The sequence below is a fragment of the Tinamus guttatus genome, unplaced genomic scaffold (assembly GCF_059628265.1).
Source record: "Tinamus guttatus ecotype Peru unplaced genomic scaffold, ASM5962826v1 Tinamus_guttatus_pri_ptg000188l, whole genome shotgun sequence".
NCBI classification, from domain to species: Eukaryota; Metazoa; Chordata; class Aves; order Tinamiformes; family Tinamidae; genus Tinamus; species Tinamus guttatus.
The window spans coordinates 2,320,897-2,391,592 of record NW_028288722.1 but is presented as its reverse complement, the minus strand read 5'-3'; the positions used below and the strand labels follow the sequence as shown (position 1 = coordinate 2,391,592).

At 49.9% G+C, this 70,696-nt stretch overlaps 1 protein-coding gene across 1 annotated transcript; it reads left to right on the top strand.

Annotated features, from left to right (window-relative positions):
• Window positions 1-27,557: 27,557 nt before the first annotated feature.
• LOC104567239 (heparan sulfate glucosamine 3-O-sulfotransferase 3A1) lies at window positions 27,558-65,240 on the top strand. Its single transcript, XM_010214045.2, has 2 exons — window positions 27,558-28,172; window positions 64,519-65,240. Exons 1-2 carry the CDS (start codon window positions 27,607-27,609, stop codon window positions 65,135-65,137), a joined length of 1,185 nt encoding a protein of 394 aa, XP_010212347.2. The 5' UTR covers window positions 27,558-27,606; the 3' UTR covers window positions 65,138-65,240.
• Window positions 65,241-70,696: the final 5,456 nt, after the last annotated feature.

Sequence of the window (70,696 nt, the reverse complement as noted above, 5' to 3'; positions counted from 1 at the left end):
TGCGTAGGAGACCAGGCTGAAAGTGATTTTTCTCTCTCTTATCTTAGCTATGGATGCAGTGTGTCGAGCATTTACCTTAGTATGGTTTTTGTCCCAGGACCTTCATCCCCCTTTGGGAGCAGCGAACACCTCATGGGAGCAATGGAGAGGAGCTCAGCCAGCCGTGCAGCCTCCCAACCTCCCTTTGGTAGAGTTGGTTTAAGACAGATGGAAACACAGCGTGAGATCCTCTTCAGCAACAAAGATGAAGGCATCAGCCAGTGACTCATGAAAATCACCCACAGATCTGCTTGATGGGAAAACAGTGCCGAAGTGTTCCCTCTCTCTGGAAATGCTGTTGAACAAATTGGACTGTGTTCTGAGCAGATCAAAGCGCCGCTCCGAGTGCAGGACCCCCAGTGTCCTCAGGCTGCTGCTGTGGCCTCAACAAGTGGAGCCCTTGTCTGCGCTGGGGACATGAGTGTCAGCTGGACCTACGCAACCCAAAGGCCAACGGTCTCTCACAGACCTTTGAGGGAAAATGTCCCTGAGTGCAAACCTGGACTCTGCATTGTGGCGCAGATGAAATTCCTTCTGAAAGGCAAATCAGATCAAACAGGTGGGAATTACCAGGAGGCTTGGATGCTGTCTGTAAGCGAATGCTTCAAAATCAAAACCTGTGAGGCTGCAGAGCCTGGGTCAAGGAGGACGGGCCTTTCAGACGTGGCCAGCAACATGCCTTGAAGCAGCAGGTGTTTGGAGGAATATCTGGTCAGGGCATGGCAGAAACTTCAACAGCTGACCCTGTCTGATGCCTTCCCAGCCCCTCTGCTTGCTTTCCAACATTTGCATGGAGAGGATTCCCAAAGAAAGCAGGATACTTCTCTAGTTCATTCCAAATATTTTTCCTTTAGATAGAAAAGATTAAAAGCCAAACAGTGCAGCAAAACACTTAATAATCTTTTATATAAAATGAAAAGGATGAAAGGGATATATTTAAGGCCTAAAAGTTGTAGGGTGAATTTTCAGAACATTTTTCTAGCTTTGGGGGGCCTGGATTATGCTGCGCAAGGTGTTAAAGCATCTCCTGCTGTTGCAGTTGGACACGCGCACGTGTGCGCCAGGTCTCGATATTGCAGCAGGGTCATTCCGGCTGTCGCTGGCGTAGCTGCCCCAAGCTCGCCCAGGCGCCGGAGGAGAGGAAGGGACTCTCGAGGCCCCAGCGTGTCGCGGGGCCCTGGCACTGTCCCTGCGTCCCCGTGCTGGAGGTTGGAGCTGGTGCTGCACTGAAGGTGTCTGCTGGAGTAGGTGGCCATGCATGAGCAGAGGAGTCCCATTTTATGAGCCTTCCTCTTATTCTAGCGTAGCATGAATGTGAATGATGGCAAACTCATAAACCCTGGCATTACCCTGGTATAGCACCACGTAAGATCAAATGGACCCAGGACTTCTTATTTTTTTTGTCTCTCCCATGATATGGGTGCTGGGTCCACCAAGCCCGACTGGTCTGTTAAACCTGGTACTTAGATAAACAATCTTCCCAAATCAAATCTCCTCAGATTCAGCTGCCTCCCCTTCTCTTAACTCAGTATTTTAAGTTAAAACCAGTAGACCTGCCTCAACCCTTGCATCAGATCAGTTTAGCTGTGGCTGAGCTAAAGCAGAGCCCAGGGCCACAGGCTATGAAGTGAAGTGACCGTCAGGAAAGTCGGCAGCAGCTTCTGGTGATCAGGGTCCACACTGCACCAGCCTGAAGTCGGGGTCTGCGGGACCTGCTCCTCTCTGCCCCAGGCCTCCTTCGCTTTAATTGTCTGGTGTAACGTAGCAGATATCTTTCACAGTTGGTCACCTTTAATGGTTCCGCAACAGCAGAGAATTCATTAAACTAACAGGTTCAAAAACAAACTTGGAAATGAAGAGGAAAGAGGCCTGGTGTGTTAAGCATAAAAAAAAAAATCATTGCTTAACAGTGACACTAACAAATGATGTTCATTACTTACTTTCCAAGTGACCAAGTCTGTTCTCTGATGGAGATGTGGGGAATTCCAGGAATTCTCTTTTAGTCATTTCACTTTGCATGATGGAAGATGGGAACTGCTCACAAATAGCATAGCACTGGGCTGGAGGGAAGATGCAACTGCTTGCTGAAAGCCTCCTGCGTGTCTTGTCTTAGCCCTGCATCAATATGGACAGAGACTGAGACCGAGACAGAACAAGATGCAGTGGCATTTTAATCAGAGAGCAAGTTTTAATGCACAGTCTCAAAATTGCCTTATGATCAGCTTTAGTTCCATGGGGCAACACCTGGAGAGGCAATAAAGAATCAAATAGGATAAATCTATACTATTTCATAGCAGTTAGCAGCAAGGAAAAAAAGAACCCCCTCCATGATGATGCGTCCCTTACTCTGACTGCGTGAATCTGATGAATTCCTAAAAACTTGGGTTTATGTGTATTTACGTGTTTCTCATTCCAGTGTGCCTGTGCTAGCTGCTGCCATCTGGTTTCACCTGTGTGGGTTGTGCTATGCATCCCAGATCGGACTCTGCTTTCATCTCCGGAATTCATAAATAAACTTTGCAGGAGAAGAAGATAGAAACTTTTGATGTTGATTACAATGTCAGACTCTATCAGTGTTTGGCTTGTAGGAACTCATATGTTTCTGTAGTTGATTTATTTTATTTTTTTGCTCAGCTTTTGAAGCTGCTGTGCCTGCACATTATGCCATATGCATAAATGTTTGTGGCTGATTCACTGACTTCTGAGGTGTTAGCATTTATACGCAGATGTGCTCTCCAGATAAGTGCGTGTACATTTGTGTAGGATGTGACAGGACACTGCCTACTACAGCCCCAGTGCAGCACAGGAGATGACAGCTGTTATTTTTGCCTTTATTTGTGCTACTGTTGATGAGGGAGTTGCGTGACACATGTCCGCAGGAGCAAGGAATGGACCTCAAGACCAGAGATGTTCCTGGATGTTCCGTGATGATTTTTAGAGGCTCCTATTGAGTATAAGCACAAGTTCATATCACCTTTAATGAAACTGCTCCTCCTAATTGTATGCATACTTACAAAAACAACAACCTCTGCACTCATAGTGCCCACCTGCAGCGATTGCAAACACATTAACCCTTCATGGGGCAATTAATGAGTCCATTGGACATCCTAGTCCAGTGACTCTAATCGGAGTGTTTTGTGAGGACAAACACACGTGCCGTATACCTCTGCAAAGGTAAATGAAAACATGCTGGGTGAATTCATGTGCTCCTTTTACATGGTGTTTTGTGTGGAGGTTGAAGCCAGTCTCACTCTGCGTATGTGTTTGTGTGCGCACAGGAGGCGGCTGCTTCATGGGCCTCTGCTCTGTGTGCTGGTGCAGCAGCAGAGCGTGGGCTCAGCACGTGGCCCTGCTGCAGGTACATCCCACTGAGAGAGCACTTGCACCATTTATCACCCGCTTCTCTGCAGAGCGTGCAGCTCTGTGTGTCCCCAGTGCTCCAGGCCCAACCTTATAGCCCAGGTGTCATCCTTATGACACCGGAGCACAGTTTCCCATCATTCTGGAGGATGGCAGGAGCTGGAAACATGTCAGGAGGGTAAAACTTTCTTTTAACATGTCAGAGGTAGGAAAATGTCTTTCCAGCTGAGCTAGCAGGAGAAAGCAATCCAAGAGTTTATGGAAATCTGGAGCAATTCCTGTCCTGCAGGAGGGTCTGCTCTAGATGACTGAGATGGCTCTGCCATTGCCGGAGCCTTTCCAGCTCTTTGCAAAGATCTCAGCAGCAGATGTGCATTAAAGCCCACGTGTCTGTCCCCTTCAGTGTTACTGGGAACCAAGACTCTGAGCTCAGTAGATGCTGTTTGTGTTGGGCTCAGCAGTGCTGGTGTGGGAGCACGAGCAGAGTGCTCCTCGTGCTGTGCTGGTAGAGCTCTGCTCCGTGCTTGTGCTTGGGGACTGCAGCCTGGCTGCTGTGACCGCCTGTGTGCCAGGGCTGTGGGCAGCACAGCCCTGTCTGAGGGTCACAGGGTGCACCCCGGCAGCACGAGCCGGGGGGTTCATGTGCTGTGGGGCAGCCTGAAAAATCGCGGTCGAATTCCTTGTTTTCCTTTTCTCGGTTTAGGGAAGAAGAATATGGACTTTGGGAGAGGAAGCTGCATTTGCTGCAACCTGGGAGAAGTTTAGGCATGTATACAGCATGTATGCACACAGCAGTTGTTTTGTGTGTACTTTAGAGCTCTGTGCAAGCTCATGTGGAAGGAGGGAGGTTTTGCATGTCCCAGGTCCTGGGGAATGGCTTGCCGGTGCATCAGCTCAGGCATGGCCCTGCTGCAGCACATGATTCAGCATTGCTGTGGCTTGACTAATGCAATGTTAGCATTCTTAGTGCAATGTTAATGCAATGTTAGCACTTCGTCACTCTTGGTGCTGTATCGCCCCTCAAGCACTTGAAATGTTATCAGTACAAAGTGCGACACAGCAGCGCCCTGATGTCCACGGGGGTGGAGGGACTGCAGAAGGGCCTGCTTGCTCTGAACACTGCTGTCTGTATATCCTTAGGGATTTTTGCTCTTGGTTTGGTTTTCCTTGATTCCAAAGTCTAAAGCTTTTGAATGTGATAAAATTCACCTTGTGTTCTCCAGGCAGAGTCACCATCCATCATGTCAAATGCTCCATCAAGATGGGTCAGTGCAGGCATCTCATGATTTAAAGGCAGGCAAACTGGACGCTGCAATGGAAAGACCAGACTGTCCAATACACCCATCCCATTATAGCCACGCCTGGAGGATCTCCAGGTAACAAACCCAAAGCTGGGAATTAACTGGTCATTCTTAAAGTGATTCCCCAGTTCTGGAGCTAAAGTTCTTAAAGTGATTCCCCAGCTATGGAAATAGAGGGGGGAAGTAGTTTGACAACTACCTTCAGAAGCCCCTGCAATGCAGATAGGCAGGAATTCCCAGTCAGCAAACCCCCAGGTGTAGCCACTTGACTCTCCTAAGAGGAAGCAGGTGTGAGCAAAGGATGGGCAAGGTTAAAAGGGTCCTGAAGAGCCTCTAGTTTTTTTTTTTTGGTTTTCAGGGGGTTCATGTGTGTTGTACTGCATCCCTTGAGCCACTCTGGATGAACTAGAGAAGTTAAGGGTAAGTTAAACACCTTTCCCATTGTAGCTGAAATAGTTAAGGGATGATGCTTATTTTAAATTAGTGCTCATATGATCTTGAATGAACCTACTTGATTCTCTACCAAGCTACCCAAAATTGATGACTCAGATAACTTTTGAGTAAGTGAATTAAAAATTAATCAACTATCTAAAGCTGCAACGCAGATAGTCTCTTACCTAGAATTTTCTTCAACAGGTCAAAAATTAACTCAGAGCTTATTTTAATGCACTGTAAACAAGAAGATCGTGTGCCTGCAGCAGGCCATGTGGAAGCCCACTATTTCCTCAAACTATGGAAAGGCTTTGCTAGTTTTCTACCTAGATAAGATGAAGCTCTAGCTGGAAGAATCATCGCATGATCCTATTTTAGGTTGGGGCAGCAGTGGGAGTACTGCTTTTCCTGTATGATTTCAGTTCATTACTAGCTCTTACAGAAAGAACATTAACAGGAAAAACAAACAAAAAATCCATAATCCTACAATATTTTGAAGGTGTAGCTGTATTAATTATGCAAAAGGAAAAGAGGCTATTGTGTACCTGGATGTGCTGGGGACAGACTTGTGGCACTTGGATTTATTTGGTAGGACCCAGGATCTTGCTAGTCAAACCCTGGACCTTGTGAAAGGTTCTGGATTCCCAGTGGATAAGACAATGGGATCTTCGCTGCCCTGGATTCACCAGGAAAATGTTGTCTTAAATGTTAAACAGAGCAAGTTGGAGCCTTGGCTTCTTTATCCAAGTGCTGTTACTGCTACCCAAGTGTAATGAAGCTCCAGAAGCCAGCTGGACCCATTTGTGATCCTCATTCCTAGAAACCCCATACAAGCTGCTCCTCAGGCCTCTCTGCCCCCTATTCCATGTCCAAGACCAGGGTCTGTCTTGCTGCATGTCCTGCTGCAAGGGTGACCCTAAGAGTGGCAGCACCTGGCGCTGGTGCCAGGGCTCAGCCTTGGCTGCGCTGCCTGCGAAGGTCCAGGATGCCGATCATGAGCAGGGCACTGTCTGCTGTAAACCTCCATTTGGATTTAGTTTAGGTTTCAGAGGCAATGTATAAACATTCCCAGTGAAGACACTTCTTCCGAGGGGCTAGGCCAAGTGGTGTTTCCTCCTTTGTGTTTATGGGAAAGCATTTTGTTTAGAGAAGCAAACGAGCAGATCCTTGCATTCTTCCCCAGCACGTATTAGCCAGCTCATAGGCCTCTGGTTTAGGAGATTGAGCACAAACTCAAGGGAAATTTTTGAAGAATGACTTATTAAAATACTGGCAGCACATCACTGGGACACAGGATACGGCAGGCTCTGCTAGGAGCTCAGAGAGGGTGGGAGGTACCGTTGATAATGCAACCTGCAAATCAAGTTTTGTCCTGAGATTCATTGCAGAAGATAAATGTTCTCCTAAGGACTATTCTAGCCCATGACTCAATACCACAGCCTATTTACAGCCCAGGAAGGTTAGAAAATGTGGCATCACTTGTACTGTGTTCTTGGGAACAATAAGAGAAGTGATATTTTGGATTCTGCCTTTCAAAGCTACAACTCACTTGAAAATTCACCTCTACATGAACATCAGCAGAGAGCTAATACACCCATGAAGTACCACTCAAAATAGACTTTAAGTGAGAATTAATTGGTATCTATGTCTCTGAGCAGGCAGAATTTCCCCTGGGCGATAAGAAGTTCTCTCTGACCCTTTCATGGAGTTACTATTTCTTTGATTAAAAGGAGGGGAAAAAAAGAGATTAAAATCTCCACCGAGAACAGCTGGCTAATTTTCACTCTTTCTTTATAACAAACTCAGGCCAAGATCTGGTTGCTGGCAAGCACAGAGCAACATCTGCAAATGGAGAGGCCTCTGGCCTCTCGACCTCACCGGAATTTTGCAGTTGATGTAAAATATTTCCCAAGCTAAGTACAATGTCACCAAGGCGGGGATGGGGTAGCCAGGTGGACCTTTTGTTGGCCCATCCTGATACCTACTGTAGTTCTCCTTGTGTGGTGAGGATTCTCAAGGCAAGTGTCTAATCCAAGAAATAACAATCTTGAGCAGAGCATGCCTTCCTGAACAAGACTCCAAGGGGTCAGGCTTTCTCTCTGAAGCTGCTCTGAGGCTCTTCTGAGGAAGAGGAGTCTCCTATTGCCCTTGTCCAGTTTGCTCCTTGGTTTGTGAGACCATTAAAAGGGAATGGCTTTGGGCTCAAAAGATCCTCTATCAGCCTTGCAGACTTTGACACGGTGATCTTCCCACCAGCAAACTTCCAAGTGCTTTACACTGAAGGTCATTGAAAATAGTGATTCCCCAAGTGGGTAGTGAGAAGATGAGGCACAATGCTGGGAAGTGACTTCCTAGGCGTCACCGCCCAGAAGTCAGGATCAATATCCTATGGCTCCAGGATCAATATCCTAAGGCCTTACTCAAGGCCACCTGCCCAGACTCCCTAGGGCTGGCCTCCTTTGGTTTTTGGTTTGATTCCAGCTGATCCCAAAAGTGCTTTCCAGGGCTGACTGATGATTTCACCATAAAATGAGACGATGGGGCTCAGTCAGGGTATTACATCCCAGTGATCCTGTTTGCATTGGTATTTGCAGAACTGGCCCTGAATGGAGAAGGCAGAGGGTAGAAGCAGCAGGACTGATCTCATTTCTAACTCTGCTTGAGCTGAAATCCCTGGAGAGGCACATGAAGGCCTTCATTAGCTACCAGGAGACACAGCGACTAACTGCCCTGGAATGGTGGTGCAGGAAATGTCACACCCGAGCCCTCAACCTCCTTTGCACCCTCCTCAAAATGCAGACACCAAATTAAGTGAGATGCTTCCTGACTGTCGTACGCTGGGCATCCACGGGAAGGAGGCAACGCAGGGGTTAAGGCTCTTGGCAGCAATACAGTTGGATGCTGCAATAAAATATTTTATGACATTTTTACAATATTGTGCAATGGGATTTTGAGACCTCAAAGGAAAACACTGTGGAAAGGTAAGATAGAGCTGGGTGGAGAAAACACAGCAGGTAAGAGTTTGTCTCTCTCCCCTGTCTTCTCCTGCTGTCCTCTGTGCAGCCAAGAGCACTTGTTCCCTGCTCTGCAGGTCGCTCTGGCTTCGTTCTCAACTCCTGGCACATCTGCGTGGTGTTTTATGTGAGTGCCACATACTTCCACAGTGAGCACATATTACATGTTGCTACAAACAGCCTCAATAAATGTGGGAGCCAAGTGTGTCTAAATATTACAAGATATTAAACACCTTTTAGCCTGATCCATAACCTTGTAATTGGTACAAAAATAACAACACCCATCTTCAAATGGGGTTCCATGGTTGCTGTTGTCCATTTGCTTTGTGACAACGAAGCTCAATATACCAGGTTTAGAGTCTGCAGAGGAAAACTTGAAGTGATTAGCTAGAATTCTTCAGGTCATTAACTCGGTGCTACAAAAGCCCAGAAACTAAGCTCAGGTGGTCCAGATTTGGGGAAAAACATGCTAATCTTGAAGGATAGTGCTTTGTTTAATGATGAGAGATGGAAAAAGAATGGGTGTCTGAAAGGAAATGCTGGAATAACTTCACCAGAAATAGAGTTTTTCCCAGTGGTTCTTCATAGCCATAACCACATGGAGGTCACCCTTGCTAAGCAGTGCAAGGTGAATTCTGGGCAGTCCTTATCCTTCTGCAATAGCAAAGAGCCTTCATTAGCTGGGGGACTGCCACCCAGCTGTGTTCAGCAAGGTTGTTCCTCAAGGACAACTGTCATTGCAGCACCAGTGCCTGGTGGGGCACAGTGAAAGGCAAAGGCTCTGGGTGTCACTGAGGCTGGCAGGGTACCTGGGGGAGCACAGTATGAGGGGCAGGATACTACCCCTAGCCTGGACTAACTGGACCAGCAGGGTCATTTTGATGCTCTTATGCTATTACTCCCAGAAATGAGAGTCCACTTTAAATGCACAGGGTAGGTAGAAAGGTTATGTGCAGCTTCAGGATAAGTTTGACCAGAACCATTCCAAATACTGAGAAATCAAAGATCATCGCATAAAGCACACAAGAGCTTTAAAAATAGTAATAAAGGACTGGTGGGGGAAGAGAAGTCTTTGTTCCTTACTTTCTGCACTTGCATGTGTTTCCTTTCTAGTTTCAACTCTACTGGTAAAAAATGTGGGCTAGGAATTTTATTTTCTAACAGAGGCAAAGATGAGGTTCTTCTGTAATCATTTTATTCCAGGAGCTGATGCTCTAAGAAAAACCCCAAATATCACAAGGCTTGGCATAAAAATTGTACAAATTGGCAACACTACATTCGGAAGGATGCAAGCTGAGAAAAGCCTAATCCAATCTCATGCTTTAGAGTACCAGCATAACAGCAGCAGATTGCCTGGGGTGGTCAGGAAGGAAAAGCTCATCCCTGAGCACCGGGCAGGATAGTCCAGGCTCCTGGGGGAAGCAGCGCTCTGAAGAAGCACCAGCATTTGAGTTTGTAAAGGCAGCGAGCGCCAGAGTCATGCCTTATTTGTGTGATCAAATGGAGCAAATCCCATGCTGTGATCCCATGGATGGCTTTCAAATGCTTCAACCATTGTTCAATGAACCACACAATTTTTTTTTCAATGTAAGCATTTTTTTTTTCTTTTTAACAGCACTTTGGCCTGACTTCAGTAGGTGTTGCAGCCATCTTGGAAGATACTGCTGAGAAAATCAGTGTCTGTGAAGACTCACCTAAGCTGGTTTTGTTCTTTTGCTTCCTCTTGTTTGCTATTAGGCTGTGCTTTGTATTCCAGCTGCACCACAAGGTGCAGCTGGGCCCAGAGCTTCCTTGCGGTAGGTGCTCCACACATGTGCTGCAAATGGCACCTCTGTTCAGATGGGTGTAATTACAGACTAATTAGGCAACAGGGAGATGACCAACCTGCACGAGGTCAGCAGTGAGATTGAGGGTGGTGTACAAACCTTCTGGCCTCCACGCTGCCGGGGTCTGGGTTACGCCAGGGCTTCCCTGTGGAGCCCCTGTGCGGGTGGGATCCAGGTTGCTCCAGAGCAAATGTGTGGGGAGGGTCTTTAACCCAGCCCGTGGGCACTGCTTGTACCAGCTCCTGCCTCTCCTTTGTACAGCAGCACCACTTCTCCACCCTGCCCCAGAAATGCTGTGGGCTGGAATGTGGCTAGAAAGGTTTTATGTGGGATTACGCTAAAAAAAACTGCACATTTCCTGCCGTATTGCTCAGGGAATTTTCCCGACTCCTCCTGCTTTGGGGGGTTTCCTGTCTCTGTCCCCCTGAGACCTCTTGTTTTTGCAGCACTCTTGCAGCTGGATCAAAATGGTAAAAGTAAAACTGACAGGGGACACTGTTGATCACCATGAGCTCTTGCTGCTGGAGACGGTATTATGTGAAAGCCCCAAATTTTCACACAGTGAGAATTTTCCAGTAAAGTGGATCCCAATTCAAATTTGTCATGAAATGTGTAAAAGGGGGGGGGGGTGGGGGGGGGAAGGAATCCTACCCTCCTACCCCCACAGCCCTTAAAAATTTTAACTACTCTGCTTTTTATGTCAAAATTATAGCCTTGGAATCACCGATACTTGCACTTATCTGGGAGGTGGTATGGAGAATACATTTGTACTGCAAACTTGTACCTTGAGGGATGCTCAACTGCAAAACACTGTCCTCACTACAAGAGGTGCTTTCCAGAGTGATTCCTCATAAGCAAAGAGTCACTTGGAGGAGCAGCTGTTTAACTGATGTTGTTTTGCTGGAGAACCTAGGTATTTTCCTACATGTATGTATATATCCTGGATATTTGTTGGTATCTTGAGTGGCCTAGTGTGTGAAGTATTTTAATCCTCCTCCATTTCTTTGTGCAATAGGGCATGATTCTTTTCCTCAGGCTGCCCTTGCTGTAATATTTTCTAGTGCAAACCTAGGGGTTTCTAGTCCCCCGGCCCAAGGGCATCCAAATTCCCTTGTTTCCAAGGCTTTCTTTTGAAATACTGCCCCAATTTACCTATCTTCCTTCTCATTTATCTTGTGAACTCCCACTTTCCCTTCCAGTCTTTTCCTTCTTCCCAGGACTTTTCCCTGCCAGGACTTTCCCTGATCTGTCTGTCTTTCACTCCTCTCAGGGTTTCTTTGCTAGATGTCTTCCAGAGGTGCCCCACAATTCATCCTGCAGCAGAAGAGGCTCTTGGATGGTAGGTGAGAGTCCTCGGAGAGGACACCACTGGACTGGGTAAGGGTTGCTGCTGAATGCGGAGAGAATGTGACACATTCTTATCACAAAAGGAGATCTTGGTCTGTTTCTCCTCTCCCTGCTACACCTTACAAAGTCACAAGTCTAAACCTCTTAAACGCCACAAAAGAAATGAAAAGTTCGTCTGGCGTCTTGCAAATGGTGGCAGGAGAAAAAATTGCTGCTTCTATGAGGCAGCTGTGACTTTACCACTGGACATGTCCAGCCTCATAGCGAGAGATGAACACAGTAAGTTTCCTCTTCATCCTAGGTGACCTCAAGGAGTGAAAGAACCTTCCCAGCATCAAGGTCTTCTATCCAGCACTCTGCAGAGCAGCACCTCTCAGTGCATTTTTTTCTCTCTGGGATTTCTTAAGATATGAGGCTTTCCCAAGCTGGGGCACCCAAGCACAAGCAAATTGTCCTTAACACCTGATCCTCCAAGGATCCCTGCGAAGCATCTGCTGGTCAGAGCAGCGCTCCTGGGGAGCCTGGGGACGATGCTTGCAAGTCCCCCGGCACCGCGTCTCCCAAACCAGCTGCTATCGGTGGCATCAGAACTTGCATTACATCAATTCTGGTGACATTGCCCAATTGAAACCCTGTTCCCCAAGGGAGGCCCAGCTTAATTGAGTGTGGTTATTAATATTGTATTATCAGCAGCCAGATGGTCCAGAGACAGGCAGTTTTCATACATTTTATTGATGTTGTTCATCGGAAAATTATTTCCACTTATCTTACATGCTCATATATTCCAGTAGTGCGAAGTGTTAACAGCAGCACCCTCCACCACGAGCAAAGCCACCACAAGGAAGTGCCTGGCTGGAAAGCCAGACATGAAAATGTGTCTGCACGGCCTCTAATTAAAATAGCTCCTTGGAATGGCTGAGGGGGCATAGAAAGAGGCTGTGGGTCCTTCCTGCCAAACCTGGAAAATGCCCAAAGCGACTTAGTGGCAAAAGCTCGTGGTCTCGCTCTGTTTTTCCTCCTCTTTTTCTCATTTGTTGACCGATACTCCAAGAGCTCTCAGCAGTGGAGGCTTGAACCCTGAGGCATGGCCAAGGCAAAAGCCTCCAAAACACGGGAAGAAACAATATAGGTCCCTGGGCCAGCTGAAGCCTAAACCTGGCATTGATGTGGATAAATAGAGAGAAGCACTGAGGGTGAGGCTATCTATAACAGCAGAGAGTAGAGAAGTGGCCGTGAGAAGGGGCTTCAAGATGGTCTTCAACCAAGGTATTTTCTGGCTCTTGATGGGGGAGTTGCATATGACTCAGTCCAGGCAATAGCGAGTTTTGGGAACTGGTGCCTTTTCCTGGGCCATTTCAGTTGGTATTATGGCCAGCATGGCCAGTTTGCTCCTCCCAAACTTAACAGAGATTGCAAGTGACGCTGCAACTAAATAGAAAGAAGATTTTGGAATTTATATCACTGGAAGAAATCACACCAGCATCACTCTGCACACACTGCAGTGTGGGGCTTGTCAGGAACTGTCCTGCAGAAAAATATCCCCACGTCCAAGCGTGGTGGTGATAGGGTTATCGGTGCCTGATTAACACCCCGCTCGAAGCATCAGCAATGTGTAGGCTGGAGGATTCAGACCTTTGTCATTAACTGCTGCCTGCTAACGAGGATTGCTGCTGAGAAATTCAGTAGGGAAGGGCTTGTGTGGGCCTGGAAACCTGGTGGGCTCAGAGGAGGTGCTTGGTGGTAGCAGGAGAAAGTGTGAGGTGGAAGCAGGAGCAGCGGGGAAGGAGCCGCGCCGCGGGATGCAGTATAAGAGCAACCACCCTGCTATTCCCGTGCAAATTACAGCTTCAGACAAGCCTCTGTTTTCTCCTCGCAGCAGCAAGGGTATAATTTGAGGGATTTGCTAGGCTTTTACTCAATCATGTGCACAGCCAGCCTCCCTGCTGGGAAGACATTTCCTCCCCCAAAGCCCGGCTTCCCCCTGCGGATGGCGGGCATCGATCCTGCCTCTCCATCCGCAGGAGCGACCGTCGCCGTCCTCCCGCTCGCGCCGCGGCGCTCGGCGGGCAGCGACGCTCCGGCCCGGCTCACGCGGGAATCTGCCCACGGGGGCTTTGCTGGAGTGAGGGACCCTCGGGTGGGTTTGGTGAGGCAGGGCCACAGGGGGTTTCTGCAGCGGAGCCACCACAGCAGCTGTCGGTTGTGATGCTGAGCATGATCGACAGGCTGCTAAGGAGCTTGAGGAGAGGGGGCCGAGCACACGTGTGAGATCTGCACCTTTTGCACCGCGACCTGAGCTGTGTGCTGAGCTAGGGATGCTGCTAAGGATCAGGGAGTTCCTTGCGCTCAAATTTAGGCACTGAGGAAGATGTGAGGAGCACAGCTCCTCAAACAGGAACGAGTGCTGCTGGAGTGTAACTCACATCTCAGGCGTGGGTGAAGGTGCAAATTGCTCTGTGCAGATGGTAGAAGAAGCCCCCAGCAATAAGTTTCTATTTAGGGGCCTGAAGAGCTTAAAATGAAGTGTGCTGAATCCTCCTGGAGTGATGTCGCTACAGTGATGTTTTTGGGGCATGAATTTAAGGGTTTTCATTATTTGGGATGGAGACTTTTACTCCATGGTCAGCCAAGCAACTTGGCTTGGCTCTATGGAGATGCAAAGCCTGGTGGCTGCTCCTTGGCCCAGGCAGGTGCCCTGCTATGGGTCCCGTTCCCCATGGGCACCAAGCACCCACTGCTGCTCAAAGACCGCACCACGGCATTTCTGACCCAAACGCCCTAGTGCTCGGCCACGACAGCTCAGCGAGTTGGCAAAACCGAAAAGAAGCTCCTCCTGGGTGAGCAGCAGACGTACCCGTAGGTTCCTTCCCAGCTGCACGTGGCTGGGACGGCTCAAGGCTGGCCTGATGTCCCCTCCTGTACCATCCAGCCTCATTTTGGGTTGTTTTCCCAGCCCGGTATGAGCGTGGCCTCGAACGGTGCCCACGACGCCAGGCACAGCGCACGTTCCCCAGCCCGTCCACTCGCTGGGAACATCATAAGCACAACAGCAAACAGATGTCAGCCAAGATTGTTCATAAATATTTCATCACGGGGCTGCGAGCCACCCGGTGAAAGACAGAGACCTCTGCACCAGGTCTGAGCTTATTACTGAGAGCTGACAAATGCTCCTAATTGGGTCGGCAGCAACGGCAACGTTATTGACAGCAGCAGCAAGAAGGACCAGCTCCAGTTTGTTTGCTTTGCTGTGTGTATCCATGCTCACAAAATGTAAATTGAGGGTGATGGATACGACTTCATGGAGAGTCTTTCCTCCCTCTTATTAGATTAACACTGAAACATAAGCAAATAGGGCAGACATTAGGAAAAAGCGTAAGCTTGTAGAGACAAATTCTGCTCTGAGGGACAAGCAGAAAGATAGAGACATTTAGCGTAGCAGGCATCGAGCATTTCCACCAGACGCACCCAAATAGGAGCCGGAGATAAGGCCAGAAGAAAATTTTCCAGAAATTCAACCTGCTTTCTCCAGGCTGAGATTATAAAAAGAGGCTGAAAGAGTTGGATGAGAGCACTTGTCTCTTCCAAAAATCTACCACCCTGCGCTTACACCCTCACCTACCACATCCAGGGACTGCATGCTTTTGCAAAAAGCTAGGAAGGCAAATGAGGTGCTGGACCCAAGAAAGACTTTTTTTTTATTATTATTTTTTTTCTGTTCCTGGTTCCACACATACCACTTATTTCATAACGGTGGCAGTGCCATCTCCATATCACCAGGGATGATGTGACCCTTGATTTGTTGCTGTGGGCAGAGCATTTTGAGGAATTTGCTTGAAAGGAGCTTTTATTACAGTTCCTGCATGCTAAGAACTGCCTGGGACTAATAAACATGGTTTAGGAAAAGTAATTTGGGGAGATGACAGCAGCTTGGTTCTGTGCTCCTTTGGACACATAATCGTGTGTATGAGTGTGTGTGTGCATGAGTGCGTGTGTGAATGTATTTCACAGTTCTCTGGAGATCTCCCTTCCATTTGGAGGCAAAAACCTCCCATATGAACCTAAGTCTTGATGTGATGATATTTTATATGCAAGTTTTAATCCTCTTTTTAAGCAGCCCATTTATTAAAACTCGGCAAGTTTCAATTTTTGAAGCCAGTTTCCTGAGATGTCATTATCCTCCTGCTGGAGCAGATTAGCGGATTGCTAGGAGGATGCAATTTGAGCTCAATTAATTCTGCTTCAAGTCCCAATCCAGTGTTGCTAAACAGCTCTCCAAACCTCACATTGGGATGCTGAGCACTGCGCTGCCGGCGAGTCCTGCCCGGGGCTGCGCTGCGGCCGGGGCAGTTCCTCCTGCGTGTCCCGATGTTTCTGGCAAGACTTCTCTGCTCAGTTGCTCTTGTGCATCCTGTGTTCAGGGAGCAAAGCCCAAGCCACTCTTGCATGGTACCAACCCCAGCATCATTTTTAATTTTGCATGTTGCTTCTGTTGCATCAGTTAAGCTCTCGGAGCAATGATTTTCATGTCTGCTTAAATATAGCAATAGGAGGGAATGGCAGAATGAAGCAGATAAAATATAAAGCAGTGAAATAAAAATAGTCATTCACAAGCCTTTTTTTTTTTCTTTTTCCCTCCCTTGGGTAAGAGTTGCCTTGACTGTCTTAAGCAGGATTAAACCACAGCCTTGATTTAACCTGCCAGGCCCCGCACTGCAAAGCCTCTCTCATGCAGTTAGGTGTAGGTGGGTGGAAATTGGACCCCCAGCGTGTGTATAACACAGGCCCATGTAAATCACTGCTGGAGCAGAGCCATCGACTACGTTCCTCCAGGCAGGGCCCGTCTTTGCATCATGCTCCTTTTCAAAACCTGTCAACATGGGCGCAGAAATGAGACTATCCAAATCATTGCTAATCTTGACCTAATTTGCAAACAGGTACCAAGTCCATTTCCCTGGTTCCTGGCCTTCAACTCTCTTCCTTCCTTGCTCTCCCTCTTGTGCTCACAACTATATACTGCACATCTCTCTCCGGCCTCCAGCCAGCATAGTTATAAGGTATCTGCCACACTTTTCTTTTTGTAAGTACATACCTTACTATGGTATCTGGGAACTTTACAGTCTCCTGTATATTTCAGACAGGGGAATTTAAGCAGCAAAAAGTGTTCTAAGACATCACTGTCAGCACAACTATTGAGTAAAAAGGTTCTTTTAGCTGTTTCTTCTGTTTTTTTTTTTGGTTTTTTTTTTCATCAAGAAGGATTACCAAAATGCAGAGTGCCTTAAAGAGAAGGAAGTGGAGCAGGCAGGTAGATGGAGGTGTTTTCTTGGCAAGAGGGTTCCAATGCTCAGGATCATTCTAGTAATTGTGTGCAGGAAGGTAGAGACCTGTGAGCACTGCATGCTCCGCTCCCCCAGCCTCTCTTTTCCGAACTCTCAAACTACAAATGTGAAAAAAAAACGTGGCTCTGAGTTGTTAGAGGTGAGACCAGAGAACCAAAAACTCTGCCCAGGACTGTGGAAATATCCACACTTCTGTCTGCTTTAGAATGTTATTCTAGATGCTCTGAGCATCGCTTCTGTACTAAGAGCGTCTTCTCCCACTGCATCACTGCAAGCCAGACCAGGCACTGGCTTTCCCACTCCCTGAGCTTGATGCTATCATTTATGCCCAATCAAATGCCAACACAGCCCTCTGGAGTTGGTGGCACTTTGCACATGTGGTAAGGGATGTTGAAGGCTCGGGCAGGAAAAGCAAAACACAAAACTCACTGAGAAATGTCAGCTTCAAAGGGATTCCCCACCTCCGCCCTCCTGCCCTGGCACATTCCAGACACTTGGCCCATCAGGCAGTAGCCTGAAAAAATACATGGTCTCTAAAGGTCAGCGTGCTTCGTGCTGGTGGCCCAGCCTGGGAGTGAAGGGCACAGCTGAGGGCTTCCAGAGAAGGGGCTGCCACTGGCCACAGGTGCCAAACTCCAGGAATCCCCAACCAAAATGCCTCTGTCATCTCAGCGTTCTTTGTTTACATATCCCTTTTCATGTGGTGTGGAACAAAAAGCCCAGGTGTGAACAGTGCTGGTCTTCCTTGTTTCCCAGTCACTTCTTGCCTGCAGAGAAAATTGGGCTCAAAGTGCAGAAGTGCTGATGGTAGTGAGAGGCTGCTCGCAACAGAAGAATTTGGTAACCTTAAGAGAGAAGTCACTCTTGGATTTCACACACTTGGATTTCAGTCCAAGTCCCATGGACTTGCTCATGTGAATCCTCCAAGGTGAAGCACAGCAGCACAGGGGAGCCCAATGCCTCCAGACTTGACAAAACCCAGCTGCACAGAAGTGGCCTGGCTCTGGGAACACCAAGCCTGTCCCATTTCACACCACATAGGGATTCCTAATCCACAAGGATGATGAGGAACCCCAAAAACAGAGCTGGGATGCTGGCCCATGAATATCAGGTTTCCACCCATAGAGAGCCTTGAGCATAGAGCCAGTGGGCTGTATCTAGTAGATATCTTCTGGGATAACCTGCACTCTGGAGTGTGAAGGGTTAACAAGAGCATTGGCTAAATTGGGAGAGAGCTCAGAGCAGCTCGTGTGCGTGGCACTGGGGGACTTCAAATATTGCAGTTCCCTGCTACGATTTTCAAAGCGGTTTTGCTAGCTTATGTCGATACTAAGTCTTTCATCCACCGCTGTGTCAGTCAAATAGCAGCTCGTAACGCCCAGCCACACTGGAAAGAGAACAAACGGCTTCCAAGAGCCCCGGTCCCTACTCTTGCCATCAGCCCTGGAGCTCTGAGCCAAGAGCCCTGGTTTTGGGGCAGGAAGAGCCCAATCAGCCTGGTGAAAAGGAAGGAGTGCAGAGGAAGAGCAGTTTTGCAATAAGATGCTTTTGGACAGAAGAAAAATAAAGTTTCTGGAGATTTTTTATCTGTTTAAATGAGCATCTCCTGAGAAATGGGGGTATTCACTTTCCCCATGGTGACAGATCCCTAGGGGAGACTGGTAAAAATTACCATTATTGATTGTTTAAACAAAAACCGCTGCAGCCTCAAGACTCATTAATGCAAAGTCCCTTGGAGAAGGCAGCGTAAGAAAATGGGACAGCAACCAAAGAACCCCAGAAGCGTGAGGTTCAAAGGGCCTGACCCGAGGGCAAGGACCAGCTCCCTGACACCATCCCTGAAGAACAAGCACCCAACATCTCCCGCACGCCACGAGAGCCAAGGCGATGTGCCGAAGCCCTGGGCTTTGTGCGGAGCTGGGACATCTGGCCGGAGCGAGAGGGACTCGCGGCCGGTGGCTCCAGCGCTGTCCGATCCGCGCTCCGCTGAAACGCCGGCCCGCGATTCTCATGCAAATGGCCCGACGGCGCGAACAGATGTGAAACATTTGGTTCTGTTCTCACTGGCTTGTAAAGAAATAATGCGACTGGAAGCGGGGGAAAAAAAGGGGCCATGCAGGGTGCGGGGGGAGAAAGTTTATAACAATGGTTCTCCCTTGGTGGCCCGAAATGCGGGAGTTTACGTCAGGCTGTGCCAAATTCATATCTCTAAGTGAATGAGACCGGCCCTGTCAAACGTGGAGGTAGGGGCCATACACAAATATTATAAATACGGGGAAGCAGGGAAGCTGTGTCATGTCCAGCGCGGAGCCATCAATCATCTCCTCCCCGTCCCAAGTTTATAAAGTGGTTTCTGACGCTACTTAGACAGTTTACGCGGGCCAGTCGGACGGGCTGGAAAAGCTGACTACATGCTCCAAGTATGTCGCGTTTGCTCTCGAGGAGCCCCCGATGAGGTGCCCTGGCAGGTTTTGTTGATGTTAGCAGAGGGGAAGAGAAAAAAAATAAAATAACAGAAAAAAATCTACAGGCGCAAGGAAAAAGGCAAGCCGAAAAAAATAACGTAAGTTCCCGATGACACCAGCGCCAGCTGCAAGGAGCCCAGCGTGGCTGTCCCTCCACACCATGTGGCTCATGGGACACACAGATGCAGCTGGTGAAAGGTGAAATCTGGGAAGAGTGTGGACATTTGCAGATGCCTGCAGGCTCCTCCGCTGCTCTTTCCCTGGCTCCTGAGGCTACCAAGTGCTGCTGGGGATGCAGATGGATGTTTGAAGTGACACAAGGCCATCTCACTGTGAACATCCCTCCAGAGGAGTCCCGATCCCACGGGAATGCCCTGAATGAAAAATATCCCTGACACACACAAGTGCATAGGGTTGCACATCCCAAACACACAGGCACCGCCTCACACGCAGCGTATGCAAGCCCAGCACGTGCACCCATGTCTGCTGCGTGCAGGTACGAATGTGGTGAACGTGTAAAAACACAGCACAAATGTTCACGTGCAGACAGCATGTCTCTGGTGCCCCCACCACGCACATTGAATCCTGAGCTTTCTGCTTGGAGACCTGTGTGCTGGGATGCAAGCTCACAAGAAGGAAGAGCCTCAGGACTAAGTTTATCCCAGCTTTGGCAGCAAATGGAGCATCTCCAGGCAATGCAATGGTGTCCTCAACGCTCTGCGCCCTGCTAGGAAAGATGAGCTGTGCCATGAGTGCAGAGGCTGGGGGGGATGACCAGTGTGTCCAGGCTAACCCACCTCACCCCTCTTCCATGCAGAGCAGAGGTGACTGCACATCCCTGCGCTTGGCTGGCCGAGATGGGCACAGCAGGTCCAGCCCCACCTGGGCTCACACAGTTGTGTCAGGGACAGGAGTCCGCCTGTTTTTTGTGAAACAGCAAGGACACAGGATTGCAGCAGTCGTGCCGACTGCCTGCACTGATTGCACATGCTGGCACCGTGACGTGAGGCAGATCAGACTGAAGATGACACTGGGACGCCGTGCTCCCAAGCTGTTAAAATCTCACTACTGGGACAGCTTCCAACACGCTCCCACATCTGGGAGGCTCTTCCCGGTGGGGCGTTCCTGCTCCACAAATTTCCAGCCTCTTGCTGCAGGGGAGGAGGTTGTCCGCGAGCTGGTCAGGAGAGACCGGCATTGCTGCCCACGGCCACGTGTGCACGTGCGGGTGCCCTGCCACAGCACCACAGTGCGGGTGTCCCCATCCTGACTTCTCCTGGGGCTGGCTGTGCTCGCCCTGGAGCCCCGCGGAGCAATCCAGGCTCCGTGACTCGGCCACGTGCAGCGCAGCCGCCTCAGCGCCGGCAGCGCTCGCAGGGCACGGGGTGCTGAGGGCGCAGGATCCGGCCCGCACTCCCGGGGCAATGCAAGGAGGCCAGATTTCCCATACAAGGCTGCAACGTGCGTCGCTCGTGCCCCCGTTCCAGCAGGAACCAGCACTGCCCTGCTGCTCTGCTTCCTTTTAAAGCGCTCTCTCCGGCCCGGCAAAGGCAGCGAGCGGAGCTGTCGCCGGCAGCGCTGGTGTTACGGCTCCCGAAGGGAAAAGCCAATACCCTTGTCTTGCAGTGAGGGTGATCCCTTCCCCTTATGCCACCCAAAGCCAGCGGACCTGGCGATTCAGCTGCTCTGGGGGGGAATAATTTCCCCTTTCAGCCTGGTTTTCTGTTCAGGACAGAAGACTCCATGTTTTGCAGGTGTTGCTAGTGCCCTGGCAGCACTGCGGAGCCCCAGGCTCAGTTGGTATCTCCAGTTCAGCCGTTTCCAGCTGTGCTTTTGCAGCTCCTGAGGCAAGCAGGATGTTTCTAAGGGATCTCCATGGAGAGAGCAAGCCCTGAGGTGCAAATCTGCACCTCCCCTTCCAACCCCCATCCCTGTACAAATGGCAAATTAGTCCTTAAAACTCTTCCATGAAGAGAGTTCATGGCCCAGGTATTCTCAAGTGGGTGCCCAGCTCTTCTGTGCAGCTCTTCGTGAGCCCCATTGAGCCCATGGTGCTCTCCAAACCTGGGCAGATATCCAAGGAAGTTGATGAAGAGACTGCTCAAATTCAGTGTCCCGTGGTTGGGCTGCTCTAGAAAACCAAGTGTTTCCATGATCTCTGCACTTCCATTTTTGAGAAGCTTCATCAGTCCAGCAAGGGCAGCTGGGGACTCGCTTGCCCAGCCTGGAGACTCTCTGCTGAACGAAGCCAGTGAGGACATGAGCATGGGCAGCTCCCATCTCCTCCTTGGGTGATCCTGGTCTCTATTCCAGGTCTTGGGATCATTTGCTCTGAGCAAGTCTGCCCTGGATCAGGGAAACCCTACCTATTGTACCTGCTTCAAAACCACTGATTTTCCACAAAATATTTCCCTTTCACAACAAGTACTTTCATTTTAACAGAAAAGAAAAAGTTTTGACATCAGTTTGAAACCAGCCTTCCCTGTCTGTTTAATATGGAAGCATCCATGCAGATTTAGGGTTTAATTTTCCCTGTATTGTTTTCATAGTCTGGTTTGGCATTTCTTTTTTCTTTTTAAGTGGGGAATAATATTAAAATGTACAAGAGGCCTGCATAGTATTTATGGCTGCTTCAAACTGTAGCCAGTCACCACTGTACCCAGCCCAGCACAGCGAAGCACAAATAAAACGAGACACAAACAAAGGTAATAAAAGAGACAAGTATCTGTTTGCAAAGCGCCGGAGGAGCCGCAGGAGCGCAACTACTTCATGCTCCTGCTAATATAGCTGTCTGCAGTGATGCTCAGAAAGCTCGACCAGGGAGCAGTTTATGGGTTTCCCTTGGAGAGCTCTTGTAAATATTTGCCTGCGAGAGCAGAGGACTGCGGGGCAGGATGGGGATGCGGTGTTCGTTTGGCTTTGCTGGCCAGGCTGCGGTTCCTGGCGCGCAGGGGCTCCGGCTGCACAGCGGGCACAGGACTTTACGTGCTCATTCTCAAGGCATATGCGATGCAGATCGAGTTGGAGAATGATTTTCCTGGGAGCTATAGCTGCTAAAATGCAAAAGCAGAAACATCTCTGCCTGCTGGCAGCATCCTGCTGGCGGGAACGGTGCAGGTCCCACAGCCCCAGCTCCCTGGGCAGGGGTTGTTATCTCCAACGCAAACCAAGAGTCACACGATGCCTTTGCTCCTCTAACAAGCCAAGACCTGGAGCTGGGCTCCAGGTGCGCTTGCTGGTCAGGCAATCAGCCCTGTGCCATGAGCTGCTCCCCATGGGGATGGAAGGGGGGTCTTGCTTGCTCATTCATCTATTAGAGGGGTGCAGCCGGGGACCTGCAGCCATTAACAGGGTGTCAATCCATGCCTAAAGCAGCATCCCTTCATGGGACGAGCACGGGATGCTCCGGGCCCCTGTGGCTCTTCCCGGGATGCAGACAAGGACCTGCCGGGTCTGCAGCCCACAAGATGGGAACATCGAGCCAGGAGAGGAGAGGAAATGGGGAAAGTGAAGATGGACGGGGTGCACCGGCACCCCTTATGTGCTGCAGAAGATGCTAGGATGAGCACATGCTGAATGAAGTGTCTTGGGGAGATGCCCAAAGCTGCCTGTGTTTAATCCGCCCAGCTCTGCTCCCTCTCAGGCTGTTTCCCTACCGTGGGCAGGGCTGGAGCCAAAGTGTCAGTAGGGCTGCTTGGGGTTTGTGTGATTAATCCCTGACAGACCAGATTTGCCTGGATGAGGAGGGAAGCTACGGTTCAATCCAGGCCACGTCCCTGAGCCTCTGCCTGTCCCACCCTGTGCCCTGCGCTGTGTCCTGCAGCCACAGGACTGGCAGAGCTCCCATCGAGCAGCACCCGCACCAGGAACCCCTGGCAGTGCATCCCATCCCATCCCATCCCATCCTGTCCAGTCCTATCCCCCCTGCCCGCGGTGAAGCCACCCAGGCTTCGGTGCTGTCCCTGCTCGCTGCAAAGAGCAGATCATGCACAGAAGGCTGCTGCTGCAAGGAGCGTGCCCAAGGAAGGGAACACTTATGAGTCTCGGTGTGCTTCTAGCCAGGCTTGCAAAGCCTCTTTGAGTGGCACTGTGAAAATAATAGGGGAAGCTGCATTTTCATCAAGCAAGGCAGAGACATCGGTCCCACTGGCCCCACTGCATGCTCAAGTCTTTGGAAAATACAACCTTTTTGCCCCCTTGCTTATATGGAGCACTATGAACACCCCACCGGAGGCCCCGCTCATGCCCACCATGGCAAGGACAGTGAGCTGAGAAACAGAGAAATGGAGAAATCGGGACCCTGCCTGGAGCAAGCTGGTTAACCGAGGCTCCAAGCCCGGAGCTCCATGGCAGGGAGCTGCGGAAAGGCTTTGGACCCCGTTCAGTCTCCTCCTCTTACCGGTTCTTATTAATTCATGCTCCCGATCGGAGGCCTCCCAGATGTCCTCACATCTTGTGCCAGCTCTCTAATCAAGTTGGCCTGGTCTCCATCCCCGCTGGGGAGAAGGTATCAGGTACAAGGTGGACGGAGCTGCTTGCCAGCTCCAAGGCCAGGCATCAGGTATAAAGATATGTTGCCTCCTGCCTCTGCCAAAGCAGCACCGGGTAAGATTTCATCTGCTTTCCGCTTGCTGATCCGATCGCTTTTTCGGTGCAGGCACCGCATATTTTGCAATAATCTGGCTTGTTTTATCATGCTAAGTGAGCGCAGTCTGAAAATATTCTCTCCAATCTTTTCCAAAAAAAAAAAAAAAAAGTCCCTAGATTTTTAGTCTCCCTGCTGCATATTTTTAGCATGCATTTTCAACAGAAACGGCCCAGACTTGGATCTCCAGTGCCTGCACTTGGGGTTGCAGCTCCCTGTGCCCTGCACTGGGGTCCTCCACTCCCTTGGGCTTCGCTCCTTCGCCAAGGCCCCCAGCTAGTGAAGGCTCTGCAGAAACCCCCGGAGCACCATTCCTCCCTTTAACAGGGGAGCACCCAGCTGGGACCTCCTTGTGCCAGGCCCTGCGTGCCTATGCTGCCCCCAGACGTGTTTGGATGAAGATGTTGCAGCCGGCGCCAGCGCGCAGAGCAGCTGTTTGGAGCTGTGCTCTGCCCCTCGCAGGGGTGCTCAGCCCCGGGGCGCTGCAGAAATCATCCTGGCCTCAGCTTCTGCACTTCCCTCTGGCAAGGGGACTTCCAGTGGGAAGTTATGCCAGTAAAACGGTGGCTCATCTAGGATCACGCCTTGCTCCCAGGGAGAAAGGTGAGGGAAATTTGGGCATCCCCTTCTAGGCATGGAGGGGAGCTGGAGCAGGGATGATTTCCTAGCCAGCACCACTATGGAGCCAGGGAGCACCAGGAGGTCCTGGGACGAGGCCGGGCGGCCACAGCCCCAGGGACATTTGGGGACAATACGCATGTTCCTGCAGTGGAAGGCAAGAAGTCCTTGAACTTTCTGAGTGATGTGCAGAGGGGAAAGCCCAGGAGATTACCGTGCTCAATAGAGGATTTGGGGAAAACAGGACCCTCCATTGCCTCCTCCCTCTCCGACCGGCTCTCAGATCCCGGGGCTGCCACTGGCCTGTTCCCATTAGCTATTGTCCCCATTCAGCTGAGCTGAAGGAGCTTTTGTCGCGGGAGCCCGTGGGGTCACGACGCCCCTTGCTTATCAATCTGCTTCTCCCTGCTCCGGCCCGGCCGCCAGCGCCGGCTACAATGGGACGTTTTCTTGGGCAGCCGCGTCCTGACGGGCAGCGCTTCCCCTTGCTCCCAGCCTTGTAAGCACTCGTTAAGCTGTGCTGCCCCAGGGCTTCCCGGACGTACTCCCAGTTTAACCCCTGATCCCGTCCGTGCTACGGGTCACCAGTAAAGGGGAGAAACAGAGCAGTTCCCGTGGGGGCCCGGGCTGGCCTCTGGGCTTGGAGAGCTTTACCAGACGTTCCTGCATGGGAGCGCCTGGGAATGCCATAGGATGGAAGTCCTCAGCCCCTTAGTATTATTATTATTGATACTAATATTGTTATTATTTCAAAATAATACATTTTGCATAAAACTAAGGCAAAAGCAACAGCATTTTGGCTGCTGAATGTAATCCATCCACTGGGATGGCCAAACTCGCCTCCCACCGCTCTGGGCCCACCTGCCAAGGTGGGGACAGGATCCCTGCGTGTCCCCGAGAAGCCGCATCACCCCACAAGTGACAGGATGCTCTGATGGGAGTGGAGCAGCAGGGCAGACTTTGAAGCAGACAGATGGAGCGAGCACCGTGGAAGAAATTTAAGAGGAGAAGAAAAAGGCTGGAGGAAAAATCGCCAGTGGTGCAGGCGTGGGTAAAATGGGAAGCACCTTTGGCTCCAAGCCTCTAAATTCCAGGGGAAAAAAAACACCCGTTATCCCCAAGAATGGCTATTTTTGTATTAAGGCTCCACCAGAGAAAAGGCATAAATCCTCCGAACCGGCTCTAACAATGTCATCTGCCCAATTTTGCTAACTTTAGCAGCACTGTGTTTGATGAGTGGTCCTCGTACGTAGAGCTCTGAGCGGGCAGAGGCCTCGTGGCGCCTGGGACGAGCTCGTAGCAGCGGGCAGAGCGATGCCAAGGCGCTGCGGGTGCAGAGGGGGGACACTGCAGCGCTTCCCCATCCCTCCTCTTGCCCTTTGGTGAAACACCCTGCTGCTCACTGAGCTGTCACAGACCACAAGAGCCGCTGTGTCTCCAGCCTGAGCACTCAGAAATGAAGAATCAGGTGCTGAGAAAATTAAAAAATCACAAAATTGCCTTAAATACAGGCTGATTTTAAATACAAACATATTTGGCTTAGTTCTTTCTGAACACTGCAATTTTTAAAGTGACTCATATTTTCACTAGGTAGCCAGCGACTTTTTTCAATGAAAGCTGAGCTGATCCCCGGTGTTTCCAGGATCACTCAGGCAGAAGAAAAGCACCAAACCTCCCCAGCTGTGGGATGCACTCACAAGCTCCTGCCACTCTCTTGTGCCCATTTTCCTCCTTTGCTCATTTCTCTGCTTGAAACAAATATTTATTTCAACAGAAAACATCCCCCTGCCCCCAGCACTGAGGAAAAAAGCAGAAGTGAAAGAGCTTCGCATGGGTCCACTCCAAGGCCCTGAGAGTCAGCAATGGCTTTTTATCCACTCCACGTACTTGGCATCATGGCAGAGGTTGATAACGGCATTTTGGTTCCTAATGACAAACATCATTGCCTAGAGGTGTGAGGGGCCTGACCTGCTCCTACCCTCTTGGGAATCGGGCGCCTCCGCTTGCACGTCAAAGAGCTGCAAGACCCAAAACGCTAAAATAATTTGAATTTGTCACCTTTAAACGGCCCTCGCAAATCTGAGATTAAGTGATCTGGTTGCAGAGAGGCTGAGGAAACCTGTGTATTAAAGGTAAGTTCCTTTGCTCAAGGAGAGAAAAACTGCCGCAAAGTGGTGAGAAGATTGAAGACAATAATTCCTTGCGACAAACATTTGTTATTAATTTGAGCCTGTTTACTGTTTGGAAACATGTTTTTATTAATCAGCTAGCTCTGCAGATGGTTGGTTATTATTCATTGCAAAATTTGCTTTCCCCCCCCTTTTCATTGACTAATTTGCAGACACACCAGCTTTACTGCCAAGCAGTCAAAGTTTAATCCCTCAGCTAGGTCCACACTGAACAGAGGAAAGGAATAAGATCTAAGTGAAGTGTTTCATGTGCAAGTTTGTTTAAAAATCCTGCAATCTATGACAAACATTTCCAATTAGAAGGGCATTCCCCCGGGCAAGGAAACAAGGGGCAGCAGCAGCGTGGAGCTGAGAGCTGCTCCTGCCCTGGAGACCCCTCGGAGCACAGGAGCCGATGCAGTGTCATCGTGCCGTGATGGGTGTTGTGCCCGGGTGCGTTGCCTCCCGTGGGCCTGACTGTGGCTCGCGTGTGGACGGCGGGTCCAAGCGAGCAGGGAACGATCCGTTTGCGGGTTTTTCTATGCTGGGCTTAGCACGAGGGCCGCCCGTCGCGCCGCACCTCTATTTATGTTTCTTACGAACACGCGACACGTCGGTGGTCGCAGGGGTTTCCCGGGTGGGGGCTCTGCGGGCCGGGGGGCAGCGCTGACCTGGTTCAAGGCTAAGCCGGGGAAGCGGCGCTCAACATGCGGAGCGACGGGGACGCCCCGAGCGGGCGCGGGGCCGGGGGGACCGGCCGGGGGAGGCTCCGCCGGGGCCGGGGGCGGCGCGGGGGCCCCGCCCGCCCCCGCCGCGCGTTGGGCCCGCCCCGCTCCGCCCCGCCGGTGCCGCCGCCGAAGTTTTGCTCCGCCGGCGCCGCCGCACGTGGGAGCGGCGCGGAGCGGAGCCCCCGGCGCCCGGGAGCGGCGGCGGCGGCGGCCCCGGCGATGCCCCCCTGAGGCCGGTCGTGCGGCGGCGGCGGCGGAGGGTCCGCGCTGCGCCGGGGGGATGCTGAGCATGGCCAGCGCGGCCGGCCGACGCCTCGGGGCAGCATGGCCGTGAGCGGGGCGGCCCCCCCCGGCGCCGAGCCCCTGCCCCGCAGCATCTTCAAGAAGTTCCTCGTGATGCTCTGCTCCCTCCTCATGTCCCTCTACGTCTTCTACTGCCTGGCCGACCGCTGCCAGACGCTGCCCGGGCCCATCATCGCGGCGGGCGCCGCCTCGGAGGAGGAGGAGGGCGGCGGCGGCGGCTACCTGGGCGGCTCGGCCGAGCCGGCCCCGTGGCAGGCGGCGGCTGCGCGGCGCAAGCGGCTGCTGCAGCGGCTCCGGCAGCGGCGGCGGCGGCAGGAGGCGGCGCCGGGCGCGGAGGCGCCGGCCGGGGGCGGCGGCGGCGGCGGCGGCCGGGCCGGCGGCTCGGGCGGGGGCAGCGCGGCCGGGACCCTCCCGCCGCTGCTGGGCGACGGGGGCAAGCGGCTGCCGCAGGCCATCATCATCGGCGTCAAGAAGGGCGGCACGCGGGCGCTGCTCGAGTTCCTGCGCGTGCACCCCGACGTGCGCGCCGTGGGCGCCGAGCCGCACTTCTTCGACCGCAACTACGAGCGCGGACTCGCCTGGTACAGGTAGGGCACGGGGGACGCGAGCGCGCGGGGACGCGGCCGTGGCCGGGCCGGCACCGCCACCCGCTGGTGGCCCCGGGCCCCGCGCCGCGAAGCCCCGGCCCTGCTTCTCCCCGGTGCGCTTTCCTCATCTCTGCTCCATTCCTGCCCCATCCTGCCCCAAATCCCATACCTGCTGCCTGGGGCAGAGCGCAGGTGCCAATGGGGGCATCGGGGGAACAGGGACAGCCACGTTCCCACGAGGATGTCGGGGGGACCCCCTTAAGCCCTCCCGGCTCTGCTGGGGGGTCTCCCCCAGCCCTGGCTGCCTCCCTGTGCAAAGAGACTCTGCTTGACTCGGGGGACCCCAAGGGCCTCCGGCGCCTCTCCTGAATCACAGCCTGGAGAGGGATAGTTAAAAGCGACTTGTCTGTGCTCAGTGCGGGGGAGAAAATGTATTTTGCATGCAGATATTTCAGCCGCTCAGTGATGACTACCAAAAAAAAAAAAAAAAAAAAAAAAAGGACCATTGCTCATGCCCTCCCCTTGTTTAAAAATAAATAAATAAAACCTGTTTCCTTAACCCAAATAAGAGGGATCTCCTTGCAAATAAGAAGGGAATTGGCAAAGCTAGTGGGCAGAGATCCTGTTCGTTTTGTTTAGGTGGTTTCCCTGTGCCTTTTAAAGTTAATAAAGGAGAGATTTCTGGTGGGTCCCTATAGAAGGGGCAGGTTGGAGTGAGGTAGAAACGGCTCTCTTGTGAAGCACCCTGGTGTCTGTGGTTTTCATGAATGAAGGAGCGAAAAGAACAGGCTTTCGAGTCCCCTCAGTGCTTGTTTTCCATTTGTGCTGAGCCCAGGCGCTAGCTGAGAGGAGGAGGGTTTGCAGGGACGGTGTTGAAATGTGCAGCGGGATCACAGCCACGGTCCCGTGTTTATGGAAAGTCTCTGCGCGAGCGAGCGAGCGATGAGCTCCCCCGAGCATCGCCTGGGGCCGGGGCCGCGCGTGGGCTCCCCGGGAAGGAAGATTTCCTTCTGTGTGGGCTGGAGCTGTTGCGGGAGGGTATTTTTAGTGCGCGCTCATCCCGCTTCCCCGTGTCAACCTTGTATCGGAAAGGAAACATTGCAAGCAGACCTGGAAACCTCAACAACTCAAACTGGAGCTTGCCTGTGGGAAATAAATGGGATTTGGGGGGCGGACGGGCAGGGACAAACATGCAGAAAAGCTGCTGTTTAAGAGGATGCCCCTGAGTGCCCAGAGTGCAGATGGCATCGGGGCATCCCTGCTCTGGGACACTGTGCCCAAGGAGGGCACGAGCCGTCAGCGGAGGAGCAGCCGTGGGCGTTCAGTGCATAGCCCGGCCTGCAGCGTAGGGGATTTCATCTTCCCGAGGTTCGGTCTTCGTCCAGCAGCTCTTGCCTGGTGGAGGTGCTGCCCCGCAGGCCGTTCGGGCAGTCGCTGTGTGTTACATTTGGTGCACGAGCGTTTCCGTTAATTGGTGCTGTTTGTATTTAATGTACTGAATTTCACCTTTTTTTTTTCTCCCTCCTTTTTTTTCTTTCTTAGCCCTGTGGAGGCTGCAGCACAGTGAATTCTTTGTATGGGGCTATTCCTGCGAGACCTAATCTTGCAGGACGGGCTCGTATGAGTAATCGCTGTTAATACACGTGGCCCGTAGTGGTGCAAGAGCCGCAGCAGCAGCAGCCCCTGCTTTGGCAGTTACCAGCCTGCTGCAAAACATCCTTTAAAAATATCTGCATCTGTCCAGGGCTTGGCTGTGATCTTTGCTACAGACTCAACATGGGGGTATTGGGCAGATGTTTGCCAGCGGTGCTAGTTTGTTGTCTTGAGAATTGGTCTTAAGTTTCATTTGCCCCCCGCCCCGCTTTATTTATTTTTTTTTTCCCCTCATTTCCAAGCAGTCAGTCTGCAGCATCACTATAAGGTATAGATGCTCTGAAATGCTTTCAGTGCCCATGGGGAACCGTTCCGGCTAGCGAGCGCCCTGCCTGGGCTGGGCAGAGGGTCCCGGGGAGCGCGGAGCTGGGCTGCGGCAGGGAGGCTGCCGGCATCCATGGGGGACCTGGCGAGATTGGACCACGCTTCCTCCTGGAAACAAAAGAGCAGCTTTGGCAGCAGCTGCTGTTGCCCAGACCTTCAGGAATCAGAGGATAAAGGGTGGCTGGGCAGCAGTGATGCTATATCCGTGGATGATGGTCGCTGTCACCCAGGCTGGGCACAGGCAGGGGGTGTCACCTACCAGGGTGGCCGGTGATGCACGAGCCTGCTGAGAAACGCTGCCCGTTAAGCGAGTGCAGGAACCGCTCTGCTCTCTGACCGCGTCATGCCTGCGTAAAAGGCAGCCGTCCCACAGAGGGGCTTGTTTCAAAAAAAGCGATCCGAGGGATTTAATTTGGGAAGTGCGACACCTCCGTGCGTGTGGGCTGAATACCGGTGTGCACCAAACAGCTTTTGTGCACCAATCTGCTGCGCTTGTTGCAAGTGCCCTGTGTGGAGGAGCTGAAAGGAGGGAGGGTGAGATACCACAGGGCTCTCCTGGACTCTCCAGCACAGACACCTCTGCTCCAGCCCCATCCGAGCCCCTTAATGTGGATGCACTAAGAGCTGAACCCCTGTACACAGCCTGGGGGGCTATGCCAAGAACAGGGGCTCATCCAACCAGCAGCAAAATGTATGGGATAGCAAATAAATAAATAAACCCCTGCAAATAAATAAACAAACCCCTTGTGGGTGACGTCGCGAGCGTCACCAGCTCCCTCCAATGCTTCACTGGGCTGCCGCCGGTCGGGATGTCGCTGTGCTGTCAGTCAACCCAGCAACGCTCATTTCGTACGTTTTTGATCTCTGAGCCAATGACAACTGTGCGTGAGCCAAGCTAATGCCACCAGACTGCACCCTGCACGGGGCAAGGTGGAAGCTGCCTCAAGTCTACTCGAGCACGTGGGATGTTGAAGCACCGGCACTCCTACATCTGGGGAGTTCCTGCTCCTGCCAATGTCCCTGGGGGATTTTTCTCTAAAGCACTTTTTTAGCTAAGCAACCAGTGATGTTTGAGTCAAAGGGAACTGAAGATGTTTTGGTTGCTGAAGAGGATTGCGGAAGAGGAGGAGGAGATGCCCCAGCAACTGCACACATCTGCAGCTGACCTTCTCCTACACCATTCCAGCCCCTGAGCCTCAAATCACAGTGAAATCTGAGTCCTGGGCATGGAATAGTCTGGCCGCTCCGTGGAGCTGCATGGCCTGGAGGTCTGCACGGCCTCCTGGCCACCACAATTCAGCAGTGCTGCTGTCTGGGTGGTGTCTTTTACCATGGAGGCGAGCAGACAAATGGTGGTATGAGGGACCAGAGTGTGCGGATGACGCCAGGACATGCTTCAGCAGGATGAGGGCAGGAGTAGGACTGGATGGCCGAAGCCCTTGGGAGGGAAGGACGCGATGGAAAACCCTTAGCCATAGGAGGAGCCAGCAGTGCCCCTCTTGGATGCCTGTGTCCACAAGACGATACCTGAACATTTCCTCTGGGTAGAAGTGATGGTTTCCCCACCTCTCCTTGCCATGTCAGCAAGTGATCAAAACGTGCCCAGCTCTGAGCACAACTTGAACCACTGGAGAAATTGTGTTTGAGTGTTGAGTTTGAGCAAGTTTGAGCTGGTTTGGGGTTTTCCACTTGCTGCTCATAGGCAGCTCCGATGAGCAAAGCCTGATCCTTGGAAGTCCTCATCTCCCAGGCACATCTGCATTACTAATGGCATCGGGTATGGGCTGCAGCAGTTCCTGTAGATAGTGACTCTATGTGGCCAGGAGCTGGAGCAGATGATGGTCCTTGTTTATTTATTAGCTGTGTAATCGGATGCCTTTCCGTACCAAGCTCACTGTGCCAGGTGCTATATGAAAAAGAACAAAAGCTGGTCTTGGCCCCAAAGCGCGGCTAATTCGCTGTAAACAGCAGGTGGAGAGAGAGGCAGAGGCAGGTGCAAAGGGGGATGAGAGCGTGTCGGCAGGGTGGTGGGACCAGCCTTTTCGTGGCTTTTTGGTGTGGCTTGGGTCTCTTGTGGCCTCCTGGCCAAGGAGATGTTGGATGTGGAGGATGAAGTGAGTTGCTGGATGAGCGAAGGGAAATCCTCAGTGTTAAAGGGAAAGATGAAGGAACTCTTTGGAAAAGTGGATGAGATCAGGCCTGGGGCCACTCAGTGTGTTGTAAAAAAGACTTCACTGGTTTGAATGCTGTGCCTTGCTATGGCCTTCACATGTGACTTTGGGCAAGTCCCTAAGCTTGGAGTCTCCAAGGCATTAAGATAAAAAGGTTGAAATGTTTGGAAAATGGGCATCCTATTGCTTGTGGAGTTCAGGCTGAAGACTTGCTGTTGCCTCTGTTTCCCATGGATGGGCTGCAGGCTCGGGGGCAGGAGGAAGGCGCACGCGAGGCGGGGGGCGGCAGGCGGGCGCTGCGGAGGAGACGTCCCGCCGCGAGTCGCGTCGTGCGTGTCCGCACGCTGTGCCCGCTGCTCCGGCACCGTGGGACAGCTCCGCGGGCTGTCCCCTCGCCGCGTGGCAGTGCCATCTAGCGTGTGCACCGTCCGGACGCGGCACCGTCCGGGCACGCGCCCAGCTCTGCAAGGAGCTTCGCTCGGGGCCTTCCCCCTGCAAACTTTCCTTAAATAACTCCCAAAGGGATATTGTTTTTGCTGGTGCTTTTAAGCAGTTTGTGTGTTTGTGTGTGCGTGCATATATATATAAATACATATATATATATAATAATAATATAATAATTATATTATACTATTTAATTATATATTTATTGTTTTAATTACTTTTAATTATATTTTTATTATTAGTTATATAATAATATAATACATATATATATAAATATATATATTTACATATATGTATCACCTTGTTTTTCTGCTGGTTGATGTTTCTATCTGAGGTTTGTTCTGTTCCTGCTGAAGGGGTGAAACCCCAGGCTGGAGTCTAAGGGAGTCTATCCAGGGAGAGAAGATTGGACAACTCTGTTCCCACTGTAAAACATCAAAATAAGCAACTGAGGCTTTACTGGACTCTGGGCATTTCCTGCGGTCTCGCTAGGTCCCATCTTCATCTTTAGCCCTGTGCTCTGCCCTGGTCCCTGAGGTGCTGGTGGGTGGCAGGGGCCGGTGCCCCTGCTCTGCCTGGGCCCTGGGGTGCTTGGTGCCTTTGGAAAGCTGGGTCTTCTCTGGCCTTGCCAGCCCATGCTGAGCAATCTTGAAAATATGGCGTCGACCGTCCAAGATTTTGTCAGTTAAATTCATAGAGCCAGGTCTCGTGGAAAGCAGTATGAAGCTCCAGCTGGCTATGGCAAGAGCCCATTTATGGCAAAAAGTCTGATACTCTTTGGAGAAGCAGCAGATTTTCTCCACTGAAATCCTTTCAGGCCTCATCTTGCCCAATTCCTACCTAGATGGGCAGCCTGTTGTCCTGTACTCAGCTCTGCTGCCCACGTGAGGTGCCCCATGGGTTGTTATGTTGAGTCTGGGGTTTCGGGCAAAGTTCTGGCTTCGCTAGCACCGCCGAGCTAGGATTTCACCCCAAACATTTGGAGCCCATAGTAGAAGCAATTAGATCTTAACAGGGTAAAGGGAGCTGGCCCCTTTCCAAAGAGTTCAGAGCCATGAATAAGGGACCAGAAAACCTGATCATGACCTGCCCTCCCTGCCCTGTGCATGCTCTCTCCCTAAAAAAAAACTTCTTAGCTGCTAATTACGCTTTTCCCCAGGAGAATATGGAGGTAATGCAAACTGTGTTTGCAATGAAACAGAAAGGCTGACGAGGGGGATAAAGGGCAATCATTGTGGCCAAAAATCCTTGCATATTCTCGTTATGTGCAGGTATTATGGAAGGGGAATGGATTAAGATGTGGTTGAAGTGGCATCAGAAACTGTGGTGCTTACCCTGTTGGATAAGGCCTTACCAACCAGAATGGAGGTTCCTGCAAGATCTGTAGGACTTGGCTCTCCAGAGCTGTGGCACTGGCTGGTGTCTCCACTTGAGCCATTCCTGGCTCCTGTGTAAGACACTTCTTGGGATGTTCAAGCCCTCGTGGTTTGGAGCATTAACCTTCAAGCTGCACCCTGCTGAGCCCTTGAGGTCAGGAGCAGCCTGTTGGCTCCAGGAGGATTCTTCATGCGAGCAGGATGGTGGGATAAGGCCTGCAGTTGGAATATAAATAGAACTGCTTGAGGAAGTGAATTATTCTTGGTGTTTCTTTCATCAAGCAATGCGATTCTGTAAGAAGAAATTTTTCAGCGAAAGATATTGCTGGTTCCCTTCGTGCATAGCAAGATCATCCTTCTCGCTTCTTAGAAGAGAGTTGATTCATAATATGCTCTTTCTATTGCAACACCATCTGCTACAAAGATATAAAGATCCCTGCTCTAACTCCTACAAACTCCAGGTTACTGCTGAACATGGTCTGGTAGGAGATCAGAGCCCAGCAGGATATGGAGAGAAATTTTCCCTCTTTGGCCCAGGGCTGCTTTGGAAGCCAGAGACTGTATCAGCCGGGTGCCAACTGTCACGCAGGGCTGGAGCTCGCAGGTGCTCCCCGTTCCTGCTCCCTCCTTGTCTTGGCTGCAGCTCCACCAACTTCAGCCGTGTCCCATCCAGCCACGGCTGTGGCCGGTGCTGGGGCAATGTCCCCTGTCCCGGATTCACGGGGCCGGGTGTCTCCACTTTCCTGAGCCCAGCTGATGACTGTCAACAGGAGCTGATTGACCAAATCAGGTCTGACAACGAAACCCCCCTTCGCATGCATTCCTGTGCTGAGAGACAGTCAAGTTCAAGCACAGCTTTGCTATGCGAAGCCAGCAAATTATTTTTATTTTCCCCTCCCTGCCCCTGAAAGGACATTTTTTCTGCTGAAGATTACAAAAAGTCAGAATGATTTGTTCTGACATTTTCCTTTGGAAAGGGATTCCCTCCTGGCATCAATGCTTTCTGGTGAAGCCTTTTATGGGAAAATATCAAAACCAATTGTTTTGACTTCCTTGTTTATCTGATAGTCTATATATGTACGTACATGCACACATGCATTTTTTTCTAAAGCATTGCATTTTATCATTAATATTTCCTTTCCACTTTTATGATGTCATGTGGCAACATATAGTATCATAGATTAAGATGCTTCAACATTATTTAAACGCTTTTGCACTAACTGAGCTGAAATGGTTAGGAAATCCTCTTTATAGGAGAAGTCCCCAAACACCAGTGTGTTCCAGCACAGAATAAACCAGGTGAGGAAATGTTCAATTTTCCAACTCATTGGAACTGTCTTGGCCTTTCCAAGGCCATCCTTTCCAGCATGGAGAAATGGGGTAAGGGGAACCTGCTTGGCTTCTCTGAGACTGCCCACAGCAAGGAGGGTCTTGCACACTTGTACACTTTTAATGGCCCAAGGGACTGATTTGCAGAGGGAACAAACCTCTCTGCTGGACCTTAAGCCTGTGACCACAAGCAGAGAAGTTTTGGGGCCGAGCATTGGGGAGAGGGTGGCACTGCAGGTCCATTGGTGCCGGTATGCCCCGAGCCTCATGTGACGCGACGGCTGGAGGTGCTGTTTTGTCTGGGTTTGGGTCTTGACTTAGTTGGTGCTGGAATTTTTCCTGCTGCCTGGAAATTTTTACCTCAAATCCCTTCAATCTTGAAAGCTCAAGCACTGACTGAGTCTCATGATAGTTTGTGTCTTGCCAAGTTCTGGTTTAAGCCTCAGTAAAGAAGGGTTTGGGAGGATGCCAGGGCCAAGGGCTGATGGCTGAATGACCTGTCCTTCTCCTAAATGTTAGCAGAGTGACCTGGGTTGGGGCAAGTGCAGTTCCTGGCCATGGCTTCCTCTGATCTCACCAAGTTTGGGCTCTGAAGATCTCCTTCAGCGCTTGAAACAGTGAAGAAGAGGCTTGCTGGGCTTCTGTGACCACCAATCAGGGCAGTGCCTTGAGCATAGCTTTTGGTGGGGTCTGCTTCAAAGTGAGCTGTTGTGCTGTGTGTGCCCTCAATAGAGCAAACTCTGTGAGGAATCTCTGCTCTGCTAGAGGGGGAACGGAAGCAGAAAGTTTACGTGCGCTGAGACATGCAGTGGCTCTTTACATCTAGGTTTAACACGTGGGCCTCTTGACATCTAGCTTCATGTTGCTGCTGATCTTCTATAACTGTGATAGGATGAGAGACTGTCTGAAAAAAAGGTATTGGTGCTGGGAATTCAGCACGCGTTGAACTCGTGCTTGCATCAACCCTTCCACCACCCAGAGCTGCCCATGGATGGCCAGCTCTATGCTACACCAGAAACTGGTCCTCACACAGAAGGTTGTGGAAATTCTCCTGACTTGTTTTACTGGAGCTGGGGGTGTTAATCTCCTTGTCCAGGTTAAATTCAAGCTCTGGTAATTCTAGTCTCGATCTTTGAAAATTAACACCATGGTTTTAATTGGCTTCAGTTGTCTTAGTTCCCCATTCCCAGATGTCCTGGGCAGCATGTTCCTGGCAGAGACCCACTGCCAAGCTGTGACTCCGGAGCGGTTGTGACTTTCAGTGGCAGGGAAGTAGTTTTTCCTGTGATCTGTAAAATAGCTTGGCATTTTTTCAGTGCAAAAGCTGTGTGTTATAACGAAGGATAAAGCTCGTGTTATAGAGTATTCCTGGTGTCTTGAACTTCAGAACTACGTGTGAACATTAATGTTTGCCTGTAAGTATTTACCTCGTATTTATCAGCCTTTTACCTGTATGCAAGTGGTAGCTCTTCCATCATCTTAAAAGAAGGAAGAGAACACAAGGCAAATCTCAGTGAGGGCAGTGAGCAGAGCACAGGTATTGAGACACAGAGTTGTGGGAGCCAAGTGCACTTTGGGGCCAATAGCTTGTTGAAAAATGGGGAAGGAACAATAATGTTTATGAATCAAAATGTGTGAATTGAAGCTCACCCTAACTCTTTGTCTGTATACATGTCAATGGGAAAATAAAATCAATGCTTTGGAATGAAAGGGTAGATGGTTTCATTAAAAAGGATGTTGAGAAAAGTGGCTTGAACTTGGTGCTTTTGGAAAAGCTTTCAGGACATACTCAGGTAAACATGGCTTGTGGAGCCAGGGATTTGTTAAGTGACCCATGCACTCCCTTTCACACAAGCTAGACCCTGCTCAAACTGTTTTTATCAGCTGTCCGATGTCTTCTCTTGGAGGTGAACTCCCTGTGTTGGCACAAGTGGCTCAGTGGAGGGAAACCTGGGGACTTGCTGGAGCACCTGGTTCAGCTTCCTCCTACGCAGGACCTGGCTTGTGCACGTTGTCCTCACCAACAGGCACCACCACCAGCTCTCCATGCAAGGGAGCAGCTCTGCGCTGGGGAGGGGAAGCCCAAGCACTCCTGGTTTGCAGCCTGGAAAATCTCTCCCGAGCCCCACGGCTGAGCTGGCATTAGGAAGTAAAGTGTTCCCGTGGCAGCCAGCCCGAAACCTTCTCTCGCTTCCTGTGAACCTTTTGGAAAGAGTCTTGGCCTGCCGACACTGAAGGAAAGTGAAGCTGACTGCTTGTGATGGGCACTTTCCAGGCGTTTTGTGGCTTGGCTGTGCCCACAGTCATCCCTCCAGTTCTACTTCCCGAATTGGCCCTTGGGCCCTCCAGGGCCTTCCAGCCCCATCTGACTTTCCTCAACTGGATGTTGCCCCTGCTCCACGGCCAGGTCCCAACCTGCTTCTCCTACAGGGCAGAGCCAGGAGGAGGAGGAGGCTGCAGGGATGCTGAGCACACACATGGTTTCGCTGGCTGGACCAGAGCGACTTGGTGCTTGCACTGGTCCAGCAGCCTGCATCCTTTAGGGGTGAGCTGAGAGAGACTGCAATTTTTGGAGGTGCTTTTTGCAATCTGGAAAGAAATGCAAAGCACAGCTTCTAGGGGAAAAAAACTGTTTGCCAAGGCATGGGGAGGCCAAGGCATGGGGAGGCCAACCACAACCTGCAGGGCTCGGTCAGCTGCATCTCCCACTAAAAAGTCCATGACAAGAACCAGCCAGGAGAAAAGCAAATCCATCTCACAGAGGATTTTGAGCGTTGGACCTTAGCAAGCCACAATGTGTAACTGCGAACGGTGCCTTTTTAACATAAAAGAAAGTGTTTTCTTAAACCTGTGGTTTGCTGTATGACCTCATATTCTGCATAGAGGCCCCAGAGCAGAAGTCCTGCATAAAACACTTGCTGAGTGAAGCAGTCAAGCCCTAAGGCTGCTCTAGCGGGTGCTGCCCACCTCTTGCAGCCGTAGAGACCACACACTCATTTACACAAAGTGGGGTGATGTGTGCATCCCTGTTCATGCCATAGGCTCCTCTGTGTCTGCAGCTGAAGCTCTCCATGTAGCTTTTCCCCTGCCTGCAATTGGCCATCTGTGAGAGAGCCGTGGATCTACCATGTCAAGGACTTGTTGAGCCACCAAACACCACTTTCTCAGAGGGGCTGCTGAGACAGTTGCTAGGAATATTGTAGTCTGAGTGCTCGCTGATGGAAAGAGCCTTTTCCATCCTTTTTTTCTGATAACGAAGTCCTATGCCTGGTGGAAGTAACTAATGAGTTACTTCTCAGATTATTAAAGGCATGTTGCCACAGTTGAGAGCTAACTTATGCTGCTATAGGTGTAAGTAATTTGCCTTTCTCCTTTCAGCCAGTTTACAGTTTATTGGCACTGCTTGTGTAGGTCCTGTAGTACAAGAGAGGTCCTCATCCTCTACACATCCCTGTGCTCTTCGCTGGGTCCCTCTGCTCCAGGCTGTTTGTGCCCCGAGAGATGGGCACAGCGCTCTGGGCTCTCACCACCGGTGGACCGGGGAGCGGAGAGGGACAAGAGTGAGTCTCCTCTCCTTGCTGCATCAAGTTCAGAGCTGGCAGGAGCATGACTGACAGTGAGATGCAGCAGGGACTTTGGCCCTGTCTCAGTGCGGAGGTGACAGCTGTCCTGTACGGGTGTCCAGCTCCACATGTCTTCCTGGCACGACAGGATGAGCTGGGTCAGGGTTCTTCATCTGGGACCCAGAACATGAAGGAGTGTACAGGAACAACACGTGGTGGGGAGAAGGGACCCAGAAAGCGCCTGGTTGTGCTGATGGTCATTGAGGTTGGATGAACTTTTGCCACGAGACAGTTGAGATGTTCTTACAATTTAGACAGAACTATTATCTGCAGAAAAATATGATCTGTGTTATATAGTTAGAAATCTATTGTTTTCTGCGCAGGGATGAATTTTCCAACTGGCACTCAACTGATCGGTGATGGTTAAAAGAGAAGGGAGCAAAGTTGTGCTTTACACCCAATATCTAGGTCATCTCAAAAAAAAAAATGAACCTCTCTCTGCTCCTGTCTTGGGGCAGCACCCTGCAGTTCACACTAAAGAGCCTGGATCAATGCTGCTGGAATTGTGCTTCCTGTAACAAGGAGCCTGGATGCGGGTGCTGCTGTGTAAGTCTGGTTGTTGGCAAACTCTGAGCCTGGGTCACGGTGGGCTGTGTGGGTTTGGGTCCACTTCACACGAGTGCAGCACGTTGGTCCAAGGGGCTTGCTCTGGGGAGTAAATCCACCCCTCTGTGCTGAAGCAGGCTTTCGGCCTTGTGAAAACAGCCCCTTGCTCTAGCCCTGGAATAACAAGGCGAGTTTAGGAGGCTGTGATCTGGCTGGGATTAGGAAGACAGGTGAAGTAACACAGGTGATAAATGACCGTCTGGGAATTAGCCAGGCGGTTGGTGTTATCCGACCAGCCCCACCAAGCTGAGCAAATAAACGGCCTGTAGCTCAGCCTAGCTCAAAGGGTGAAGGATAGTAACAGATGCAAAAAGAAATATATATGTGTATATATATCCCTTATCACCTGTGGCAAGTGAGAGCTGGGTAAACACATCTGAACCTTCTGGAACAGCCGTTTGGGTTTATGTAGTTTCACAGCGTGGTTTCACCTCCTGCTCCTGGGCCAGGAGTTTCTGCCTGGGCTCGGGCTGCCCGAGCGGTGCGCGCTGGCCCCGCTTGCCACCTCCTGTCGATGGAGCCACCCACGTTTAGGTGCCTGCTAAGGGGTTTGGGCTGGATGGGATGACTTCACACTGGAAGGGACCAAGAACGTCCCCAGGTTTCCTTTTGTGCCTTTGCCTGCAGATGCATCAGCAAAATCCCCTTTCCCTGAGCTTTCCCAGGTCCTGGGAGTTGATGGGCTCCATGGGGGTACACCAAGTTCTCCTGGCTCTGGAGATCTGCTTGTACCATACTACCCTGCAGTACGGAGTGATGGTGGCCAGGCCCCGATCGCTGACCAGATGGAAAGAAAGGTTTCTGCTAAAACTAGTTTTGCTAACAAAAATAGGAATCTCTGCTTCCCAAGAACAAGCTCCGAGTTTCCTGGCAGTGAGCTGAAGGCTTGAAAGCCTGGATGTTAAACAGTGTTTGGCTGCTGCTACTTCTTGATTGAGCCAGGATGGCCAGTTCTTACTTTGTTCCTACCAAGTGTTCCTGTGTCTGTGTGTCCTGGACTCTCCTTAGGGCAGGAGATTGGGGCCTGCTGGGTGCTGCTGTGAAATGAGCAGCGTGTGAGTGTCTCCCAGGTGGCTGCTGGGCTCCCAAGGGAAGCTTGTGCAGTCTGAGTTGTCCTGCTCTTCTTCAAGGGTCCTTGGCTTCAGTGGTGCGGGTCAAAACTAATGCCTCCTGCCCCGGGAATGGAGGTGTGAGAAGGAAACTGGAGCCTCCTGATAGCAAGTGTCGCTTGACTGGGGAGCAGGTGCCCGATCCAGGCTGTGGGTTCCCTAACAGACGGTTTCCTGCTCCCACCGTGGGCTCCCTGCGCGCTGCTCCTGCGGGTCCCACCTTGGAGCGGCTCCTCCAGCCCGGATCTCCCCCGGATGCTCGGGGGCTCCGTGCTGCAGTGGCACATCAGGAGCCGCCAGCTAGACACAGACTCGGGACCAGAGGGGACTGCAGAGGGACTGCGAAGACAAAGCTTGCACGAGTACCCCCAAGGCTGCACCTTAGGGTTGTTTTTCTTCTGGTTTTGAATATCTTTCATGTGAGTTAGCTCCATAGGCCATTAAGTGCTGGAATGCAGGGGAGAGCTCGAGGAGGCAGCAGGGGCTGCAGCTCGGGTTTCCTCCTCCTCTTTGGCCACATTGGCCTCGGTGGCCGTGCTGGTGACTGGATGGGCTGCGTCTCACTGAGGGCACTTAGCCGGCCTCAGTCACCAGAGTAAATCCAGATTTCTCCCTGCTTCCAACTCCCACCAGGGAGAGCACGCGGTGAGCTCTGCCCTGGCATCTGAGCCCATGTTCTCAGTCTCTCTGTGTCTCTATCCAATTCCATCATTGCCGTGCCGCAGCATCTACGCTTTCCCTGGAATGAATCCTGGCACCTCGAGCCCCATGCCTGCTGTGAGCCATGGCATGAACTTCCAAAAGGGAAGGCTGTTGTTTTTCCTTCTGTCTGATACATCACCCTTTCTGCATTGCTCATCTTCCCTCCTTCCACAACTCTTAGGAGCGGAATCGGATGCAGATTTGTGTTTTCTTTCCGTGCTTCAGCTTGCTCTTGTGAACAGGCCAGTCTCGTGTGTTCCTTGGCTTCCCTGGAATGTTTTGAGGCTCTGTGCAAGGTGGGGAACATGTGTGGGGATCGTCAGAGCCCATCAGCTTCCTTGGATAAATGCTTCCCCCAAAGCTGTCAGCAAAGGAAGTGAGGAAGCTCTATCCTAGCTGAGCCAGGGGTTAAATGCATGACGTACCCTAGTAAAGGGCTTGAAATCAAAGGGCACTTCCTGTAGCCCCTACGCACAACTGGAACATCTTAGATAGACATGGTCCTGCCCTTGCCTTGACCAGCCATTTCCAACCTGCTCCAAACCCCTAGAAAATCCCTAAAAATTGTTTGCAGCATCTGCTTGGGACGGGAAAAGCTCAGGCACTCGCATCTTCCCCTCTGCATCTCAGCCCTGGTCAGCTGGGGGGACTGGGCTCCCAGACCAGCTCCCAGGATGCAGCACTAGCAAAGAGCCGCGTTCCTCACCGGCTTCCAGGAATGCTGTGCTTAACCTCTCCCACTAGGCAAATCGTAGCTGTCATATGTTTAGGGAAAGAATTGGATTTGCCTTGTAATCTAATCAATGTTAAATCACAATAATTCTGGCTCTGAGGCTCTATGTTTAAAGTGCGGCTAGTCTCCGGGGACCATCAGAGTTATTTAATCTAATGAAATCACCATTACCGTCTAACGAGGGTGCACCACAGGGATGCTTTTGCAGCAAAAGAAAGCAATGGTTAAATAATTGGCAGCCTGGACTGAATCTTCGGTGAATGGGCAGGATGGCAGTGAAGTTTAGGGTTTTACCTCCTAGGAACCAGAAGTTCTTTCAGTGCCTCCCTCTGACGTCTTTTTAGTCAATAGTAGCTGTCATTTGCCAATGCGTATTAGTGGCAAGTGTGTGTCCTTGGCAGGGCCGGTCCATCCCGAGGGAACCCGGGTGACATGCAGGCTGCAGCCCCGCACATGGGCATCCCTCCATCTCCCAAAGGTTGTGAGGAGGCAACTGCTCATAAACGCAGCGGTTTGCCTTGCGTCCCTGGGGCGGTCGCTGCCTGGCATTGCCCTCAGTCCTCTGCTTTCACTCTCTGTGCTGCCCAGCATCGTCTGCTGTGGCCTGGGTCTCCAGCTTCCCGTGCCCTTTGGTTCAAAGGTGGGAATAATTTTTCCAAACAGGAGTTATGCTTTTTAATCCGTCTTCGTATTTCCTTTGCATCGCAATTAGCTATGCTGATTCCAACAGGTTGTTCTCAGCATCATTTTCCCTGCAGTGGCTTGGGCTGTTTTATCTGCTGGGTTTTAAATGTTTTTCCCTCAGACCTGCAGTATCTTTTTTTTTCTTTCTTTCTTTTTTTTTTTTTCATTAAGCAGTTTTCCCTTATCTCCTTTCCAGAGAGAGGCAGGACCTGTTCTAGCTTGGATTTCACCTGCTGGCTTCACAGCAATTTCTGAGCTACCAATCAATTTAGTCATTACAGAGCCAGCTGATCCATATTGAGCCAGCTACTTTTCTACACTCTGAACTTCTTGTATTTAAATATATCGGAGTTGCAACAGCAGCAGGTAGGGATGCTGTGGCTGTCAAATGTTAGCCTGGCTGCAGCTCATGTAGTGGGGGAGTGCTCCTTCCCTGTAGCGTGTGCTCCAATTTCTCATTATTAGTTCTTTAATAAGGCTGATACTTACTGCACATTGCTCATTTGCTGCTAAAATGGGAAGCATTAGAGCAAGAAGCGGTGATTACCTTCTGCATGGAGTGGCGTGTGAACCCGGAGCACTGCCCCCCGCAAGAGGAGGGCTGAAATCTGTCTTTTAAGAGCAAATGCGTGCGAGCTGCAAGCTGGGATGGATATATCTCAGAGTCTATCCAGCATCTTCCTCTCCTCCAGAGAGGAATTTGGACCATGCGGTGCCTGTGAGCTTTACTGGGCTTGAAGCAGGGGGCTGATGTGGGGCAGGGAAGTGCCTGGCCAGACCCGATGCAGACAGGATGTGGCACTGCCCCTGTGGCTGGGCTATCTGGGGACATGTTCCCGGGCTGGGAAGCATCGGGATGTTTGCTGTCCCAGCAGACTGGCTTCTTCCCCAGGAAAACTGTTTCCAGAATGAAAAAAAAGGCCGTATCTGATAATCTAATGACATTAAATGTTTTTAAAAGCCTGTCTGTGCTGCCCAGGTTAGCACGGCAGAGGCCTCTGTGGGAGCTGATGCAGCAGGATCTGATCGTTCCCCTTCGGCAGAGGCACTAGCTCAGGACCCTGAGACAAAAACCTGCTTTTGGGGAACCTCTCCTGGAGCCTCTTTCCAGCTTTGCCTCTTCCTGGCCATGCGACCTGCTGGCCATGCCCTGCTCCTCAGTCCCTGCAGCTGAGGTCATCTCCTCCGGCTTTTCCACCACAAAGTTTGCCCTAATGTTAAAGCTCTTGTGATAGACCAGACTAGACCACTTTGGTCAGTGCCCTTTACGCTGAGCCATAACCAGGTTACGTTTGCTGTGAACACAAAGCTTTAGTCACTTCAAGGCTTTCAGTTGCCAATGTGTGGAGGGTCCTGGGCACGAGGGATATGTCCCACAATGAGGCACGAGCGGCCAGGGCAGGCTGACTCTGGCTCTGATGTTTCCTACAGATGCTGACTCTGTAATATGTGAGTCAGGCTGACAATTTCAAGCCTTTGTGTGTTTTTTTGTCTTTGGTGTGAGGCTGTGATGGTGACTTCTGATGAGACACAGCTGGTTCCTGGAAGAACCATCAGCACCATCAGCTTTGGCAGGAAACTGCGTGGTCGGAAGTGCCATGAGAATTCGGTCCAGTTAGCTGAGCCAAGGATGGATTTCAAGAGGAAGGAAGATGAGGCCTGACAGTGGGCAGACCCAAGAGCCCTGTGCCTCAGGAGACCCGTGGTGGCCCTGAAGGTGGGAAGCCATGTGCTGGGGGCCACCATTGCTCAATGTGGGCGGTTGAGCCTTCGGCCACAAGCCCTCTTGGTGGTGAGTGGACATAGTTCATGGTGGAGGAGGCAGCACAGGGTCAAGGCAGGGCCTGTGTGAGAATGAGCCGCTGTCCACTGCCGTTCCTGAAGGATGACTCTGCGGTACCAGCTCTGATTGCCTGTGTTCATTATACATCTCCCTTCCGTGGGGCCTTCATTACTTGCCTGCTATCTAGTGTCATTAAGATATCAAGTCATTTAGGTACATCCACATTGGCAGTTTAATTATGTCTGGGTACCACTCGGTATTTTATTCATGGACTATCTCGGGGCAGTTGTCAGGCACAAGCCCAGGAGATAAAGGTTGGTGGCTGTCGAATGCTAATGTCCTGCTGGTTCCCTTTTGACAAATACACATGCCAGTTATTACCAAACTGATTATTTCATTCATTAACACCCCATACATCAGCTCCCTTCACCCAGTATTATTGTATACATTCATCTTTTCATAAACAATTACCTGACAAGGTTGGGACAGGCAAGTCCTGGGGAATTGATGCTCTCATGGGAATTTCTTGGCTCGGATTAGTAACAAGGTGCAGTGTGTGTGCGGAGTGGCCCCATTGGCGTGATCGCATCATTAATCAAATTAGGGACAATAGCGTGTCACATGTGTGCCATTCTTCTAAACAATACCAAACCCGTTCCCCTTGTGCTGGGGGCTTAGGGTGTTGGGCTGTTTCCAGTTGGTGGTGGCCGGGGACATGAAATACAAGCCAGGGAACCCCAGTGGGAAGGCTTGGAAAGGAAGCCCCTTAGAACCTTGCAGCCAGACTCTACCGTGCATTTCTCTTCTGCCTTTCTCTTTTTAGTGTTGTTATTGTCACAAAAAGTATTTGCCTGAGAACAGGTTCTTTGTTTATTGTATGCGCCTTTTTCTTTTCTGGCTTCCTCCTGTTGCTTTCCCAGATCTGTAACCCTCCCTGACAGCAATGGCAGGGGTGGTGGGAATGGCTAAAACAACGTGAACATCCAAGCATCTGGGGAATAAAAACCCACCAGTCTTCTTGCTGTGTACCTAGGTCATGGAGAAAAAAATTACAGGGAAACACAAGCAGTAAAAAATAACCAAACCCAGGAACTAAGTGTCTCCTGCAGCTTTTTTAGAGGTTGCAGTGAAACAACAGGGAGGACCAGTGATGTTTCTTGCCCAGCCGGAGATAATAGATCTTGCAGTGCAGATCTGCGACACAAACTGTCCCATAGCACAACACCAGTCCCCTGTTACGTGGCAGTTGGGGCATCTGCTCCATCCTGCTATAACTGGGAATGGGAGTGGGCTGGATAAGAGAGTAGCAGTCCTGAGCCCGGCACCTCTTGGATGTATCCTACCCTTCACCAATTGCTTCCACCACCTATCTGAGCACCGTGGTAGGAGTCAGAACTGGAGTTGAGTTTTCCTTGAATACGCAGTTTGCCACTCCAGTTTGTTCTTGGTCCTGCATTTATTTCTTAAAGTTTGTTGTAGCCTTAACCGTTCCCAACAGAAGGCTCATTCTCTTGGATACTTACAAGGAGCAGCTGCAGGAGGCCACCAGCACAGCCAAAATCAATTCAGATTTTCACTCAAGCAGACCTGCTTGGCAAGTAATGCTTCCAGGGTCACACTTCTGCACTACTCTGTGGAGGATTTGCAAACTAAATAAAGGATCTGAGTGAGATTTAAGTGCCTAACTCCCTTAGGCCCCTTTGAAAAAGCCCCATTGGAATAACTAAGGGGCTTTTGCTGTGCTTTTGCCAGGAGCATTAATCCTCCTTGCTATCTTTAGGACTCTCTTTGATCACACTTCAAAATCTTCCTCTCTAGGGACTCTGATCGGGATTTTCAAAGTGTCTAAAGAGCAGAAGTCTTGCTGCTTTTCAGGGATACTGAGGTTCCTAAGGCAATTCTTGTTTTAAAATACCCTGTATTGGGCTAAAGAAGTCCCACCTGGGTGAGGGTCCCCCTGGTCCCACTGGCACCCACTGGAAGGTGGGGCTGCATGTGCCAAGCACTGAATGGTGCCCATCTTTTGTGAGACCTTGGTGTCAGCATGGCTTTGAAATTCCCAACACTGCCAAATGTGTCAACATTAGCCCATTTTTCCTACATTTTCCTTTGGGAGCACCAGAAAAAAAGGTATCACCTTCAGGAACTGCTACCTGCTTCTGGTGTATGACAGCAGCCTCTTCTTGTGCACCTTAGCCGGGGTCTTGTCCTCTTTTTGGATACTGAGGAGTGAAGCGAGAGGGCTATCTGACTGAGCAGCATCCACCTCGAAAAGCTCTTAGCCCTTTAAAATGAGAGGTGATGGGTCACACTGCAGGAGCCCATCTGGATTCTCCAGCCCGCTGAAGTCCAGCACTGAGTGAGGAAGGAGAGAATTTATTGGCTTGGATCCAAATGATTCAAGTTGACTCATAAGACCAAGGTCATTACTTGGTTTTATTTTCATCCATTCATATTTCGGAACTCATCTTCCTATCTTCCTTTTATTTCTTTTAGTAATAAGGCGTTGGATTCACATTTAGTAAGTCTTGGTGTCATGCTGTCACCCAAGCAATAGTGCCTCCCCCAAGCAATAATGTGAAGGTGATACAAGTTGGCCTTGAAATGGGCATTGGGCACTCTTCTTCATCGGGCTAATGTACAATTTACTCTTGAAATTTAGATCTGCTATCAACCAAAACTTCCTGAAATATGTAAGATGACTCTATCAGATACAGGGTTAGATAGTGATGCATTCCCTGGAAGGAAGGTAGCTGAGCAAAGAAAATAGCTCTTAATGCGTGAACTTTGCCCTGTGGCTAAATTCCTTTAATAGACTGTAGGTCTGGAGGAGGTCAGAACACGGCTGCTCTGCACAGTTTCTTCTGCACCAGCTCCTGCCTTGGCCAGAATTTGCAAATCAGGTGATGAAGAATCTTTTTAAGCTTTCTATTTCTGGGAGACTTTTGCCCTCTTTGCACTTGACTGCTTTGCTCCAGGAGTGAAAGTAGGGAGCCCTTTAGTAGCCATTAAAGTTTCATCTAGCAAAAGGACAAAGAATTGGCACTGGAAATGTGAAGAATAATGGTAAGGGTAAACTTAGGTGACTCTGTATGTTTTAGATCATAGCCTGCGGTCAGTCTCTCTTTTTATAATACATATAAAAGATTTTGGGGGGGCCTTGCAGCAATAGAAAATATACAGTGATATATGTATATATATAATATATATAAAGAAGTCGCTTCTCAGCGTAATATAAGAACTTATCTTCTCTGAAAGAGGAACCCTTGAGGTGTTTTGCTCTATCATAAAACTGTCCACTGATGTGTATGGGCACACACACACATATGAAGCATCTCCAGCAGTAAAGGGCACACCACAGTATTTCTGAAGGTTGCAAATGAGGATGGAGTTGTTTATGGCTCCAGAATGATATCCTGGAGGACAGATTCATTTGTCTCGATGAGATCATGGCTTGTAAGAACTTATATTGCTCTGTCAAGGAGCCAAGCGAACAAAAAAGTTGGCATTTTCCCCTTCAAAGTGCCCCTGCAAAGAAGGGGGAAAGCCATGTCCCCAGCCCCCGAGACCCCCTGCTACTTGTGCCTGCTAACCAGGAGGCACCAGGAGTGGTCAAAACCACTTCATTCAGTGGTTTAATGATTCCCTTTACTCTGAAGAGAGTGTTTCTTTCTCCCTCATCTGCATCTTCTCAAACAGAGCTTCTTTCCCCCTTTCTGTTTCCCAAACTAACTCCTCTACCATCCCCTGCTATATGACTCCCCCTCCCTAGTAAGCAATAACCCCTCACTTTTCTCCCTCAAACAGCAAAATCCCCCTTTCCAGACCTTTTCCAGATGAGATGATCACCATCAGCAGTTCCATAGTAGCTGCGTGAGGAACTTAATTCTTATTTTCATGTGATAACTATAATGCCAGGAAGTTTCTTAGGTTAATTCCTTCACATGAGGAAAGTGTGTGCTTATGCAAGAGTGCATGTTTGAGCGCATACACGTGCACTTGTACCGAAGAAAAATGAGCCAGACAGGGAAAACAAGCAAATTGCATTATACATTGCAGGCAATAATGTAGCTCCCAGGGGACAGAACTAATATAGTGAAAGACAAAGACACAGTAGACTTTGCTGGGCTGAGCGTTGGTTTTGGGTTTCCTGGAATTAGTCTTGATTTCCACCAGCACTAGCAGCAAATAAGGCCTCAAAGCTCATAGGAGGTCAGGATGGGATACAGGGGCTGTGACAGAAATGGGCATCATTCGCTCTGGAGCAGCTATAATACTCAGTGCTGTTAGCAAGGAGCGATTCCCGATCTGCTCCAGAGTCCAGCAGCATGAGGGACGCAGATTGTTTTAGATCTGGCTGTGATTTTTGTGGTTTGGAAGAGCTCTGCTGCTGTCTGCAAGACTTTGTCCAGGGAACAGTATTAATTTTCATTCCTGTTTAGGGGTCAGCGCTTCTGCACAGTGCGTCAGTCCATGGGTCATAGGGGTTATTATCCTTGGCAGGGAAAGCGGAAGAGATTCCTTGACTTTTATATGCAGAAGGAGACATGAGGATGAAGCGGTTTGTGCTGGGCCTGCAGGATGCAGGATGCAGGATGCTTGCAGCGGTGCAGCACGGCTCCTTGTCCTGCATGGAGCCGCTTGCGGGCAGCTCTGCAGAGGGGCTGCACAGTGCGGCTGCGTGAGCTGGGACGTGCTCACTGCTGGAGCATTGGAAAATAAATCTCCACTCATTTTTTGGAAAATCTCAGCCCAGATTTCTCCTGATGGCTCCTCAGAACGCCCTCCAAAGAGGCAGCTCATGCCTTGAGATCTGCTTCAGAGTTTCCTTTCACAGAATCCTTCCCTTCCCTTCCCTTCCCTTCCCTTCCCTTCCCTTCCCTTCCCTTCCTTCCCTTCCCTTCCCTTCCCTTCCCTTCCCTTCCCTTCCCTTCCCTTCCCTTCCCTCCCTTCCCTTCCCTTCCCTTCCCACACCCTTGCCTTACCTCTGTTTCTTTCTCTTTCTTTCTTTCTTTCTTTCTTTCTTTTTCTTTCTTTCTTTCTTTCTTTCTTTCTTTCTTTCTTTCTTTCTTTCTTTCTTTTCTTTCTTTCTTCTTTCTTTCTTTCTTTCTTTCTTTCTTTCTTTCTTTCTTTCTTTCTTTCTTTCTTTCTTTCTTTCTCTCTCTCTCTCTCTCTCTCTCTCTCTCTCTCTTTCTCTTTCTCTCTTTCTTTCTTTCTTTCTTTCTTTCTTTCTTTCTTTCTTTCTCTCTCTCTCTCTCTTTCTCTTTCTCTCTTTCTTTCTTTCTCTTTCTTTCTTTCTTTCTTTCTTTCTTTCTTTCTTTCTTTCTTTCTTTCTTTCTTTCTTTCTCTCTCTCTCTTTCTTTCTCTCTCTCTTTCTTTTCTTTTCTTTTCTTTTCTTTTCTTTTCTTTTCTTTTCTTTTCTTTTCTTTTCTTTTCTTTTCTTTTCTTTTCTTTTCTTTTCTTTTCTTTTCTTTTCTTTTCTTTTCTTTCTTTTCTTTTCTCTCTCTTTCTCTCTCTCTCTTTTCTCCCTCTTTTTCCTCCTTTTTGTGCATCTTTTTGTCTTCCTTTCTGTCCTTCTTAGACTTCAGCAAATTCCAGGAAGGCATCAGTTGTCTTTAACACCCAAAGGGAAAATCGAAGGGAAAGCTTCAATTACTCACATGAAAAATGAGTCTCCTAACCGAGGTCTATCCATTTGCTAGTTGTGCTTGTTTTAAAACTGAATTATGGAGACAGCACATTTTTCTGGAGACAAATGCATTAATTTTTCTCAAAACAGACAAGAGGGAAGCAGAGGGAAAATAAGATAATAAGAGTTCCCACAGTGATTTATATGCCTTTGTGAAAGTAATGGGGGCAGACGGCAGAGCGCACTGGCAGCCCTGGGGGAAGGGGCAGGGAGGCAGCGGCAGGGACGATTGCACAGAAAACTGCCAGGAGTCCAAGTAAGATTGTTTTTTTTAGATGATATGAGATCACATTATGTCTTGAGCTGGTTTAAAAAATCCCCCTCTGTATATACACATATACACACAGAAAATACATGCCATATGATGCACTTAAAATCAGCCCCAGCTATACTGTTTATACAGGAAAGGATCGTGTTTCTGGCCAACCTCTCCCCAGTCCTTCCTCCTTCGATGAAGGATAAACTGGGACCTTTAGCAAACAAAGTGTTGGCTACGATTTTTTAACAGATTTGCTCTTGCATTTATTTGTAGAGGGCAGCAAGGCCCCTCGGCAGGGCCGGGTGCTCCTGCACATCTGGGCAGCTGCTGTGCGCAGCACCCGGGCAGCCGCCGCATCCCTCGCCCCCTTTTCCAGGCCTGGCATCAGGGCTGGGGATCACTGAGACATTTTGTTCCCTACAGGCGCATTGCAGAGCGCTGATGAAGTTTTTTTCACTGGGGTAAAACTGCTTTTTCTCTGTCCACTTTGTTTTGATTCATCTGCTAAAAGTGATATTGCACTGGGATTCTTTGTTGCCCATGAGATCCGTTTTACAAAATTGGATCATTTACATACTATACTGATTACAGTGTATTCATTGTTCCCGTGCCTTACTGTAAGGGATATTAAAAAAAATAATGCTGATTTTCTTTTTTTTTTACTATGAATTTATACAACATATTTTTAAAAACTGCAAATTATTCTGAAATAAAACATCATGAGTAGCAACTTCTTGAAAATTCTTGATGGAAATTGACAAACTCTCACAAAATCTTACAGTTTTGCAGTATAAAGATCTCTGGTGAGAATGGAAAAGCTCCTGAAAGATTTCAAAGTGATTTCAGTCCACGTTTTCTGATGGGTGGAAGTCCCAGGAAGCAGGTTCAGAAAGTCAAAGGGTGCCAGGGTGGCGGTACTTGGGCTGATGTTTCTCTTGTATTATTTATGGGAATGAATTCCTGTTCCCCATTGGCATCAGAACAGCCTGATACAACAGAGGCTGGAAGTGATGCTCTCAAGTCAAACCTCGGGCTCTTCCCGGGCAGATGGCTAATTGTGCGGTTCCATTTATTTGCCTAATGCAAATCACATCCCATTTGCCCCTAACTACAGGGGAAGCAGGTTCCTGTTTATTTGGCCAAGAGCAGGGCCGCGATTTCCCTGCTTGCTGCGGCGCCTGCGTGACATTACCCCTGCAGCAAAGGGGCCTTTGCAGCCCTGACCAAAGCACCGTGGTGCCACGCAGGGTCCCCCAGATCAAGGGGAAAAAAAAAAAAAAACTCCTTTTTTAACATTATTTTTGGGAGGCAACATTAAGACGGCATCACAGCGATGGCAGCAGCGGGAGCTGCTGGTGGGTGCAGTGTGGTGATGCTGGCAGCCACGTAGAGCAAAGCCTGGAGGTTTTGACCCATTGCAATCCTGCCCTATGGCTCCCGGAGACCTGTGTTTGAGGGGTTAATTCCTCTGGATCCAATTTTGGGGCTCATCTGCTCCGACTTGGTGCCTCCAGCTTCTCCTGGTCCAGCCGGTAGCCCTGGGGTGTCCGAGGTGTTCGCTTGTGCTTCCCGAGTGGGCTTAAGGGAACTCTACAGAGATTTTTCCACAGATTCATGGGTTTTCAAAGGAGAAATTTGCATATTAATAAGAAGCTGTTCAGACTGATTGGCTTAATGTGTTTGGGGCGAGTATAATTAAATGTCAAGGGAAATATATCATGGAGTAATGAAGCCAAAGCTAATTTATCAAAAAATGAGGCCTAGGGAGCGCGCAAGAGACATTTGAAATAATAAACTGTTCTTTAACCTTCCTCTTTAAGGTGATTTGTTTAGTCAGGGCTGAAATGTTTGGTCTTTACTGGTCCTTTTTGCAGTCCAAGAGAAGTGGGGTTTGGTGTGTGTGGGGATTTTTTTTCATCCTCTTGCCTGTATGAACCCTTCTGCCACTGCATCCAGCCAGGATGATCCCATCAAGAAGCTTAATGTGAGCAGAGAGAAGGGAAGGTGCAGCCTGTGGTCCCCATAAACTGATTTGGGCTCAGCCAGCAGCACTTGGAGGCTGTTTGGGAGGATTTGCACATGCAACACTTGCCAGGTGCCCTTAGGATGGTGAACAGCCTTGGGGGTTAATTGTAGCAGCTTTAATGTGGACCAAACCAGGATGGCAATGCAGATCCCCAAACCACCTGGGATCTCCAGTCCTCCTTGACTATGATGCTTGACCTGGTATCATAGTCAAGGAGGACTCAGGTCTGGCTTGCTGGTCACACTGGTCCTTACAGATCCTTCTCCATCACTCTGCACAATGAGGAGAGTTTATAAAATCCCCTCCCGCAGCATCAGAAGGCAGGGACCAACCAGCACACAGAGCTCTTGGTGCTTCAAGCACATGATGAGTCCATCGGATTGATTTTCGTACCTCTCCTGGGTAAAGAAATCCTATGCAAAGGGAAAAGGCAGGCCAAGAGACAGCAAAAGACTCGTGCTGGCTGGAAGATTGTCATTCGGCATAACGAAGCACAGTGGGAATCAGCAGGTTGCAGAATAATAGAAGGGAGCCAAACGAGTGTCTGTTTTCATTAGGCAGGACTGCAGTTAAAATATGAAGTGGCACCAAAAGGCCAGCAGAACCAGCCACCAGTTGCATGCATTTATCCAAGCAAATCCATCGGCAAAATGAGAAATGACTTTGCATTTGGGAGTTACATTAGAAATACGATGAAATCACAGCGAAGCTGATTTGCAGCCTTGTAAGGTCTAGCTGTTGCTCTACTTATTCAGCTAACAGCTCATGCCCCAGCATCCCTCTGCTCGTGGGATGATGTTAAATTTGGGCAGAAAGGCCTCTTCTGCCATCACCTTTTCCAGGTGGCCCAGCCAATGGAGAGATCCCGGCAATGTCGATCACGGCTTATTGAAAAGTCTGCTTGGCCACTGCCAAAGTTGATGAGCTCTGGATTCTGGTCTGATGATCAGGAGCGGGGTTTGTCCTCCCTGGAGCAAGGCCTATCCCAAAAGCTGAGGGAAAAGTGCTACTCCTACCAAGCCTGTTGGGAACACGCCTTCAGAAGTACTCATAGGACTGGGTTAAACAGCAGTCTGCTGCCAGGGCCATGGGAGACCATCACAGGCCTCCTCTGCTGCTGAGGTGGTGCTGATGAAGCCAGAGAGCATGATGGTGATCCCCAACCACAGCAGGGAAATCTCCTTTGGAAGGTCCTTGGTGCTGTCCCCATTCCCTTATGAAGGATGGGGACATGGCACCGGGAGTCTGTGGCCACCGAGGCTCTAGAGTCACCTTCTTCTGGCCTGTGGGTGGCTCAAAAAAGGATTTACCAGCAAAGTCACTGGGCAGGAGTTGGCGGCACTTCTGGAAGGATGCAGAAATATAGCACGGCGACTTCTGCTTTATTTTTCTTTTGTCATTGGAAAAAACAACTGCAAAACGCCCCTTTTCCAGCCCGTGGCTGCTCAGCCAGGAGGAAGGGCTTGTGCCATCCTGTGATTGCCTAAGCTCAAATGAGTTCCTTGTTCTGCAAAAGAAAATCAATGGCCCGCGCTGCTAATGGCATCTGAGAGTTCCTCCTTGTCGATAGCACTTAGGCGCTGACGGTCTCCGGGAGGTGCCAAGACGGTGCTTCCCAGCACTGCTGCCTTGCGGGAGCTGCTCCGCGCGGTCCCTGTTCCCCGTTGCCAACGTAGCCTCTTGGCTACACCGTCAAGAGCTCCGTTAAACAGGAGGCCGCCGGGAGGCTCCCTCAGCACAAGGCGCTCTGGTTACCTGCGTCCCCAGAGGAGCGCTCCTCACCATCAATAATTAATCAGAGCAATTAGGCCGAGGGCTCACGCTCTGTAATTAGCTCTTCTCCATGCAATCTCCTTTCCCGTCCATCATGTGTCCCGGCGGATTTTGTTTGCAGCTCCCATTGATGGGGGCAGCAGGAAGACTCCTGCCCTCCTGCATTCCCAGAGGCTTGGGCAACTTGCACCCCAGGGCAGCTGGTGACCACAGTGGGAAGCGGGGAGGGAGGCACCACAGCGCATCTCTGAAGGGAAGGCAGAAGACCTCCCGTCATGCATCCAGCATCTCTAATGGGCCTGCAGGTATTTCTGAAGGACCTACCTGGGTCCTTTAAGGCAACAAAGTGGTCCCCACCTCTATGTCCTGGGAGAATTTCCCATTGTTGTGCTAAATTAAGGACACACCATCCAGGCCAAGTCTGCTTCCACTTGAAACTCCAGCTGCGGCCCTCATGGACAGCATGATGCTACTACTCATGCACATGGGTCTCTGCCGCATGTGGCTCCGTGATGTGGACCAGCTCCATGGGTAGGGATGCTTGGCTGGAGTGACCCACTCATTCGCTCAGCACCAGGCTCTTGGTTGGCAGAAGGGAAAGAAATGACACGTGTTATCTGGAGGACGCTGTGGCTTCCTGCCTGGTGGATGGTCACATATTGTTCCTGCTGTTTCTGAGCAGGGCCACGTGCCTGGGGTCCGGAAAGAGCGTATCCCCCTGCGGAGGTGTGTAACGGTGGGCAAACACAGCACGTTCTCTGAGCGCTGCTCCGATGGCTTTCGCAGCCCCTGGGCTGCCTGGCCCTGAGCTGGGGATTCCCGAGGCCACCCTTGTTCCCTGAATTGCTTCCCTGTAGCTCGCTAGGACCACCCCAAAGGGGACAGCCACGGTGGCGTGTGCGGGAGGGGAATGCTGCCCACTGCGTGTGTAGCCCAGCACCGCCTGGGATCGCTGCTGGAGCCAGTGGGTTTGCTGCTCATCCCGAGCTGCGTCCACCACAATAAACCCACTTTGACTCGGGATGAACAGAGAAGAAACCAGCACAAAAAGACACTGTTTTTGTGCATGTGTTGTATTAAAAATCTTCTTGAATGTTAGTATTCAAGTAAAAGTAAAGATAGTAAAAAAAGCATGCATCCTGAGAACAACGTCCTTGAGCAGGGTGCAGTGAGCGTGCCACGGGGACAGGGATCCACCAATCATTCCTAGAAGCAAAAATCACGGAGTCCACTTACTGTTCATCAAAATGAACCATCCTGCTGGCAAATAAGGACACCTTCCCATCCTCTCTGTCCAGCCAAGGAAGCAGAATTGTGGGCGATAGCAGCCCAGGTGAACACACATCTTGCACCAGTGATGGCTGTATGCTCAGCACACACATAAGAGCAGAGGCAGAAGATGGCTTCTCCTCCATTGCACTTTCTTCTCAAGTGTGTAGTTAGCCTCTGTGAGATGCCGTAGCCTTTGGACAACACTCAGATTTCCCTGAACATTTCTGCTACCAGGAGAAAATACCTCAAAAGCAGGATTGTTAGCCATGGGAGAGACCTCTCACTGACATGGACATCATGGCCTAGGTCCTTTGGTGTCCCCTCATAGGGCCATTTGCATGTCCTATTTTGCATGCAGTTTGAATTCCCAACTCTATTCCTGCACCATTTCTCCTTCAGTCTGTGCTTGTCAAAGAACTGGTGAGTTTGGCAGCGTTGGTGCCAAATTTGCCAGCCAAATTCCACACACAAATGGGAGCCCTGTTTGCAAGTTGAAACGCAGACCTAGATCCTGCCTGAGATGCACCCAAAACTGAGAATGATGCCAGCTGAGACCGCCCACTGGACAACTGTGGAGATCAGGCATCAGAAAAAAAGGCAGATCTTTAGCCTCAGAGAGGCAGGTCCAGGAGATGGGGTACCTCAAAGCCTGAACTTGGTCCCAGCTTAGTGACCTGCTTGAGTGCACACCTAAATTTCTCCTGAAATGTGGTCCCTCGCAGCCTCACTGATGGCTGGGATTGGGGTTTGATGTGGGAAGCCTGGGAAAAGATTGGTGACTTAGGACTGAAAATCACTGAGATATCAGTGCATTGCTGGTAGGTTTTCACAGCTTCAGACCCTTGAACTCTCCCTTCTACAGCTACTTCTCAGATTGCTAGTGCAGAGGTGAAATTTGGTAATAAAAGTCATGTGAGATTTCCAGGTGCAACATTAAACCATAGTCATTTCCATCTCCTCCCAGTTTTTGCCAAGCCGTTCTCTGTGCAATGCTGCCAATGCTGGTAGGCGCACTGGGTCCCCAGAGGTATAAAACCATCCGAGATGTGCAGTGAGGTTTTCACTATTGCAGCAGAGCCTGCAGCTGGGGCTGGGTTCATTAGCCCTAATGAGCCGGCCTCGCACCTCCACCATTCGCTGGGTACCAACCACAGCACCAGGGCCACTATCTCCTTCCAGGCATGTCTTCAACCATGGCCTCCAACGATGTAATGCTTGGGGGTTTTTCTTCTAGATGTCCACGATCATTTTCCACATTCCTTTCAGCTTGCTCATTCCCACACTTTTTTTTTTTTTCTTTAATGCCAGGAATGTATCTCCCTCTTTATTGATTTCATCTGACATCTAAAGGAAGGCAAAGCGCAGGCTCAAGTAACTCAGCCGTGCCCTCACAGTCCATCAAAGAGCCTTCAGAGCCTTGCTCTCTCTTTCAGGCCAGCACAGAGTCACTGATAGGAGGCACAGCAGCCTAATAGGAGCCACAGGTTCAGATCTTAAAGGCAGCATTTCTTTTTAGTTAGGTAGATATAGAAGCCACTGGTTGCCATAAGTTGGCATTTGTGCTGGAGCATCTTTCCTTTGAAGCCCTGAGGGGGAGAGAAGAGCCCCAAGGGAAGAAGACAACTTGCCGTGGATGCAGTAGGCAGCAATGAGTGCTACAGGGGCGGGAGGCCAAGTGAAGCCCCGGTGCTTGCTGTGCCTCCTTTTCCCCATCCTACTTCTCCTGCTGTGAAGGCTCTGGTTTCTGCTGGCTGCCCCCCAGGAATGCCAGCTGTGGGATGAACCAAGCAAGGATAGGCCTTTTCACAAACCTGTAATGCAACTCCAGGGCAGGAGGGCACCAGCACCGCCGCTGCTGGGTTCATCGGCGGCTGATGGAGGGAGGTCCCCGCAGCCGGCACCTTGCAGGCGTCCAGAAGCAAAGCGATTTATCGCCGCCTCCTCATACACCGGATTAACTTGGCGCTAACAGCCAGGTTTCATTTGGAGCATTTCCAATCCTCCCCACGCTCCCCATGGTACATTTGTGGGAGCATATGTAGCCGTAGCTTGCAGGAAAGGCTATTCCATGGGATTCAAAGTGGTGGGCTTTTTCGGAAAGAGCTGCGTTTCTTTGATACAGCTTTCCTGCAATGACCTCTTTGGTGGCACTTGCTTATAAAATGCAAGTTGCCACCTCAAGAGACTTTCCACCCGGCTGCCTGGGTCTCCACACACGATACAGTTGTGCCCATGAAAACTGAAACAATCTGCACCCACTGAAGTGGGATCAGAATGAAATTCCAATGCTTTTAAGCTGGGCACGGCATTAAGCAGGGCAAAGAGTGAGGCTGTGGCTCTGGAGGCAGCGCTGAATGCTGGGCTGGGGCCGTCTCACTGTGGATGCGTTGAGGTGATGCACCGGTGTGACACTGGTGGACTGCCCAGAGCGAAGCTGGGGTTGCCGTCCTGCCCCACAGCTCCGTTTCTGCTCCACCTCAGCAGGGAAGGACTTTTGCAGCAGAGATGGGGGCTCTGCAAGGACCCCAGCACAGCTATGTGCTTGCTGCACTGCTCTGAAAACTGGCCTGAATTCAACCCTGACAGGAGCCTGGACTTGAATGCAGGAGTGTGCAGGTATCCCCGGGCACTGCTCATCAGTCCAATGTGATCACATCGGACATTTCAGCTCCTGTTGAACATGTATTTTGGGCTGCGGTCTTCCTCTTGGCTCTTCCTCACTGACCTCCTGCACTGATCTGCCTCTTTTCCAACGTGGCCACTTGGATTCCAATGAAAGGGCACCAGCACGTTGGGTCTTTCCGCTTTTTCCTCATGCAGCCAGACCATTCAGGTCCCATGTACCCATGCTTGTGGGAGCTGGCACTGCAGAAATGGCAGGTTCACAGTGTAATTTTGCAGGGGCAGTGGAAGAAAGAAACCAGACAATGCCAGTTGCCATTACTGCACCAGAAACACTGTTTGCTTTGGAAAAAACAGTCCTGGCTCTGTTTTGGCAATTGCTCTATGACCTTTAGTATTGCTTTTGGTGGCAGTTGACGTAAAGCTACACTGAGCCAGAGGCGGTGCCCACCCCCAGCAGCAGAGAGCTCAGTTTTGCTCCCCGCTCTGTGACTGCAGGTTTATTGAGGGTGACCTGGCCCCGGGGCTGTTGCACCAACCCAGTCCCTGGTGACCCTGCCTTGCTCTTGGCACCTTGCATTAACCAGGGCACTGGCAGGATGCTGCCGGTGCCAGCAGCAACACGGAGACGAGGTGGCAGACAGCATCACTGCTGTTTGTGTCATTGGATTGGCATGTCTAGTGCTGGATGTTCATTTCTATACACTCAGCCTGGAGGATCATATGATGAAAGAGCCAAGCTTGGAGTGCCAGGCAGAGACTGAGCGCTGTTTTCCAGCCCTGGGGGTAAGAGGAAGCTCTTTGTGCTTAACTTCAGCCATCGGGGGTTTAGCCTGAACAGGTCAGCTAGGCTCTTTCAGCAGGCGGTTGAGGGTTACGGGCACCTTCAGATGGCAATTCATTACATTCAAAAGCCATGAGGAGGAACAGCCTGCTCAGGGGATCTGGATAACTGGAACTTCCAGGGGTTAAAAGGAGACGAGTCCTGCCTTCAGAGAGGTGGTGGGGGCAAATTTTACTAGAGGACAGAGGCCAGTGTGGAGCTGATGATAGCTGTAATCACAGCACTTTATTTATCGCTGTGGGCTGGAGAGGCAGGAGTCACTGCAGCCTGGGAAGAGCTGCCTTTATCTTCCAACTTCAGCTTCCCTCTGGGAGAGATCTGCACTAGATTTATGTGGGAAAGGCTTTTCTGCAAGTCCATCCGTGGCTGCACGGATGGGGAGTGTTCTGCAAGTCCATCCCTTGTGCACTGCAGGGGAGGTCCTGGGCCAGGGACAGGTAGTTCCAGCAGCTCGACTTGAAAAGCAAGCCCACCTAGAGCTTTCTGCACCCAGTGTCAATGATCTGAGCTGGGACCTCTGAGAGAAAAGCAGAGTGGCCCTGGGGCTTGTCTTGTCACCCCCACAAGAGCCCCTTTCTTGCACAACTAGTGCTTCTGCTTGTTTCATTGCTCAGATTGCAGTTGAAGGGGCAAAAAGAAAGGACAGCAGCACGAATCACCTGTGGCAAATCAGCTGTTATAACCAGTTTTCCAGCCCCTGGCAATGCCAAGCGGGGGACGTGCTGAAGGCTGGTGGCCAACACCAGCAGCACGTGTTATTGCATGAATTCTTGCAAGCTGCATGTTCAGAAACTCTTGGGTGCTCAGGCTTGCAAGAACTGAGCCCAACAGGCAATTTTGGTTTGTGGACATAAAGTGATGATCTCCGCAAAATTATGCTCTTGCTAAGAATGGGGACTCAAGGGCAGGTGAAGTCTCTGGGGACTCAGATGCCCTGGTCTGAAGTTGAACCAAAATCATGCTTGGCCTGGGAAACTTAAAAATTTCTGCAAGATCTTTACAGATGTCATTGTACAGTCAAAAAAGAATTGTAAAAGTAGTAATAAAGACCCCAAAGATCAATCCCCCTATTGTGTAAGGATAGCCCCAGCTTCCCTGCGATGCCTGTCCAGGGAGCCAGGGTAGGGGGAAGCTGCACTGGGACACTTGCAATGCGACCCCAGGTACTTCAGGGAGATGCCAAGCTCTCACACACCAAGGCACCCCCCAAAATCCCTCAGCATCACCTTGTGCATTGCTGGGACCTGCACACAGATGGAGTTCAGCACAAAATCTCCATTGCCTGTGAGACATTCGGGACAGCAGCTGGTGTAACTGGGCCTCTACCTCCGTACCCAGCACTGCGGGTTTGCTTGCAGCAGCTCAGAGGGGAGATGCTGCATAAATCTCAACTGTTTCATTACCAACGTAAACCCCTTCTCCGCTTTCTGGTGGGCCTGGCCGGCCCCAGAGATTGTAGGAAGCGTCTGTAAAGGAGAGCAGACCACTGCAAGTAACTTAGGCAAGCAGGAAAAGGACATTCCAAGGGGGACGAGTGGTAGCAGGGATGGGGGAGACCCTCACAGGCACCCCAAGCATCCCATGGACAGCACGTGTAGCTGGTGGGGTGCGCGCTCGCCTCCGGCAGCAGCCCTCCACACTGCGGTCTCAGCTGTATGCGGCCGTTCCGGGGCCTCTCCAAGACTGGGGCATCTGGTGCCGCAGGAGGGGAAAGTGCAGACCTGAAAAAGGCCAAATACGAATGTGCATGTGTAGCCCAAATGCTCCCTTTGAGGAAAGTCTTCCTCTCCTATTAAGTAATTAAATAAAGCCCCGAGCTCTACTAAAATTAAAATAACAGCATCCATTTATTCTGGCAGGGCCCACTGGGTGACTGCTCTTGCCAAAAACATTTTTGTGGTTCTCATCTTTTCAAGTGGCTCTTTTGCAATAAAACCCAGATGCCATTAGTCCGGGGAGGCCCCCAGGCAACTGTTTACGTCCATGAAAGATGCTCTTTGTAATTAATTAATCTTCCGAAAGCCGTGGTAGCACATTCCCGGTGGCTCCTGGCGCATTTTTTCCTGCCGACGCTGCCGGAGAGGTGCACATTGATTCCTTGCTGCTAAAGAAAGCCTTTGTGTTTCAGGCTCCGGCCACCAAAGGGGTTAACCTCCTCGTCTGGAGGACACACTGAGCTCAGACCTGAGCAGGAGCAGCCGATTGCCAATTGCCATCAGGCAGTTGTTCCTGCAGCATGCAGACCTGCTCTGGGTCCCCGTTGGGAGGCCAGAGGTTCACCAACGGGGAGTAGATGTGTGCCATCCTACAGCACCCCAAACAGGGTACCACTGCTGCGCTCATTAAAGGGTCCTGTGGCAAATGGTGGCAATTAGTTCTTCTATCAGTGCAGCACGCTCCCTTGTGCCTGGACTCTGCTTCCACAGTGAGGGACTTGGTACCTCCATGAATCACGACCCATCTGTCCTACCTCAATGGCTTTAGCACCTCTCCTCTACCTCCTTCCCATCGCATGGTTTCTAGATCTGTGACAAAGTGTCCCCACTTGTGGCAGTGGTGCAGCTCAGGTCCAAGTAGCAAGATTGAAAAATGTTACTACTTCTGTGTGTGTGTCCCAAAAAGCTTCTTCCACTTCTGATAGCATGCCAGAAGTGAGGGCATCCCTGAGAACTGTGGGACAGGTTGCCCAGAGAGGCTGTGAAGTCTCCATCCATGGAGACATTTGAAAGGCATCTGGACAGGATCCTCATCAACATCCTTTAGGTGATCCTGCTGGATTGAGACAGTTGAACTAGATGGTCTCCAGAGCTCCCTTCCAACCTCAATTGCCTGTGATTCTGAGAGCACTCCTGCAGGGCGGGCAGGTCTCGTCCTCAGCACATCTGAACAGGGCTCATCCATATATCCCTTGGTTGAATGGAGGTTTCCAAAGTACATTTTAGGAAAGGAGAAAGCAGCATTGGGGCACCTCTGCAGGCTTTTGAGGAGCAGCAGGCCATGGCTTCTGAACCAGCGGGAAGCAATGCAGTACTGTGGGATGTGGACTTAGGGCACGTGAGGGAAAACTCTCTTCAAAAGACCACCACGGACATAAAAAAATGGATCAACAGCTGTAGCGAGCCAGACCAAATAGCTATCCAGCCCAGACTCTTCTTCCAGACAGTGGCCAGTATCAGGTGTTTGTTTAGAGAAGAGCGTAAGGAAGCAGATTTGCAGGGAGTCCTCTCATCTTATCTCCCCCAGCTTTTAGGGTTTATGGACTCTCCAGATCTGAAGAGTCTCTGGGACTATCACATTTCATTGCTACTGACTGATTTCATCCACTATGAATTTTTCCAGTTTCTGAACCATGAATGCTTTCGGACTAGGCAATATCAGGTGACAGCAAATTCCACCGCTGAATTATGTACCTGCTTGGCAAAGACCTTCCTTGTGCCGTTTTTCAGGCTGCTTCCATCCTTCTTCCTTTGTCAAAAGTGATTCCTTTTATGTCTCTATGTCACTCACTATGTTAGAGAGCTCTCTTACACCCCTCGTTGTTGTTTTCTCCAGCCTGGAGGTTCCTAGTGTGTTGAGCTTTCCCAGAACAGGTAGCCTCAGCATCGACGAGGGAAGATTTGGCGTCTATAGAACCACGTCTTTGCTCCACCTATGTGCAGCATGATTTCAAACAGAAACAATTGCTCCAGGAAGGGTCAATCCTCACTACCTCGTGTGTAACATAACAACTCAGCCTGGGGTTGGGTTGTTATTGGTGTTTTCAGTCGTCGTCGGATTTTCATTGTTGCTTTTTTGATAGATGAGTTTAATTTTGCTGGCATATTGCACATGTTTGCAAACCAGATGTTGCTGCTGCGAGACAGTAGCAATAATGTAGGCAGGGAGCAGTTCATCATAGCGTGCTGGTGCTAACACCACAGCGAGGTCAAAGATGAGGGGTCACAGTGTGGTCTTGTGCGGGTCCCTCCTTCCTGGGAGCTGAGGGTGCAGTTGCCATGAGAACTGCTAGTCACGTGGAGGCCAAGCTTGCCAGGAGTGCCACCACCTCCCATACATTCTCCATCTCCTCTGGGAAGGACTGGGTCATTTGATGGAGACCGAGCTGTAGCTAGAAAACTCTACTAGGGACCCGGAAACAGAGATGGATTTGTGCAAGCAAATGACAAAATGACAAAGCAGCGCAAATGACTGGTGCTTCGCAGATGTTGGCTCCCGTTCATGGGTGATATGTTGGAGAACAGAGGAGCAGCAAGGCAGGCAGCACCTCCCTGAGGAAGCCTTTAAGGTCACCTCTTTGCCTGAAGTGCATGTGTTTTTTTCCTTTTTTTTTTCCCCTCATACTATACCTGATTCAGAGCTACCCCTTTTCAGGGGATGGGAAACTAGCAGGAGATGTTTGGGTTGGAGCTGGTTCCCAGACAAGTGTCTCACAGGCTGGCATCACTTCAAGAGCCACGAGGTCCTTTCTGGGTGACAACTCGGCCTCACTGGCACATTGCACCAGGACCTGGTTTTGGCCTGGAATTTGCCCTGCAGTACCAGGAACAAGCTGAGAATATCTCTACCAGCAGCAGAACTGAATGTCAGAAGGACAAATGGTTGATGTGATGGCTCCTGTATCTCTCTGCCTTACCTGGTAGAGCACAGAAGAGCTTGGGTTATCTAAGCAGAGCAGCCAAATCCATTGGTCTTTTAGAAAATGATGCCCAATGCATGGGCCCAAGATTACTTGAATCTTCAAGTCATCTGTGGGGCAGGATGAATTCCAGCACCTGCTCTAGCTCCCATCTGGGAGAACTTCCCGAGCTGCCAGGAGTGTAGGATTTCTCTGGATGGAAGAAGGAAATCACTGAGGTCAGGGGGCTGCTATTGCACATTTTTGTGTGACATCAACTTGCTGCCACCTTGGAAATACCAAAAGATAGAGTCTTACATCCTGGCCCTTGAAAATCCCTCATGCTCTACAGGAAGGGAGTGTTGTTACTCAAGGAGTTCACTGTTTTTCCAGGGAATTTAAGCCAGTGTGCAGGAAATCCCAGTGTGGGTGAAGAGGAATTTAAAGGAATAGGCCACCGGGATTGTCCAGATTTGCTGTTCTTATCATACTAGATAGGAGATCATGTCCCCCTCAGAAGGCCCCTCAGAGGCCTTGAATATGTCTAGAGTCCACTAGGTTGAGAGTCTAATTCTCCCCAAACAGGCCCAGGAAGTGAACATAGGGAGTGCTAGAAATGGGGAGTGCTTTTGGGTGCTTTGCTGGATTTGCATTATGAGCCTTCTTGCAAAGAGAAGACAAATGTGATGACACTTTATGTCTTTCTCAGGGAGCTCATGCCCAGGACCCTCGAGGGGCAGATCACCATGGAGAAGACCCCCAGCTACTTTGTCACCAAGGAGGCTCCGGCCCGCATCTCCTCCATGTCCAAGGGCACAAAGCTCATCGTGGTCGTGCGGGACCCCGTCACCAGAGCCATATCGGACTACACGCAGACGCTCTCCAAGAAGCCCGATATCCCCACCTTTGAGAGCCTGACCTTCAAAAACAGGACTACGGGCCTCATCGACACGTCGTGGAGTGCTATCCAGATTGGCATCTACGCCAAGCACCTGGAGAACTGGCTGCTCTACTTCCCCATCGGGCAGATCCTCTTTGTCAGCGGGGAGAGGCTGATCAGCGACCCCGCGGGCGAGCTGGGCAGAGTCCAGGACTTTCTGGGCCTCAAGAGGATCATCACGGACAAACACTTCTACTTCAACAAAACCAAGGGCTTCCCGTGCCTGAAGAAGGCGGAAGGCAGCAGCAAACCCCACTGCCTGGGGAAGACGAAAGGCAGGACCCACCCCGACATCGACCAGGAGGTGGTGCAGAGACTGCGGGACTTCTACCGGCCTTTCAACATGAAGTTCTACCAGATGACGGGGCAGGACTTCGGCTGGGACTGAGGCTCAAAAAATAATTTAAGAAAAGGAAAATATAATATAATATATATTTTTTTTACATATCAGTAGAGATGGGGGAAATACAGAATAATAGTTGTGCTGAAAATGCTATTTGTTTTCTTTTTTTATTATTATTATTTTGATGCTGCTTTGTTTTCTCTCTTCTCTCGGAGACGAGGTGATGTGTCCTAGCTGAGGACAAAGGAGGCTGTGAACTGCAACTTGGTGCTACTGACATCACCCACAGCTTGGTCATTTCCTTTAATGGGTCCAAGACTTAGCACTGTGTCTCTAAAAACAGGACAGATTAAAAAAAAAAAATGAGATGCTCACAAGTTCCATTCCAGAGGTGACATGGGTGCTAGAGGGAGCCCAGTCTTACTGGAAAGTCAGCCAGAATTTGGTTTGTGAATCCCATTTTAGATCAGACTTTAGTCACTTCTGCCAATTGAGCCAAAGGCAGCCCAATACCTGATTTGGCTTTTAAAATTGTACCAGAGACGACTTTTTTTTTTTTTTTAATTTGCATTAAACTATGGGTGAGAATTTCATTTACCCAGTTTTTCTTTGACTTTTGGTCCCACCCCAAATCAAACTTTCTTCATCAACCAAAGTTAGCACTTTTCATCTTATAGAAGCCAAAACCAATACTCCTTTGTTTTGTTTTGAAACACTTTTGGTAGCCAAAAGGAAAAGAAAAATAAATTATCCTGTTGACTTTATGATTAAAATTTTCAAGATAATCAAAAGCCCTCATTCAAGAGATTTGGCTCTAAAACAGTCTCCCCATTCCCAGGAATGCTGCCCCCTTCTCTATTCCTCACTACAGCACACTTGGCCCAGCAGGCCCCATCGGAAGTGAGTTGGATGATGGGCAGGGGAGGATCCATGCTCAGATCCCACTTGTGTCATACCTGTCCTGGAGGGACTAGCCCAACTTCCCGCTTCCCCTGTGTGGGAAGCAAGCTTGGAGGGAGCTGTCTTGCGTATGATACCTAAGCCATATTGAAGAATGCTTTGGATTGGGCATGTCCTAACAGAAAAATAGATGGAGCAAAGATTGTCTGAAAAACAAAAGAAAAAAATAAAACACGTTCAGAAAGAGTTGAGAACATATATGAGGAGAAACAATGGAGGCTTTCTTTGCATTTCCTACCAGAGAACCAAGAGGAAAATAGGAAGGACATCACTAGTTTTCCAGGGCCTTAAAAACTGTCAAGGAAAACAAATCTATTTGCAATAAACAGGTGCTTTAAATTCTTTGTTTTCATCCTCATTACCTTTTTAGGGTGATAAGAATACCCCAGCAACAGGAACCTATTACTTAAGCTCATGTGTTACAGTGGGCCCACTTAACCGCTGGTTATTTATCATCTGTATTTTCTGAACTATAGTAGCACCTAATTAGTGCTTGGTGTTGTAAAAAGACTGATCATGATAATGTTCCCTTTCTTCAATCTGACTTTAAAAGGCCCCTGACAAGCGATAACCACCTAAGAGGGGGTCACCAGGTAAATGTGGTTAGGAAGAAGTCCAGAGTCCCAGCTCACTGGCTGCCTGTGCTCTGGCCAAGACTGGTGTAAGATTACAGCTGAGCAAAGACTTCAGGCAGTCCAAAAAAACTGTATGGAAATTTAAGACTATATATACAAAATTAACGCCCAGTCCAAAAGAAAGTCATTTTCATATCCATCTTCTTGCCCAATGGATTAGGAAAATCCCATGGCAACTTCATGGCACTAGCTTATTTTGCAGGTGATGGACTATACCCATGCTGGCGCCCCTGAACCTCTTTGCTCCTCCCTACGTGCCTCTTTCCTTTCCTGACGATACAGAGTCCAGCAATGACTACCTTACTACCCTCTGCTGAAGACACAAACCAAGTGGTTTTGCACGCAAGGCCCTTTTCCCAAGGGAATTAAAATAACTGCATTAGTTTAGTGAGGCCAAAGGACTTTCTCCTACCCAGCAAAGCCTTACCTTTCCGTGCTTGGGTAGACATGCTGGCAGTAGGAAACCAGGGCTGTGTTCAGTGATCTGCCCTGGCATGGCAGGTCGAGGTGTCACCCTTGCTGTTTTCACCTCTTTTCCACTATCCTTGCTTCAGTATGTCCTTCAGTATGTCCCATCACCTGTTACATCTTCTCCAAACAAAGCATGGGAAGCAACTATGGACTATGCAAACAGGTGTGCAGCAAGACCCCAACCAGTCCTTTCTTTCACTCCTCCTCAGGGTTTATGCAAGAAATTAGGTAGGAAAGGTGGAAAAGTTGATCACATAGCGCAGCCTTGGCTTCCGGGGCTACCATCACCTCTGGATTTCACTGCTGGAGTTGCAAAGTCACAAATAGAGCAACCTGGAAGGAGAAAGGCAATGGGATCTTGGTGATGATCTCCCCAAGGCATCAACAGGAAGGAGGGGGAGTGACCTGCTCTTTGCCTTTCTGGCTAGATCAAGAGGGAATGGGCTTAAGGTACAGCAGAAAATAGAGGGTGAATTATTAGGGAATACCTTTCCCACAGAAACACTAGTCAGGCCAGACATGGGGGATCATTAGTCTTTCAAGGAGAGTTAAGACTGGGCTGATCTGTATGAGTTTTTGACAAAAATAAATATCACTTAAGTGTATGATTTAAAAAAAAATCAATATAATGATATTGCTACAGCCTCTTATATGGTCCCATTTAGATTAGTATAAAGCTGCTTTACAGCACTACAGATTGTTCTTCCCATATTGAACAGCTATAGTGACATAAAGCACTTCCATACAAAGGAGCTTCTGCAACTGCCACCAAATCACTCCCGTTAAACCAGTACATCTTCGGTGCATACACTGGCCTAACTATCTTTCGTGCCTTTAAAAAATGTCTTTCCAGCACATTGAATTCAACCATATAGGCACATTTTCCCCAAAATACAGACACTTTATATCCATTAATTTCTAAGGTTTTGTATCGCTAGGTGCACACCCAGTAAAACTATTTAGGGATATGACAGTGTAATTGATTTTTTTTCTATTTGGGCTATAAGTATTTTGGAAAAATATCTCCATTTATGAGCAACAGCTTTTAAAAGAAGGCCATGCAATCAAAATCACTTTGAACTGTAATAACATTTAAGCCTCTAAACCCTTTAGGCTCATTTTTAAATCCAGCCATGAAGTTTAGATTATTTTAACCTAAGAAGAATTGGATGCAAACTAATCCCTGTACTGAAAACTGGATGGACCCTTCCTAGGCCTACAGTATTGAGCATGTGTATTAGGACAAGAAACCTAAAGCAGCTATAAATAAAGATGAAAGCGATCTACAAAGTTTGATTTTTCTTAAAAAGCTGAAAAATCAATACATTGACAATGAGCAACTAATTGGGTGTATTAGTTCAGATAATGCGACGTGTCATTAGTCACTGATGAAGCTTGGGCTTATTATACACCATGCAATGTGTAAAAATCCACCGTTTATAAAGCATCATGTCCATGTCAAGGGCCAAAATTCATCTTCTGCTTGCATGACCCCATGCACCTTCTGCAGCATCGCGTCAGCCACCCTGACCCTCAAACAGAGGAACCGAGCGTCACTCCGACTGCTTTTGCCAAAGCAGGACCCAGCTCTGTCTTAGGCCAGAAATAACCCAACGTGTTTCTCCTTGCATATTTGAGGGGCTAGAGGTGCTTCTCCTGCAAAGACTGGACTGCTGCATCCATGTTAACTCATGAGCCTGGTGTAATCCACTCCTAATGAACTGCTTTCACCTACTAATTCAGACATTTAAAAGGAACATAAACACCAATATGTCATGGAGGTCAGGGAGCAAGACTCCTCTATATGCTGTTTGGGGTGGTCTTTGGGGTGCAGCATTAATTAATTTAATTTCAATCAATGATATGCCGCTTTGGTCATGCCTCCACCACACTTAGTTGGTTATTTTGACTAATGCTAATCCTTAGCCTCTCCACTTTTCTCTCTCTCACACACAGTGTTAGGCCTCCAGAGTGGGGAGAAAAAAAAGCCCATTTTCTTAACCATTAAAAAAAATCTTGTTCCTATATAATGGTTTCTGGGTTTTCTCTCCTCCCTGCTCTCTGTGATCCTGTCACCTTTCTCCCCTTGGTGCTGTTTCAGTATGAATTAATTTAATTTAAGAATGAAAAAAGTACACATTTAATAAAGTTTACGGGTACTGAGAGGCTGTGCTCACTTTGTGCTGGCAAGAGCAACCCGGAAAGAGTGGGAAACTTTATGAAATGGGGGAAAACGTAACGTTATTCACCAGTGACTGGTGGGGTCCCTTCAACCTAACCCACTGCCCAGCAGCCGCAGTGCTGGTGGTGCCGCAGAGCACGAGAACTGCACAAAGGATTTTAAAGCCCTTTGGCATTTAACACCTTACTGCTTTCTTTAGATAGCAAAACACCTCCCAAAGGCTTTCGTGCAGCTGCTGTGGCACTGCCAGCCCAGCCACATCCATGGCACTTCACCCCATGGTAAAGTCACACTTCCCCCTGCCTCAACCCCAGCAACCCCAGTGCACGTTGACGGAGCGAGACCCAAGGTAGAAACAATTCACCAAGAAATACATACAGCGGCGCGGCTGCCGTAGATCAGGTTTTCTGTGTGGTCAAGGAAAGCGATATTCTATTTACTTTTTTTTCCATATATAAACAGATTAAGTCCCAGGAAAAATATGTCCCCAAACTTCATAATATTTTATTAAACCGCTGAAGTTTAATATAATCTTTTGGCTTTGACAGAAAAATGTTCCATTTCTTCTCTGAGTACCTTTGATTTTATTTTCTTTTAATTACTGTTATCCGGAGTTAACAATGTGGGCTGTGCACTCCACCCAGCGAGGACTATCCAGATTAGAAGTGGGGAATTTTGCTGAAATACAGAAATAACTGCGTGGTGGGAAGAAGTCAGTGACGCCTCAGTGGAAAAAAAAAAACCTGGAAAAGGCAATCTGGAGAACAATTTCCCCTCAGCCAGGCAATAACATGGCCACATTCCTCAAATTCATGGAATCCTAAGGGACCGGCCAGTGATGCTCCCACAGACGTGCCACCTCCCTCACCCCAGGTCCTGTCCGCACTGCCAACACGGGGCTGCAGAGCCGCTCGGCTCGCTCCATCCTGGAGCTCCTCACTCCAAGAAACCATGGGTAAATCCAGGGCTGAGGCTCAGCACCGGCCCTCCTGAACGCTCCACAAGACGCATGGCCCCAGGGGGTGCAGAGTCACCGACAAGGGACAATACGATGCTGTCTTTGGAACCGGGGACCTTGTAGCTTTGGACAAATGACACATCTGGCCAGTGCCCCAACAACAAGCACCTCAAAAGCTGCTGGAAGCCCAGCAGAGTTCTTCCAAACCAAGCGCGTGCCTTGCAGGCTCAGTAGAGAGTAATAATAATGGTAATAATAATATTGTGGCTTTTTTAGACCATTGCAACAGTCTACAAGTGAATTATGGAGGTCAAATCTATTGGTCTGAGCACTGCCTGTGTCGTTCAATGGAGCAGCTGAGGAATTTCCATGCACCCTATCAGATACAAGCAAGTGAT

Bases quoted from the DNA above. Each gene is read 5' to 3' on its own strand.
- LOC104567239 (XM_010214045.2), top strand. From the start codon at position 27,607: ATGGCCGTGAGCGGGGCGGCCCCCCCCGGCGCCGAGCCCCTGCCCCGC. The intron at 28,173-64,518 runs GTAGGGCACGGG...TGTCTTTCTCAG, and splicing joins CGCGGACTCGCCTGGTACAG to GGAGCTCATGCCCAGGACCC.